This window comes from Pelodiscus sinensis, chromosome 3 (assembly GCF_052426305.1).
Source record: "Pelodiscus sinensis isolate ZL-2025 chromosome 3, ASM5242630v1, whole genome shotgun sequence".
NCBI lineage: Eukaryota > Metazoa > Chordata > Testudines > Trionychidae > Pelodiscus > Pelodiscus sinensis.
The window spans coordinates 9280615-9341562 of NC_143054.1; the positions used below are offsets into that span (position 1 = coordinate 9280615).

The 60948-nt window shown below is 42.7% G+C and overlaps 1 protein-coding gene and 3 long non-coding RNA genes across 6 annotated transcripts; all 4 read right to left on the minus strand.

Annotated features, from left to right (window-relative positions):
* Nucleotides 1-11591: 11591 nt before the first annotated feature.
* On the minus strand, nucleotides 11592-13972 carry LOC102452755 (lingual antimicrobial peptide-like). Of its 2 annotated transcripts, XM_006127498.5 has the most exons (4): nucleotides 13787-13972; nucleotides 12589-12719; nucleotides 12048-12108; nucleotides 11592-11806 (listed from the first exon to the last, which is right to left on the minus strand). In XM_006127498.5, the coding sequence occupies exons 1-4, from the start codon at nucleotides 13842-13844 to the stop codon at nucleotides 11772-11774; spliced, it is 285 nt and encodes a 94-aa protein (XP_006127560.1). In that variant the 5' UTR covers nucleotides 13845-13972; the 3' UTR covers nucleotides 11592-11771. The 2 variants fall into 2 exon arrangements, 1 of the variants encoding a protein (XP_006127560.1); XR_332360.5 differs by lacking the exon at nucleotides 12048-12108 and having other exon boundaries at nucleotides 13787-13957.
* Nucleotides 13973-22697: 8725 nt separating this feature from the next.
* On the minus strand, nucleotides 22698-41430 carry LOC102453267 (uncharacterized). Of its 2 annotated transcripts, none has more exons than XR_016349034.1 (3): nucleotides 41291-41430; nucleotides 26229-26359; nucleotides 22698-22911 (listed from the first exon to the last, which is right to left on the minus strand). It is a non-coding gene; the product is annotated as an uncharacterized LOC102453267 (long non-coding RNA). The 2 variants fall into 2 exon arrangements; XR_332361.4 differs by lacking the exon at nucleotides 41291-41430 and adding an exon at nucleotides 27453-27607.
* A 2530-nt stretch (nucleotides 41431-43960) lies between these two features.
* On the minus strand, nucleotides 43961-51629 carry LOC149524610 (uncharacterized). Its single transcript, XR_016349090.1, has 2 exons — nucleotides 48328-51629; nucleotides 43961-44174 (listed from the first exon to the last, which is right to left on the minus strand). It is a non-coding gene; the product is annotated as an uncharacterized LOC149524610 (long non-coding RNA).
* A 626-nt stretch (nucleotides 51630-52255) lies between these two features.
* Nucleotides 52256-55816, minus strand: LOC102452574 (uncharacterized). The gene is made up of 3 exons (XR_332359.5): nucleotides 55704-55816; nucleotides 53088-53218; nucleotides 52256-52547 (listed from the first exon to the last, which is right to left on the minus strand). It is a non-coding gene; the product is annotated as an uncharacterized LOC102452574 (long non-coding RNA).
* Nucleotides 55817-60948: the final 5132 nt, after the last annotated feature.

Genomic DNA, 60948 nt, shown 5'->3' on the forward strand with positions numbered 1-60948 from the left:
AGGGAACTTGGCCAGGTTTCAGTGAATAGGAAATGCCTGTCATCATGGAATAGCAACCCTTATTCACCCAACTCTACAGAATGATTGGTTTTTTACTTTGTGCTGCATTCACCCTTCATGCGGGGTTTAAGCAGGTGTGTAGGTGCCTCGAGGAAAGCTGTTAGGACATGAATTGTGTCCCTGATTGTTTAAGAATTGGCAGACGCTATGGACATGGTGATTGCTGTCAAAGGGAAATCCAACAGTCCATGGTTTAAATAGTTATATAAAGCAAAGCAGTTTCACCAGAGTTCTGCACAACATTTGGGAGCCTGCCAGCATTATAGGAAACCCCTGTAATGGGACTGATCTCCGGTGAAATAAAACTGACCGACTTTTTTGTTAACATCCGCCACAGAGCAAGTGAGTCTCTTAAAGCCCTTCACCTATCCAGGAGCTTGGCTTCACACCTTAATCTATGGGGACTCTTGCATATCACTCTGGAGGGCTCTGTTTCTGTTTGGTGGGCCTGGGCTTGCCATGGACAGAGGATGCTTCATGGCAGGAGTCCTTGTCCATGGTGGGTGTCCAAGCTCCCTGCAGATAGAGGCTGCTCTGCGGCAGCAGCTCCTGTCTGCGGGATGGAGAGCTCCCCTTGGACAGGGGCTGCTAACATGCAGCAGCCTCTGTCCATGGAGTGCTCGGCTCCCCTGATGATAGGAGCTGTGCCACGCTGCGTTGCTGCCTCTGTATCAGAGGCAGCAGTGGGGGATGGCAGGCAGGGGCTGGTCTGCATGGCGAGCTGGTTTTTAAAGTGGCTTCCATCGTGGAACAGCTCCCGGCTGCCACCATGCACTGCTCTCTCTGGGTATGTCTACCTCAGCAAAATAGATGTGTCTGCTGACATTCTGCCTTCTCCTGTAATCTTCTTCCATAGCCTTCCTAGGGATAACCGCCTTTCTTATTTTGATAGAATTCTATACATAGTAGCTGAGCAACATGAATAAATAGAATATGTTTGACTTTCTCTTGAGAATTTAGTCTGTTCAAAGGGTCATTGTCAATTGACTTCAATGGGTTTTGAGAAAAGCTGTCAGTATTGACCAGGTATATTCAGAGTAAAACTTCTGTAACAAGGGGATTTGTATTGTGAAATGTCATTGTTAATAAGAAAACATGGCATTGCTACTACTAATAATGCCATATGCATCCCTGAACAGGCATTCATGAATAGGCTGGAAGAGTTAGCATAATTTAGACCTAATCCTTTAAAAGATTAAAGAGAAGCTGCTTCTGATTTTCACAAAAGAGTTAGACTAAGAAGCAAAACTAGTGGCTAGCAAAGCTGCCCACACACTCTGGTTAAAATGAGAAATAACTTCATCTTTTATCTTTTTCTCATCCAGATTATATCCTTTAGTTCAAGAAGTCCATAATAGACATTCAGTAGATCCAGGTTTTATTTGATATGGCAGTGTAATGTATAAATGTTTTAATGGGAAAAGAGAGTTCTAATTTAAGGTTGTTGTAAATGTTTAAGAAACTATTCGAGAAATTTTAAAGTTACAATGAGAATTCTGTAACCGGGACATGCAGTTTGAAGAACTTTTATAACCAAGAAGATCCAACCTCAAAGAGTATTACAAACACTTCCTATAATGCTATTTATTTTACCTGCAGTTATGATCATTTAATGTATATTTATTTATAACTGATCATGTTGGAGAGGATCCAGCGGAGGGCGACCAAAATGATTAGGGGGCTGGAGCACATGACCTTTGAGGAGAGGCTGAGGAATTTGGGCTTATTTAGTCTGCAGAAGAGAAAAGTGAGGGGGGATTTGATAGCAGCCTTCAACTTCCAGAAGGGAAGTTCCAGAGAGGATAGAGAGAGGCTGTTCTCAGTAGTGATGGATGGCAGAACAAGGAGCAATAGTCTCAAGTTGCAGTGGGGGAGGTCTAGGTTGGATGTTAGGAAAAACTATTTCACTAGGAGGGTGGTGAAGCACTGGAATGGGTTCCCTAGGGAGGTGGTGGAATCTCCATCCCTAGAGGATTTTAAGTCTTGACTGGACAAAGACTTGGCTGGGTTAATTTAGTTGGGGTTGGTCCTGCTTTGGGCAGGGGTCTGGACTGGATGACCTCCTGAGGTCTCTTTCAGCCCTAGGATTCTATGTTATAAAGTCTAAAAGCTGAGCAGGTATGTTCAGCTGCCTGTTGACAATTGCACAGACACAGTTTACTTTCCGCAGCGAACCTAGGGTACGGAGGGCGTGAATGAGTTCTCCCTCTCAAGGGAAGACTAATTGCATTACCATTCTTCATTTGTATATTGATGATCCCACTACATGGGATTCTTTCTTGTGCAGGCACCCTGTTGCCCCCTCCCCTTCCCAATTTTTCACACTTGCTAGCTGCTCACCCTGTTCCGTAGCGAACATGGCCATGTCTGGAAGCTCTGGGATAAGAGCAGTGGCCCTGGAGGTGAGGAGGTTTCAGAGATGAGAGAGTTGACGTGCTATGGAACGCCGACGTGGGCGTCACCCACAGCACAGCTAAGCTGTGACTGAACCCAGCTCCGCTGGCAACAACACAAATCAAACAGCTTTCTAAAAGGAGCCAGGCACAGGCAAAGATTTGTCCTTATAGGCTAAGTGAAATATATGCATATACATATGTATGTTTCCTGGTCTAAGAACACCCCTGGTTGGTTTTAAAGTATGACAGTGACCTTTTATATATGTAAAAGAAAGGGATTTTTATGTGAAATAAGTAGCAAAGCCGCCTCCCATACTACAGTCAAAACACTCCAACACACATTTGTGACACATCACCGCAGCCAGCGGCATTTATCAGAAGGAGAACAAGCAATTAGGGATGACCTCGAGGCTTCCTGGTGGATTGTTTCCAGCTTGCAAGATTCTTTACAGCCCTGATGAAAAGGATCCAGCAATTTTAGAAGCTAGGCATCCTCTGTCATTTCCCCAGAAATCCTGCCTTGACAATCTCTGCTGCTATCACTCATTGGGTTAACTGCAAAAAGGGAGGACATGTTTGAATCCTCTGCTGACATTGATTAAAACAAGGACAATGTAACACTACATTTCAAATGCAAGGCCGAGCAGGAATTTTCAGATATTCCTGGCTAACTCCAGAGCAAAGGATTCATTTTGTCTGCTGCCAGATGTTGCTGCAGAGTTATTATGAAGGTAGGGAGTTATATTTATGCAAACTGGCTGTCCATCTGGCTTCTGAAGTAAATAAATATGACCTGACTTCTGAAGTAAATAAATATACCTGACTTCTGAACACGGCTCTCCCTTCACTCCATGGGAATTTGCATATCGTCTTCCAATCTCACTTTTGAAAGTGGAGCTTTCAAAAGTGAAAGTAGTCAGGACACGTTTTTTTCAGCACCACCCTCCCTTTTTTGAAAAGCCGTGTAAACCTCATTTTTTGAGGAAGAGTGGCTTTTTGAAAAAGGGGGGAGGGTTGCTGAGAAAACCACGTCCTGACTACTTTCACTTTTGAAAGCTCTGTTATAGAAAGTGATATCAGAAAACGATATGCAAATTCCCGCGGAATTTGCATCTCCTTTTTCAAAACATCAGCGTAGTCTAGATGAGCCCTTGTAAGAAGATGAAGTGTTGATTTCTGGAAGAGCCCTCAGCAAATTGAATGAAAATAGAAGGGAAGCCTGCAGAACAAACCTTGGCTTTGACTTACTTGGGGATAAAGTTTCATGCTTCAGGAGGCTGGTCCCTTTATCATAAAGACTGAAAGCAAAAGGCCCTTAGCTCTGCTCAAGGGGTGCTGTGTTTTACATACTCATGTGGTGGGGGCAGAATGTCTCAGTGCTAAGAATTGTTAATGCTAAAATAATATAGTAAATGCTCAATGGGTATATCCATCCACACAAACAAAATCAAAAGAAAAACCCCTGCAGCTGTCCCCTTGCAGCTGACTCAGGCTTTGTTTTTATGTCAACTTATGGCTCAGGTTGCGGTCAACTCTTTGGAATCATCCCACCTCACAGACTCCAGGCTGCAGCCCAAGGCCAGACATCTACACAACAGGGAAACAGCCCTGCCGCCTGAGGCCAGTCACGGGCATCTCGTTGCTGGACTTACCCTATGAGGCCCTATTTGCAATTAGGGGTCACTTTTCAGCCTTACAGATCAGCTATGTTGTTGCAGCTCTTGCAGTGGAAACATGCCCTAAATATGGAAGCGTCTAGCCCTGAAAACCTCACAGATCTCCTTCTCTGGGTGAAAATCTCTTATCTGGGGGATAGTTGTGCTACCTCATTGATCCTACTTGTAAACTTTTAGTTCCTCCAGCGTGCTGTGGTGAGGCTGACTGAGCTCAAAATAATCCTTTAACTCCTTCTTGTCCCGTGTGGGATTCATACACCCCTTCACAATGAACCTCATCAAATCTCTCTCTAATATGACTCTCTCTCTGTCTCTCTCTCTCAAGTTAATTTGTCAGAATCACTTATCCATAAACCTTTGTTGATTTGCATTAATTTTATTATCTACCTTTAATTCTATATTAATCCTCTCTATATCATGGCGCCATTGTCTGTGAAACGAGGTTTACCGGAGCAGTCGACAAAGGCTTCCCTTGTTGACCTTGCCACGTCTAGACAGCCGCGCTGTGCCGGATCAGCTGATTGTTGGCACAGCGCGGTGGCCATTTTTATTTTAATGAAGCAGGGGTTATTTAAATCCCCCCTTCTTTGACTATGCAGAGTAAACTACTTCACATGGCTCTGTCGATGAAGCCGTGTAGTCTAGATGCAGCCAGGGTGTATGTCTATATTACAGAGTTTTGTCAGAAAAACAGCCATTTTTCTGACAAAACTTGAGGAACTGCACTGCACTTGTGTTCTTCCGCAAGAAAATCAAAAGAACAGAGGGGTTTTTCCGGCATTGGTAATCCTCATTCTATGAGGAAGAAGCCGTTTTGCAAAAGAGCTCTTTTGGAAAAAGGCGTGTGTGGACGGGAAAAGGGAGTTCTTTCAGAAGAATAGGAAAGAGGAAAAAGCACAGGTGCCCTGGTGGCCATTCTGTCCATAGCAATCCCAGCTTACTTGCGAAAGAGCGTCCACTCAGTCTGGATGCAGATAGCTTTTTCGATGCACTTTTGCAGTGTGGGCACTCTCTTTGGGAAGAAATTTTTTTGAAAGATCTCTTCCGAAAAAAGCTTCTTCTGAAAGAAGCCTGTAGGGTAGACTTAGCCTGAGACACCTAGCTTCTCTTAAAAACAGCAAACAGAATTAGTAGCAGTTGTGAGAAATAGATACTGGTCTATCCATGTGACCTTGTAGAAACACAAAGAACTGCATTGACAATATTGGCCTAATCACTCAATGGATTTAACGTTCACTAGGGATTTGTGGTTTTATTCTTTAATGTAATTTCCTTAAGAAAAAATGTATTTCCAATGAGTACACTCCTACAAATCAGGAAAGAGATCTTGGAATTATCGTGGACAGTTCTCTGAAAACTTCCACACAGTGTACAGTGGCGGTCAAAAAGGCAAATAGGATACTAGAAATTATTAGGAAAGGGATAGAAAATAAGACCCAGAATATTTTACTGCCCCTGTATAAAACTATGGCACGCCCGCATCTTGAATACTGTGTACAGATGTGGTCTCCTCACCTCAATAAAGATATTTTGGCCTTGGAAAGGGTTCAGAAAAGGGCAACTAAAATTATTAGGGTTTTGGAACGGGTCCCATATTAGGAGAGGTTAAAGTGACTGGGACTTTTCAGTTTAGAAAAGAGGAGACTGATGGGGGATATGATAGAGGTATATAAAATCATGAGTGGTGTGGAGAGGGCTGATAAAGAAAAGTTATTTATTAGTTCCCTCAATAGAAGAACTAGAGGACACCAAATGAAATTAATGGGTAGCAGGTTTTAAACGAATAAAAGAAAGTTCTTCTTCACACATCGTTTAGTCAACCTGTGGAACTCCTTGCCAGAGGAGGCTGTGAAGGCTAGGACTATAATAGAGTTTAAAGAGAAGCTAGATCATTTCATGGAGGTTAGGTCCATAAAAGGCTATTAGCCAGGGGATAAAATGGTGTCCTTGGCCTCTGTTTTTCAGAGGCTGGAGAGAGATGGCAGGAGACAAATCGCTTGATCATTGTCTTCGGTCCACCCTCTCTGGGGCACCTGGTGCTGGCCACTGTCGGTAGACAGGATACTGGGCTAGAAGGACCTTTGGTCTGACCCAGTACGGCCGTTCTTATGTTCTTATGTTCTTATGTTTTCATTTTTATGCACCTAAAGGATATTTTATCCATTTTCAATGGTTTATCCATTTTTTCCCTACAAATCCTTTCTCATAATCACTGTTTCCTAGGATTGCGTTCTCTAGTCTATAAATGTGAACAATATTTTTCTTCCTAGAGACATTTTTGTAGATTTAGCTCTTTCTTCTTGCCCAGCTCACACAAGGACACAAATCCCTGTGTGACAATGACTTATTGCTTAATTTTTGTCACCTGCAATCATGTATAGGTGTTGATTTCTTATGTTCTCTCAGTTACTGGAGAATAAAATAACACAGGATCAAGAATCAGTCCCTGTGGAACTCCAGGCAGTAAAATGGTAGCAATATAATTGCGGGTCAAATCTGAATAGATATTTATAGGCACATTAATGACACCTTTCTGACCCCCGGGCTATTCTCTAGTCAAATGTCAAGTCCGCACTGAAAAGCATACTACAGTTTAGAAAAAAAAAGTTGAAAAATATAATACAAAGTTGTAGGAAATCTTAGAAAAGGTTCAGAAATGTCTCTCTATATTGTCCCTTCATTTCGTTACAGTCTTACCTGGAGAGTTTTGCAGCACCAGGAAGAAGACAGCAAAGAGAAGGTAGAGAATCTTCATGGCTGAAGTTTGGGTGGGGACTGAAAGTCGCTGGAGAGAAAAGACCCCAAGATAGAAACGAGATGGTACATCTCTGTTTATGGTCTGCTGGGGATTGTGAAATGTGGACTTGTTGAAATTTTGTTTTGAAAGCTTGAACGTGTGCCACAATCAGTTCATGATAACGGATGTTTTTTATACAACACCATGAAAATTCTGAAGATTTTCAAAAAAAGATAGTTAATAATTACTTTCCCTATGTAGTTGCAATATACATATTTACACCCAGCAAACATGTACTGTATGTTTAAAAGTCCTTTGAACACAATGGAATGTTTCCCATTACATTCACATGAGGGTCCAACTGCAGAGAAGAATTCCAGCTGCACACACAAAGCATTGGTGATAGTTACATGCATCTGTTTATTTGCTTTGAACAATATTCAATCAATATTTTTAGGGAAACTTTCAATTTCACATATCCAAGTCCATAAAAGGAGGCTAAACTTTCAAAAAGAGAGATAAAATAAATGTTTTTTCCGACTATGTTTCAGAAATGCATGGGCCTGTGATTTTCTTCTTGTATATCTGAACTGAGACATTGTACAGTTAGTGATTTGACCGAAACCTGGATTTTTTTCTTCCCCCTGCATAACAAGCACCAGTCTTAATGACAACTGTATAAATAAAGACATATAATATTGATGCATAAAAGGCGTGAACGTCAGTGGAACTTGCAGGTGCCCAGAAAATTCTGGGATTTCTTTAATTCTCACTGGAAGCAGAGAACATGAAGTAACTAGGCTTAAATTGCAGCTTCATAAATTTCTAAACATGTCTAAGGGTACTACGGAAGGTTGGACACCTGAAATTTCCTTGCAATATCCATTAAAATGACTGTAAAGCTTCAGTGACTCTTTATAATATCTCTCCCCTTCATCTTCTTCCTCTTTCCTCCCATTTGTGCCCATTTGTTAGCACCAAATACAGCATGTTGCTCGAAGAGGAGAAAGAAGGAGAATCCACAGAGAGGACGACACCAATAGGGTGGAGAGTACCTGTGACAGCATAGTGAGTCTTCTATATCAGCTGTCTGTCAATACAGGGAGGTTACTAATCTCTGTGCTTGGCACTTTTTCCATGGAGAAAGGCCAAGGGGCACTGAATGTGTATAGACTTCTAGGTATAAAGCAAATAACATAGAAGTAATTAATATAAGATGTTTGGAAGATCAGGTAAAACATTGGGGCCTTCATGGTGGGGAGGTGAAGGGAGCAGAGGGGAAAAATAAGCCCTTGAACACTGCCAAGGGCTGTCAATCATGTGCAGCTATGTTGTGACTGAACCCAATGCTTTTGACCACAACACAAACTAAAGGGCTGTGTAAAGAGACAAAAGAAAAGGCAAAAATCGATCTACGCGATCATTGGGAAATACATCAAAATGTACATTCCCTGGTCTCAGAACACCCCCAGGTGGATTTAACAAATGAAGGTGGCCTTTTACTTTAATCATATGCAATTATCTTTTAAAAAGTATTTTTATAGAAAAGAAATAGCCATACAACCCCAAAATGTCAATCAAAACACTTACAGACACATGGTTGTGACGCTGCACTACAAGCAGTAACGTTTATTATAAGGAGAGGAAGAAGCTAGTAGAGGTGACACGAGGGCTCCCTTGTAGATTTTAGGTTTGTGAGATTCTTTGCAGCCCAGAAGAAAAGCGTCCAATGACTTTAGAAGACAGGCATTCTCTGCCACATTCCCAGAGATCCTGCATTAACAATCTCTGCTGCTATCGCTCACTCTCTGATCTACAACATACAAAAAGAAGAAACGTTCACACTCTAGGTTTATATCCATCAAAACAAGAAAAATAGAACATTGCATCTCAAATGGAAGGTGCAGCAGAAGCTTCCCCATCACTGAGAAATGAGTGCAGATACCCTTGACTAACACCAGAACAGGAGCTTAATTTTCTAGGCTGGAACATGCTGCCACAGAGATTTAATTAACGTAGTCAGTGACACCAAAACACATACATTGGCTGCTCACCTGACTCTCGAAATAAATGTGTTTGACTTCTGAATATGGGTTTCCCATCCCTGTACCACAACTATCAAGTAAAAGAGCCAGAGTCTCATTTTCTTACAAAGGCCCTTCCTGTAACATTCTCCGCACTTACAGTGACAACCACAACTAATAAAGAAAGAAGGAGATAAATAAAAAAAAGCAGGAAGATAAATATTAAAACTGTTGGAAATAGAAAGTACAATATCATTGAAATAGTCATCAAACTTATAAGTTTCAAGTTGAAATTCCATGTTTGGACTCAATTTAAATTGCAAACTTTCATACATGTTGAATAGCCCTCTGATAGGCAGAAAAAGAAAATATATGAAAGCTGTAGAACAACATGGCTCATATCCATTGACAGTTTTTCTTTCAAACCACTTTTGTCCACTGCCTGAAACAAGAACCAATAGGTATTTAATGACATAACAAATACATTATCCTTGAAGATTGTTACAGACCATTCTCTCTTCCAGGTTGTGTCACCCTGTTTGGTCACAGTTCTCTAGCTGAGGATAACCTCTGTATATCCTCAGTGAAGCATCTGGGAAAGTAGCACATCAGTTGCTATCATGGAATTTCTCTCGTCACATTCCCTATCCCAAAACTGCTTGTATATTTTTATACCCATGGTCTACACTAAGAAATTTGGTAGGTGTAACTACATCGGTAAGGAATATAAAAAATACACCCCTGAATGACTCCTCTCTTGGGGAGGTGAAGTGCCTCTACAGATGGGAGAACTCTTCTAGTTAATACATATGGGCTACATCTAGACTACATCCCTTTTTTGGAAAAGGGATGTAAATTAGACGTATCGCAATTGCTAATGAAGCGGGGATTTAAATCTCCCGCGCTTCATTAGCATAAAAATGGCTGCCGCTTTTTTTCCGCATGGAGCTTTGCCAGAAAAAAGCGCCAGTCTAGACTAAAATAAAGCCTTTTCCGAAAGATCCCTTATCCCTTATTTCATAGGGAGATGTGTCGACTCTTTAAAAAAGGACGGACTGTGAGCCAGGAATATAGGCGTGTGGGCTGGGCACACGGTGTGCTGTATAGGAATTGGGGCCTGTCACATTACCGAAATGGAGGGAAGCATCCAGATCGCTGCTGCATCCCTAGGTGGGGGTGTTGGTCCCAGAAATTGATCTGTAATCTGTGTGGAAGCTGAATATTTCTCTGAATGTGGTTAAGCATTGCTATGGACAGGCTGAGTAGTGAAGCCCTGTGGAACAATGGCACTTGATGGCCCAAAGACACACCTAAAGCATGAGGGCGGACACCTAAGAGCGGCCAGCAGAGAGAGGCTGAGGACCAGGTGACCTGCTGCATACCAGAAGAGGCCAGGAAGGGGGTATAAAGAGGCCATGTGGTCGATGCCATTTTGTTCTCAGCTTAGCACTTCATCCCAGAGGCAGCACTGCAGGGATTGAAGAGCCCGGAAGACCTGTGAACCCATCCTGATCTTAGGATGTGCAATAAGAACTTTTAAACCAGCAGCTGTAACATCTCTGCTAGAGCCTGCATCGAGGACTGGGAGATTCGGTGCATGTAACGTACTGTACTTTAATAACCTTACTCTCATGCTTTTCTTTCTTGTGATAATAAACCTTTAGATATAGATTCTAAAGGATTGGCCCAGCGTGATTTGTGGGTAAGGTCCAGAGGGTAAATTGACCAGAGATCTGTGGCTGGTTTCTTGGAACCGGACAGAACTTGTTCGGGGTAGGTGGGATTGGGTGCTAGGACCCCCCACCTGTGTATGAGGCCCGGAGCCATCTGGGGCACGGATATTCCTGGGGTGTCGGAGGGGTTTTGCTCGGGAGGCTTCAGGCAGGTTGCTGAAGCGCTCTGTGGGACTGGTTTGTGGCCTGTGTGGAGAGGTCACCAGTCGGGGGCTGTAAGTAGCCCCGGATTCGAGCAGTTCGCCCTGAGCGGACGCCCTCAGCTGTGCCCAGACACGGCCCAGTCCGTCACAGGGCCCACCCAGACAGTGGGGCTGGGAAGAGAGAGAAGGGGCTGCTGGCATGGACAGGCCGTGGGGAAAGGGAAGGACCCTGTCAGCTAGGAGGCTCGGCGAAGACCTATGACAGCTGGAGGAGGCCAAGGAGAGGAAAAAGGCCCGTGCTGTTTGGGGATGGTGGGAAAGAGAAAGAAGGACTTTTCCAGCTGAGGGAGCTAAGTGGAAGGGCAGAAAAGTCCCACCAAATGGGAGCCCCCTGCACTGAGCCCTCTTCTGCATTGACGAGTGCTGCACACGGCCATGTTTGGAAGTTCAGGTATAAAACTGAGGCCTTCATGATGGGGAGGTTTGGGAGGTGAAGGGAGCAGAGGGGAAAAGCATGCCTTGGAGCAATGCTAAGGGCTGTCAATCATGTGCAGACATGTGACTGAACGCAACTCTTTTGACTACAACACAAACTACTGGGCTGTGTAAAGAGACAAAGGAACATGCAAAAATGGATCCACGTGATCATAGGGAAACCCATTAAAATGTACATCCCCTGGTCTCAGAACACTCCCCGGTGGATTTAACAAATGAAGGTGGCCTTTTAGTTTATTCACATGCAATTGTCTTTTAAAAAGTAATGTTATAGAAAAGAAATAGCCACACAACCCGAAAACGTCAATCAAAACACTCACACACATGTTTGTGATGCTGCACTACAAGCAGGTACTTTTATTATAAGGAGAGGAAGAAGCTAGTAGAGGTGACACAAGGGCTCCCTTGTAGATTTTAAGGTTTGCAAGATTCATTGCAGTCTAGAAGAAAAGAATCCAATGACGTTAGAAGCCAGGCGTCCTCTGCCAGATTCCCAGAGATCCTGCATTAATTATCTCCGCTGCCCTCGCTCACTCCCTGATCTACAAAATACAAAAAGAAGAAACGGTCACACTCAAGGTTTATATCCATCAAAAGAAGAACAACAGACCATTGCATTTTAAGCCGAAGGTACAGCAGACATTTCCCCAACACTGAACGTTGAGTGCAAATATCTCTGGTTAATGGCGGAGCAGGGGATTCATTTTCCAGACTGCAATATGCTGCTACAGAGTTTTAATCAACACAGTCAATTATATCAAAACACATGAACTGGCTGCCCACCTGACTCTGGAAGGAAATGGGTCTGGCTTCTGAACATGGGTCTTCCATCCCTGTACCCCAACTATCCAATAAAAGAGGCAGAGTCACATTTTTTTACAAAGGCCCTTCCTGAAACATTCCCTGCACTTACAGTGAGAACCACATCAGTGAAGTATATAGGCAATAAATTAAAAAAAAACTGAAGGAAGATACTGTGAAACCTTTGCTATCCAGAACTGTGTTAATCAGAAAACTTCGTTAACCGGCATTACCCCCAGTCACAATACTGTCACATGTTCAGGCATACATGGTTTAACCTTGGAGATTTGGTGCTGCTTCAAGCTGTGGGCAAGCCATAGGTAAAGCACCTATGTGGTTACTGTAACACATAAACTCTATATAGTCCAGAATTAGGGCAGCACAAAATATCTTCTTCTCCCATGTCCCAGAGTTGTGTACTGTGTTCCAAGCCTCCAAGGTCATGAAAGAGCAGCGACAGAAAAGAGGAACACCAATATTCCGTTTACACTGTCATGTCTCACACGTTAAATCCTGAACTTACCCTTCTCCTTTTACAGCAGCTCTGTGCAAAACCGCAAGTTCCAATAGTCAAAAATTGGGGATAGCATCGAGAGCGGCAAAAGCCCCTTGCACGTCTGCATGCGTAGGGGTCACTGACAAACTGGGTGTATCCTGCACAGAGAAAATGTCTTGATTTTTATTCATACAAAAAACTAATCAAAAGCTCTGTTTGCAACATGAGGGATGGCTTTCAATAATTGAGTCTCCAGTTTACTGAGGCAGGCCATGCCAGTCCAATTCTCTTCCCATCCCCCCTTTCTCTAGATCTTTGATAGTATGGAAATGTCTGTACTTTTTTGCCGAAGCTGTAATGAACTGGCTCAGTGCTGGATTGGGTGGCTGAAACATCTAGACAAGGAAGTGTTTGAACAAACCCCTTCCAGTGAGAACGCCTCATTGTCTTTGAGACTCTGCAGAGACAGGCTTGTGAAGACAGCTCTTGGGATTACTATTTCAATAGCCAATTGCCAGGCTTAGAAATTCCAGACAGGCTGAATGTTGCCAAAATGTGGCCCTTCAGATGATTCATATTAGACTGTTTTAAAACAGTCTTATTGATCTCCCCGCATACAGAAGCCCTTCCATACCGCTAATCTTTTCTGTCCCTTTCCCAATTCCAATATACTTTTTGGGATGACCATATCTATATGCAGTATTCAAGATGTGAGAGTCTATGGAAGCACCATGATATTTTTTCATATGATCTGTTCCTTTTTTTATGATTCCAAATAATCTCTTCACTTCTTTGGATTGATACTGCGCTTTGAGTGGGTGTTTTCAGAAAATTATGATTCCAAGATTTGTTTCTTCAGTGGTAACAAGTATTTTAGATCCCATCACCACATGTGTATTGTTGGGGTTATGTTTTCCAATGTGCATTGCTTGGCATTTCACTAGCGTAGCACCAGGAACCAATCCTGCGGGACTCCAGGAGGTAAAATGGTAGGGATATTATTTTAGTTGATAGTTCAACCAAATCTGAATAGACTTTAATAGGAACTTTAATGCCACCTTTCTCACCCCTGCACTATACTCCAGTCAAATGTCAAATCCCTGCTGAAAACTATAGGACACTTTAAAAAAAAAGTTGAAACTATATGATGCAAAATTCTAGAAAATCTTACAACAGACTCACAGACATTCCCCTATGTTGTCCCTTCATGCCATTATGCTCTTACCTGGAGAGCTTTGCAGCAGCAGGAAGAAGACAGCAAAGAGAAGGTGGAGAATCTTCATGGCTGAAGGTTGCTGGGAACTCAACGTCGTTGGAGAGAAAAGACTTCAAGTTAGACAGGAGACGGAGCATCTCTATTTATGAGCTGCTGGGGATTGTGAAATGTGGCCTTGTTGAAATGTTGTTTTGAAATTGGACGTTAATAATGTTTGTGCTACAATCAGTTAATAATTAGGTTGTTATTTGTACAGCACCATGAAGGTTCCTGGAGAATTTGAAGAAAAGACAGTTAATAATTCCTTTCCCTACGTAGTTGCAATGTGCATATTTACACCCAGCAAACATGTACTGCATGTTTAAAAGTCCTTTGAAGACAATGAGATGCCTCCTACTACTCTTAAAAGTGGATCCGACTGCAGAGGGGAATTCCAGAACACAGCTGATCCTTCAAAGCATTGGTTGTAGGTCCATGCTTTTTCTTATTTGCTTAAAACAATATTTCATCAATATTTTACATTTTGGGGAAATTTAAAATATCCCACTTCCAAGCCCGTAAAAAGAGGTTAAACTTCTTTTTGAAAAGAGAGATAAAATAAATAACATTTCCATCAGATGTGTCAGAAATGTATAGATCTGCGATTTCTTTCTTAAATATCTGAACGGAGACAATTAGTGATATGAATGAAACCAGGATTTTTTTTTCTCCTCCCTGCATAAGAAGCACCAGCCTTCATGATAACTATAGAAGTAAAGACCCATACTATTGATATACGAAAGGGGTGGAAGCCAGTGGCATTTGAATTTTTGTGCCCACTAAGAAACATGGGATCCTGTGTTGCCTGTGTAGTTCCACCATAGATTTAGCCTTTCATACTGAGTGTAGGCAAAACGTGTTCATATAAAATGGCTGTGAGAATCTTTGGCCAACTCAGTGTGACTCTGTGACCTGGGTGCATTGTGGTTCCTTTTAGCCCAATCTTTCTCAGATTCTAAAAGACATTACAGAATGAATCAATCCTGGCTTCAAAATGTGTCCTCTCTGTGACAGGAACAGCCACCTAGGGAAAGATACAAAGTCACATCAAGTTGGCCAAGGAATGCAACAGAGGGAGGGCAAGGGGAAGTGGCTTGCAGAAATATGTTGCTAACCAGAGTTAAAGCAGTAAATCTTCGTTATATGTCACAAGATATTTTGCACAAACCAAGGAGGCTTAATGTGTTTTATATAATTCGGGATGGCCAATAGGGAAGAAAGAAAGAAAAGAAAAAAGGAGGCTTAACGATGAAGACTGAAAAGAGAAGAGTTCAGGGTGTGAAAGGACAGGGGGAGATAGGAAAGCAGGCAGGAGGGAAAGAGAGAAGGGATGCAGAGAGGAGGTGAAGGAGAGAAGGAGGTAAGAGCCACGGAAGACAGCTGCCCGGTTGGAGCTGTTAGATTATCGCTAGCACTGACAACCCAGGACTGCATGAGCACCAGTACGGATAGTGAAGGGTAAGGCTGATTCCCTGCCTTGAGGCCCTCACTTGCTTGGAAGTACTCAGATAGCACCAGGGTAGCTCATGTCTTCTGCAGCTACTTTCCACTCTCACCCTCAATTTCTTCTTCTCTTCTTTCCTTCCTCATTTATCTCCATCACCATTCTCTAAGGCTTCCTTTATGCTCTGTCTGTACAAATGCAACCCACACATCTACTCTGCATCTATACTGGCATGATTTTGCGCAAAATCTTAACACCTGTCTACACTGGCCACTAGTATTTGCTCAAGAATACTGACTCTGTAATGTACAAAATCAGTGGTTCTTGCACAAATACTTTGACGCTCCCGCTCAGGGATAAGCTCTCTTGCACAAGTATTCTTGCGCAAGAGGGCAAGTGCAGAAAACCACCTTAATTTTTGGCACAAGAAAGCTAAAATGGCCATCGGAGCTTTCCTGTGCAAGAGAGCATCTATACTGGACATGGATGCTTTTGAGCAAAAATGAATCTTTTTCACAAAGGCACATGCTAGTATAGACGCTCAATTGCGCAAATGCTTTTAACGGAAAAAATTTTCCGTTAAAAGTATTTGCACAAAATTTTTCCAATCTAGACGCAGCCCTAGGGTACGTCTAGACTACAGGATTTTGTGGACAGATGCTTTGTCGACAGATACTGTGGACAAAGCTTCTGTCGAGAAAGAGCATCTAGACTACATGCCGCTTTGTCAACATGAGAGTGTAGACGCAAAGGACAGTGTAGATGCAATAATGGCTTCTGTGGACTCTGTCGATAAAAGGCAGTATTCCTTGTTGAATGAAGCTTACCGCTGTCGACTAAACTGCCGCGTTCTATCGACATTATGTTGGGAGAACTCAGTGGTAGCGTAGTGGCAGCTATAGTTTTGCAGACAAAAGTCCACTTGTGTCAACAAAACCCTGTAATCTAGACACACCCCTAGTGAGGTTCGCTATCCCATGTAGTGGCACTTAGACTATTTACAGTGAGAGTTAAGTACAAGGGCGCTCTTCAACTGGTTGGCTTTATAGTTTGAGCTATAGAAGCTCTTACACTGAGATCCCAGGTTCCAATCTGCCTGGTGGTGGTTCCACAAGGCATCACTGCATCATTCAGAGGAGAAATGCTGCTTGGTCCTACCCTCTTTTCATCCTGCCTCCAGCTCTGGCATTAAATTCTCTAACGCTCCCTTTTTCTGAATGCCCAGTTACCTGAAACTGGAAGATGTCCCCTAGGCCACTCGGATAAATGGGAGTGCACTGTATAAGGACGTGTGAGGTACTTGTATATTTCATTAACACATTGAATCGTCCCAGTCTAGAAATTAGGCCTTGCAGTACTGTTTTATCTGTCTTGGTCTTTTTTTGAATCAACTTCTGCTGTTGAGAGAGACCACCCTTATCTCCTGTGACCCACACAGCTCCCATAAACATGCAAAAATATCTTTTGGATTAAAATAATTTTTCTAGGGATTACCTGTGTGCTATGAATACAGGAAATCGCTGTCACCTCTCTGTCATGCTGTCAGTTCTCCCCAATGCTATTGAGTCAGGAGAGAACTCAATAGTTATAAGAGCAGGTTCAATAGACCTCTATCTGGAATAGTCTAGACAGTACTGGCTCCTGCCATGAGGGCAGGGGACTGAACTCGAAGACCCCTCGAGGTCCCTTCCAATTCTAGTGTTCTATGATTCTATGATCAGCTACATACCTCCAGATAAGCTACTACAAGTGGGCCTCGTCCTCCTTGATAGGATTCACCTTGTTATCTCTAACCTGTTTCTGTCCTGCATATTTATACTTGCCTTTGGAAATTTCCACTACATGCATCTGACGAAGTGGGTCTTTGCCCACGAAAGTTTATGCTCCTACACTTCAGTTAGTCTTTAAGGTGCCACAGGACTCCTTGCCGCTTTTATGATTCTATGATCCATCTTGAGCCATGAAGACCCTTTCCTACATCTTTGCTGTTGTCTTCCTGGTGTTTTAGGATCTTACAAGGAAGCTACACATGAAAACAATTAATGGTACAGAGGGATATCTTTTAGCCTGTACTAATGCCAAGCCTCACGTTCCAAGAGAAATGTAGTTCCCGTTCTTTTCCTCTCTAGCGCCTCTGTGGTTTGCAGGTGACACATGACATTTTGTCAGGGGAATTTTCCTGAAGTCACGGAGATGCCTTTACTGCCACCCTGTGGAGGTTTGCTCTGCAAATATTCTTAGTCTAACAGGTGTAAGCAGGGTCTGAATCACGGCTTCCAATGCAGCCAGTTGGAAGGGGAAAGGAATCCTGGATGTGGTTATGCTCACTCAGACTTGTTTTGCTCTGCCAGGTATTCAACTGTTGTTATGTAAATACAGTTCAAGCTGGAATGGGTAAGAAATCCTGGGTGTGGTTATGTAAATACAGTTTAGTCAGTGCTCTAGGCCAGTTGGACGGTTAATTGTTAGAATGGTATTTTACCTATTATAACTAATTTGGCTGTTGTGGGGTCGCAAACCATGTTAACCCTAAATGTAGGAATTGTAAAATATGACCACCAGTGCTTACGCTTTCATTGTAAAGAATCTCAGATGGACAAGCCTTTCCCTTCCAGACTCAAGTGAAGTGAATGGGTGGGTGGAGATGCAGGGGAGCAGAACTCTGAACCAGAAGCTACACGCCCTCCAGGCATGAGCTGTATGACTGGTTCAACCTGTTTCTCTTATTTTCCACCACACCTCCCTCCCCCGCAATCCCGTTCTAATGATAGAACAAAATCAGACTCCATAAGGGGTCTCTTTATTTTCTGTCGGCCTGCGCTGTGGGCCAAGAGCTGAAATTACTGAGTAGCTGGGATCACAAAGAGCTGGAATCACTAGGTTTGGCCCAGATTCAAACCCATCACAAGGCCAGTGGCAGCAGGCAGATGACTGGTAGGAGCAAGCAGTTGGTAGGTGTCTGCTGGGGTGTCTGAGAGGAGCAGGTGGCCAGCAGGTGGCCAGAGAGGTGGCTGGCAGGAGCAGCAGTATTTCCTTCTCCACACCAGGGATGATTTTGTAGACATCTATCGTCTCCTCCCTTGGTCTCTCTTTTCCAAGAAGAAAAGTCCCGGACTTATTGATCTCTACTCATATGGAACCCATCCATACCTCTTATAATCTTTGTTGCCCTTTTCTGTACCTTTCCCACTTCTAGTATGCATTTTTGGGTGACCACATTAACATCCGGTAGTCAGGATCTACACGCAGTATTCAAGATGTGGGCGTACTATACATTTCTATAGAGGCACCATGGTATTTTTCCTTATGATCTGTTCTTTTTTTAATGATTTCAAAAAGTCTCTTCACTTTTCTTGACTGTCACTGCACATTGAGGGGATGTTTTTAGAAAACTATGATTCCAAGATCTGCTCCTTCAGTGGTAACAAGTATTTTAGAGCTCGTCATTCTATGTGTATTGTTGGGATTATGTTTTCCTTGGCATTTATTCCCATTCAATTGTATCTGCCCTTTTGTTGCCCAGTAACACAGTATTGTACAATTTTTTCAAGTTCTTCACTGTCTGGCTGGGACTTAACTATCTTGAATCCTGTCATATCATCTGCAAATTTTGCCACCTCCCTATTTTACCAGATCACTTATGAATATGTTGAACAGGATTAGTCCCAGTACAGACTCCTGAGGGACACCACAATTTACATCTCAGTAGTCTGAAAATGACCATTTATTACTACCCTTTATTTTATATCTTTTATCCAGTTACAAATCCATTTGAGGACCTTCTCTCTTGTCCTGTAATTACTTGCTATGCTTAAGAGCCTTCATTAAGGACCTTGTCAAAGGCTTTCTGAAATCTAAATACACTATATCCACTGCATCAACCTTGCCAAAATTTTTGTTGATCCACTCCCACAATTCTAATGGATAGGTGTGGGGCATGATTTCCCTTTACAAACCTATGTTAACTCTTCCCCGGCAAATTATGTTCAGCCATATATCTAATAATTCTCTTCTTTACTATAGTTTCAACCAATTTGCCTGGTACTGAAACACCTTTGTCATCATCTAGTGTGAAGGGACCACTGTGATTATCTAATCTGACTTCTTGCCTAACAGAAGACAGAGAACTCAGTTCTTGGGAAATTATTTCAAATGTGAATTCCCTTTAAAATGTTGCTAAACGGAAAATATTAAGCATTCTGAGTCTTTCGCTATAAGTCGTGTTATCTAATCATTTAGTCATTCCTGTGGCTCTTGTCCAAAAATTCTCTAACTGATCAACTGTGCTTGTCACGTGAAGACACCAGAACTGGCTATAGTATTCCAGAAGTGTGAAATACAGAGGTAAAATAATTTCTGTTCTCCTAATCGAGGTTTTCATTTTTATGCTCCTAAAGGATATTTTATCCATTTTCAGATGCTTATGTATCTTCTACTGCCAATTCCTTTTTCATAATCATTGTTTCCTAGGATTGCGTTCCCCAGTCTATAAATGTGGCCAAGCAATTTGTTCCTAGAGACATTTATGTAGATTTAGCTCTTTGGATGTTTCATTGTGGCCAGCTCATGCAGGGATTCAAATCCCTGTGTACCAATGATTTGATGCTTAATTTTTATCACTTGCATACATTTATAGGTGTCGATTTCATATTTTCTCTCAGATTCTTGAGAGAATATGACATTCCTCCAGGCAGTAAAATGGTAGCAATATTATTGCAGGTCAGATCAGAATAGAGCTTTCTAGGTACATTAAGGCCACCTTTCTGACTTCTGGGCTATTCTCCAGTTAAATGTCAAGTCCCTGCTGAAAACCATACCACAGTTTAGAAAAGAAAGTTGAAAAAATATGATACAAAGTTCTAGGAAAACTTAGAAAAGGCTCAGAAATATCTCTCTCTGTATTGTCCCTTCATTGTGTTATGCTCCTACCTGGAGAGCTGTGCAGCACCAGGAAGAAGACATCAAAGAGCAGGTGGAGAATCTTCATGACTGAAGGTTGGCAGGGACCTCAAGATCTCTGGAGAGAAAAGCCCCCAATATAGAGAGGTGATAAAGCATCTCTATTTATGAGCTGTTGGGGATTTTGAAATGTGGATCTGTTTAAATTTCATTTTGTAACATTGCACGTGTATTAAGTTCACGGTGCAATTGATTAATAATAACGATTATAATTTGTAAAGCACCATAAACATTCCTGGAGAAATTCCTGAAAATACAGTTCATGATACCTTTCCTTAAGTTGTTGCAATATGCACATTTACACCTAGTAAACATTTTAGGGAAGCTTTCAATTTCACAAACCCAAACCCATAAAAGCAGGTTAAGCTACTTTTTAAAAAGAAAGATAAAATAAATAATATTTTCCAGAGTATTTTTCAGAAACTTATAGGTCTGTGATTTTTTCCCCTGTATATCTAAACTGAGATATTGTACAGTTAGTGATATGAAAGAAACCTGGACTTTTCCTCCCCCCTGCATAACAAGTACTAGCCATAATGATAAATATATAAAGTAAAGACCTATAATGTTAATGCATGAAAGGTGTCAAAGCCACCTGCAAGATAATTCTGGGATTTGTTTCATTCTCCTTAGAAGAAGAGATCAGGAAGTGACTGGGCTTAAACTGAAGACAGGAAAATTTCTGAAAATGTCTAAGGGTCCTATAGAGGCTTTGGACACCTGAAATTTCCTTGTAATATTCATGCAAACCCCTGTAAAGCTTCAGTGACTCTTTATAGTATTGCTTCCCAAAATCTTCGTCCTCTTTCCTCTGTTTGTGCCACTTTGGTAGCACCAAATACAAAATGTTCCTGGAAGCGGAGAAAGACGGAGAATCCACAGGGAGGAGGACACCAACAGAGCAAGGAGGAGGTAGGTGTGACAGGCAGTGAGCCGTCTCCGCCACAGGCATTGTCCTCTATGTCAGCTCTTTGTCAATAGATGGATGTTATAGATCTTTCCTGGCACTTTCTCCACAGAGAAAAGCTAAGGGGCTCTGGATGTGTATGGACTTCTAGGTATAAAGCAAATATTATAGAAGTAATTAATACGAGATGAAATGACTTCAGAACCGAGTGAGAGTTTGTGGTTAGCTCTGGCAATGGCTGTTGCTGTTACTCAATGTAACTCCTCCGTGAGCCATAGATGCAGCAATAACTGTTAGGCAGATTTTCGGGGCTTTCCTGTAGTATCTGCAAAGGCTTCCTGCCCATCCTTGAAAAGATATGAGACTATTAAAATGAACTGCATATTTTGTGTGATATTGTTACAGCCAACAAGCTGGGCCCTGCGGGTAATTACAATTGTGATTGAAATCCTTGCTCCTGGCATGTCAATGAGAGTGTTGTCATGGACTCTCATGAGGCCAGGGTTACACACTCAGCATCTCTACCAATTAATCCACCTCAGCCTGGTAAAAAACTGATGTAAGTGCCTGGAAAGCGGTTCACAGGCTGCACTGGGTTGTACAGGGGCCCAAGATTCATTCAGAAAGGAATTCAGAGAACAATTCACCCTCCGAAGAGACTTGGCAGCAAACTGTGGTTTGAGTAGATCCTGTACCTTTTTGTACCATGTTGATTATTATTCTGATGTGTGTGTTGTTTTTAAAATGTTTCCCGATTCTAGGTTCCCATCCCGTTACAGAGACTCATGTCAACTCTTTAAAGAGGACAGAATGGCTTCCTGTGATTGAGGTTAATATGAGCCTGGAACATAGGAGGGTGGGCTGAGCACACTGTGAGCTGTATATGAATTGGGGACCACATGGACAGGGGGGCTGGGCAGAGAGAGAAGGTGCTGCTGGTGTGGAGAGGCTGTCGGGAGAGAGAAGGCCAGCCAAGAGACCCGGGGAAGAGAGAAGGCCTGTGCCAGCCGGAGAAGGCCAGGGGGATTGAAAAGGCACGTGCTGTTTGAGGATGGCGGGAGGGAGAGAAAAGGCCTTTGCCAGGCAGGGGAGCTAAGTGGAAGGGCAGAAAAGTCCCCCCAAATGGGACCCCCGTCACACTGAGCCCACTCCTGCATTGAAGCCTTCTGCACACGGCCATGTTTGGAAGATCAGGTATAAAATTGGGGCCTTCATGGTGATGAGGTTTGGGAGGTGAAGGGAGCAGAGGGGCAAAACATGCTGTAGAGTACTGCCAGGGGCTGCCAATCTTGTGCAGCCTTATGTAACTGGACCCAATGCTTTTGATTACAACACAAACGAAAGGGCTCTGTAAGGAGACAAAGGAACAGGCAAAAATGGATCCACGTGTTCATAGGGAAACCCTTTAAAATGTACATACCTCTGGTCTCGGGACTCCCTCCTGTGGATTTAACAAATGAAGGTGGCCTTTCATTTATTCACATGCAAGTTTTTTTCAAAAAGTATTTTTTTTACAAAAGAACTAGCTACACAACCCCAAAATGTCAGTCAAAACACTTACAGACACATGGTTGTGATGCTGCACTACAAGCAGTTTCTTTTATTATAAGGAGAGGAAGAAGCTAGTAGAAGTAACACAAGGGCTTCCTTGTAGATTTTAAGGTTTGCGAGATTCTTTGCATCCAAGAAGAAAAGCGTCCAATGACTTTAGAAGCCAGGTGTCCTCTGGCAGTTTCCCAGAGATCCTGCATTAACAATCTCTGCTGCTGATGCTCGGAATCAAAACTACAAAATACAAAAAGAAGAAACGTTCCCACTCTAGGTTTATATCCATGAAAACAAGGAGAATAGAACATTGCGTTTCAAATGGAAGGTACAACAGACATTTCCCTATCACTGAATGGTGAGTGCAGATACCTCTGGCTAATACCAGAGCAGGGGATTCATTTTCCAGACTGCAACATGCTGCTACAGAGTTTTAATGAACATAGTCAGTTATATCAAAACACATGCTTTGGCTGCCCACCTGGCTCCCAAAGTAAATGTGCCTGACATCTGAACATGGGTCTCTCAATCCTGTACCACAACTATCTAATAAAGGAGGCAGAGTCTCATCTTCTTTCAAATTCCTTCCTCTAATATTCTCCACACTTACAGTGACAACCACAATAAATAAAGTACATAAGTGATTAATAAAAAAAACTGCAGGAAGATAAATATTAAAACTGTGTGGAAACACAATTTCTGATATCATTGAAATGTTCATCAAACTTAAAAGTTTTAAGTTGAAATTCCTTTTTTGGATTAAATTAAAATTGGAAACTTTAATGAATGTTGACTAGCTCTACGATTGTTAGAAAAAAATTGTAGAATATATGGAAGATGTGGAACAACGTGGCTCACATCCATAGACAGTTTTCTTTCAAACCCACTTTTGTCCACTGCCTGAAACAAAAACCAATAGGTATTTCATAACAAAACCAAAAAATGATCCTTGAAGAGTGTTACAGACCATTCTCTCTTCCAGCTTATGTCAACGTAAAGTCTCACCCTGTTTGGTCACAGTTCTCTAGTTGATGCTAATCTCTGTACATGCTCAGTGAAGCAGACAGGAAAGTAGCACTTCTCTTGCTATCATATTCCCTGCCCCAAAATTGCCTGTATGCTGTAGGCCCGGTCTTCACTAAGAAATTAAGTTGGTGTAGCTATGTCTCTCAGGAGTATGAAAAATACCCCACCTGAGTGACACAGTTAAACCAACCTCACCCCTGATGAAGACAGCACTAAGTTGATAGGTGAGTTGTCCCATTGACCTACATATCGTCACTTGGGGAGGTGGAGTGCCTGTACAGATGAGAGAAATCTTGCTGTTGATACACACAGTGCCTTTCCAGAAGCACATTGGCTCAGCTGCAGTGGGGTTGCTCTGTCCCTGTAGCAGTTTAGGGACAACAAACAAGCCCGCTGTGTCTGAGAAAGCTTCTTACCCCTTCCAGCTTCCTCGCTGCGTCCTGGCCCTGCTGCAACATTCATTTCAGCGTGTTGGCCAAGGCACCCTGCTCAGTTTGAGGGGAAGATCAAGCAGGTACCAAGGAGAACAGGGATAGAATGGTCTATAGAGAACAATGAGAACAGATAACATTCCTCTAGGAATCTTCCTGGGTAAACCAGTGAATAGAAATCCAGAGCTGGCATTGACCTCACCAGGGGTTGTCATTGCTCTGGACTCTGAGGGGAAATGCAAAGGTGCCCTGGTGTTTACTGAATTGCTCTGACGGCTGAGCACGTCCACTAATGGACATGTGTGACCCCGCTGGTCAGTGCGTGTTACAGAAGCCCCTCGCGGAAGGCTGTCAGTGTTTATATCCATGATGTTCTGGTGCAGCTTTCCTTCTCATGAGACCTGGCCAATGCCTCAGTTTCCCTCAGACCTGTCAACAGCAATCCCAGACCCAAGAGCAAAGCAGTGAATAGGCCCCCTGCTGTTTCCTAATAAGCTCCTTGCTGTGCTTGTGGCTGCACTCTTCTGGCCTGACTCTGGCTTCCACATGCTCGCCTGGCTGCCTTCATCCCCGTAGGTACCACCCCTCACATGCCTAGGAGTTCAGCTGTAGCAGTAGCAACAGCAGCAGCTGGGAAAATCTGGCTCTTTTAAATTGTCCAGTCCCCTCCCATGTAATAGTCCCCTTTGTCCCCCCCCCCCCCCCCCGTCAGGACTCATTTCCTCTGTTGAGTGGCTGGTTTAGCCCTGCTGAAGAAAAACCTCCCCCATTTGTGACAAAAGAGCATTAAAGTCTCTCTGGGCTACAGATGCTTCCTCAGAGGCTGAGCAAACATTTCTTCGCCTCAGCTGTTTTCATTTCATGATCCCAAATTCTCCTCTGCTCAGCTCTTCTCTGAACTCCTCCCAGTTTGCTTTTGCAGGCCTCAGTTTTCAGCCATTTCTTTTTGTCAGGATCAGCCCTCCAGCTCTTCCCTGATCTTTTTCTCTCCAGGAAGACTCACAACCAGTCCTAGTGGCTCCCCTCAGTCTCAGGCCAGCAGGAAATTCAAATCGAGAAATAAAATCCGGAAAGGAGATGTGTCCAGAAATGGACAAGCATGTGAGAAAGAGTTATCATAGAATCAGATGGGCAGGAGTTAGTATGTTGCATGGTAGCAAGAAAATGACTGGAAGAGAAAGAAAGGTACAATTTCAATTTTTTCTGTGTCCAATTTGATCATTTTATAGTGGGATATGAAAGATCTTAGAGAGAAAGACACACATTCACATATGCACACACACACACACACACACACATTTAGCTAGTTATGGAAAATACAGTTCTGAGTGGGAGAATGACATGTATTGATTGTAAAATATTTAAAAATATGAGCATCTGTCAGAAGCTGACATGTGGCTCGTTTTCCTAGTTTTTCTGTGGTAAATTAAATACTTTTTGTATTATGATATGACAGACTCCCATAGATGCTAAAACAGAGACACAGACACCTTCTCCCTTCCCTCCCCTCCGCAAATCATCATTCGAAATGTGTACCCATTTCCTTTCAGGAAATGAAGCATTAATGTTAGAAAGAGCAGCCATTTTGATCTTAGAGGTGCTGCCTAATGATACCAAGGAGACACATTCCCGATATACTCACCTGTTGTTTTCCACACACTAAAATGAAACAACAGTTTGGACACAGGTGTGAGTGTGGCCATAGACCCTGTTGGTATGACACCACGCTAGCAACACGCAGGGCTAGAGAGAAATACTGTAATACATGAGCAACACATAATGGCCCCTGTGCTGCCCTTACTGCATGAGTGGTATAAGATCTCATGGACAAGCTCTGTAGCATTCAGAACCATGGAGATTTGGTGCTGCTCCAGATTGCTGTGGGCAAGCAATAGGTAAAGCACCTGTGCGGTTACTGTAACACACAAACTCTATATAGTCCAGAATTAGGGCACCACAAAATATCCTATTTTCCCATGTCCCAGAGTTGTGTGCTGTGTTCTGAGCCTCCAAGGTCATGAAACAGCAGCAACAGAAAAGAGGAACACCAATACTCTGTTTACACTGTCGTGTCTCTCATATGTTATATCCTGAACTTACCTTTTTCCTTTTACAGCAGCTCCCTACAAAACCGCAAGTTCCAATAGATGAAAAATGAGGAAAGCATTGAGGGCGGCAAAAGCCCCTCGCACGTCTGCATGCTTCGGGGTTACTGACGTACTGGGTGTATCCTGCACAGAGAAAAAAGTCTTCCTTTTTATTCATACAAAAGACTAAGTAAAAGCTCTGATTGCAACATGAGGGATGGCTTTCCATAATTGAGTCTCCAGTTCACTGAGGCCTGCCAAGCCAGTTCATTTCACTTCCCATCCCCCCTTTCTCTAGATCTTTGATAGTATGGAAATGTCTGTACTTTTTCGCCGAAGCTGCAATGAACTGGCTCAGTGCTGGAATGGGTGGCTGGAACATCTAGACAAAGAAGTGTTTGAACAAAACCCTTCCAGTGAGAACGCCTGATTGTCTTTGAGACTGCAGAGACAGGCTTGTGAAGACAGCTCTTGGGATTACTATTTCAATAGCCAATTGCCAGGCTTAGAAATTCCAGACAGGCTGAATGTTGCCAAATGTGGCCTTTCAGAGGATTAATATTAGACTGTTTTAAAACAGTCTTATTGATCTCCCCTCATACGGAAGCCCTTCCATACCGCTAATAATCTTTTCTGCCCCTTTCCCAATTCCAATATACTTTTAGAGGTGACCATATATACATGCAGCATTCAAGATGTGAGAGTCCTATCCATTTCTATGGAAACAGCATGATATTTTTTCTTACAATCTTTTCCTTTTTTAATGATTCCAAAGAGTCTCTTCACTTCTTTAGAGTGCCACTGCGCATTGAGTGGGTGTTTTCAGAAAACTATGATTCCCATCAGTGGTAACAAGTATTTTAGATCAGTGGTAACAAGTATTTTAGATCCCATCACCACATGTGTATTGTTGGGGTTATGTTTTCCAATGTGCATTGCTTGGCATTTCACTAGCGTAGCACCAGGAACCAATCCTGCGGGACTCCAGGAGGTAAAATGGTAGGGATATTATTTTAGTTGATAGTTCAACCAAATCTGAATAGACTTTAATAGGAACTTTAATGCCACTTTTCTCACCCCTGCACTATACTCCAGTCAAATGTCAAATCCCTGCTGAAAACTATAGGACACTTTAAAAAAAAAAGTTGAAAATATATGATGCAAAATTTCTAGAAAATCTTAGAACAGATTCACAGACATTTCCCTACATGGTCCCTTCATGCCATTATGCTCTTACCTTGAGGGCTTTGCAGCAGCAGGAAGAAGACAGCAAAGAGAAGGTGGAGAATCTTCATGGCTGAAGGTTGCTGGGAACTCAACGTCGTTGGAGAGAAAAGACTTCAAGATAGACAGGAGACGGAGCATCTCTATTTATGAGCTGCTGGGGATTGTGAAATGTGGCCTTGTTGAAATGTTGTTTTGAAATTGGATGTTAATAATGTTTGTGCTGCAATCAGTTAATAATAAGGTTGTTATTTGTACAGCATCATGAAGATTCCTGGAGAATTTGAAAAAAAGCCAGTTAGTAATTCCTTTCCCTACGTAGTTGCAATGTACATATTTACACTCAGCAAACATGTACTGCATGTTTAAAAGTCCTTTGAAGACAATGGAATGTCTCCTACTACTCTTAAAAGAGGGTCCAACTGCAGAGAGGAATTCCAGAACACAGCTTATCCTGCAAAGCATTGGTCCATGCTTCTGCTTATTTGCTTAGTACAATATTTCATCAATATTTTACATTTTGGGGAAATTTAAAATATCCCACTTCCAAGCCCGTAAAAGCAGGTTAAACTTCTTTTTGAAAAGAGAGATAAAATAAATAACATTTTCCATCGGATGTGTCAGAAGTGTATAGATCTGCGATTTATTTCTTAAATATCTGAATGGAGACAATTAGTGATATGAATGAAACCAGGATTTTTTTTCTCCTCCCTGCATAAGAAGCACCAGCCTTCATGATAACTATAGAAGTAAAGACCTATAATATTGATATACGAAAGGGGTGGAAGCCAGTGGAATTTGAATTTTTGTGCCTACTAATAAATACGGGATCCTGTGACACCTATATTGTTTCACCATAGATTTAGTCTTTCATACTGAGCGTGTGTACAACGTGTCCATATAAAATGGCTGTGAGAGTCTTTGGCTTGCAGAAATATGTTGCTAACTGGAGTTAAATCAGTAAATCTTCGTTATATGTCCCAAGATATTTTACAGAAATCACGGTGGCTTAATGGGTTTTACATAATTTGGAATGGCCAATAGGGAGGGAAGAAAGAAAGAAAGAAAGAAAGAAAGAAAGAAAGAAAGAAAGAAAGAAAGAAAGAAAGAAAGAAAGAAAGAAAGAAAGAAAGAAAGAGGGGTAACGATGAAGAGTGAAAAGAGAAGAGTTCAGGGAGTGAAAGGACAGGGGGAGATAGGAGAGCAGGCAGGAGGGAAAGAGAGAAGGGATGCAGAGAGGAGGGTGAAGGAGAGAAAAGGTGAGGGAAAGAAGGAGGTAAGAGCCACGGAAGACAGCTGCCCGATTGGAGCTGTTAGATTATCGCTAGCACTGACAACCCAGGACTGCACGAGCACCAGTACGGATAGTGAAGTGCAAGTCTGATTTCCTGCCTTGAGGCCCTCACTTGCTTGGAAGTACTCAGGTAGTACCAGGGTGGCTCATGTCTTCTTAAGCTACTTCCCACTCTCACCCTCAATTTCTTCCTCTCTTCTTTCCTTCCTCATTTATCTCCATCACCATCCTCTAAGCCTTCCTTTGTGCTCTGTCTGTACAAATGCAACCCACACAACTACGCTGTGTCTAGACTGGCATGATTTTGCACAAAATCTTGCCTCCTGTCTACACTGGCCACTAGTATTTGCGCAAGAATACTGACTTTGTAATGTACAAAATCAGTGGTTCTTGCGCAAATACTTTGACGCTCCCGCTCAGGGATAAGCTCTCTTGCTCAAATATTCTTGCGCAAGAGGGCAAGTGTAGACAGTCACATTAATTTCTTGCACAAGAAAGCTTGATGGCTAAAATGGCCATTGGAACTTTCTTGTGCAAGAGAGTATCTATACTGGACATGGATGCTTTTGAGCAAAAACAAATCTTTTGCACAAAGGCACATGCTAGTATAGACGCTCTCTTGCGCAAATGCTTTTAATAGAATAACTTTTCCGTTAAAAGTATTTGCACAAAATTTTTCCAATCTAGATGCAGCCCTAGGGTACGTCTAGACTACAGGCTTTTGTGGACAGAAACTTTGTCGCCAGATACTGTGGACAAAGCTTCTGTCGAGAAAGAGCATCTAGGCTACATGCCGCTTTGTCGACATGAGAGTGTAGACGCAAAGGACAGTGTAGATGCAGTAATGGCTTCTGTGGACTGAACTCTGTCGATAAAAGGCATTATTCCTTGTTGAATGAAGCTTACCGCTGTCGACTAAACTGCCGCGTTCTATCGACGTTATGTTGAGAGAACTCAGCGGTAGCGTAGAGGCAGCAATAGTTTTGTAGAAAAAAGTCCACTTTTGTCAACAAAACCCTGTAATCTAGACACACCCCTAGTGAGGTTCGCTATCCCATGTAGTGGCACTTAGACCATTTACAGTGAGAGTTAAGGACAAGGGCGCTCTTCAACTGGTTGGCTTTATAGCTCGAGCTATAGAGGCTCTTACAATGAGATCCCAGGTTCCAATCTGCCTGGTGGTGGTTACACAAGGAATCACTGCAGCATTCAGAGGAGAAATGCTGCTTGGTCCTACCCTCTTTTCATACTGCCTCCAGCTTTGGCAGTAAATTCTCTAGCACTCCCTTCATCTGAATTCCCAGTTACCTGAAACTGGCAGGTGTCCCGTAGGCCACTCGGATAAATGGGAGTGCACTGTATAAGGACATGTGATGTACTTGTGTATTTCATTAACACATTGAATCATCCCTGTCTAGAAATTAAGCCTTGCGGTACTGTTGTATCTGTCTTGGTCTTTTTTTGAATCAACTTCTGCTGTTGAGAGAGACCACCCTTATCTCCTGTGACCCACACAACTCCCAAAAACATGCAGAAATATCTTTTGGATTAAAATAATTTTTCTAGGGATTTCCCGTGTGCTATGAATACAGGAAATCACTGTCACCTCTCTGTCGTGCTGTCAGTTCTCCCCAATGCTATTGAGTCAGGAGACAACTCAATAGTTATAAGAGCAGGTTCGATAGACGTCTATCTGGAATAGTCTAGACAGTACTGGCTCCTGCCATGAGGGCAGGGGACTGGACTCGAAGACCCCTCGAGGTCCCTTCCAATTCTAGTGTTCTATGATTCTATGATCAGCTACATACCTCCAGATAAGCTACTACAAGTGGGCCTCATCCTCCTTGATTGGATTCACCTTGTTATCTCTAACCTGTTTCTGTCCTCCATATTTATACTTGCCCGTGGAAATTTCCACTACATGCAATTGACGAAGTGGGTCTTTGCCCACGAAAGCATATGCTCCAACACTTCAGTTAGTATTTAAGGTGCCACAGGACTCCTTGCCGCTTTTATGATTCTATGATCCATCTTGAGTCATGAAGACTCTTTCCTTCAACTTTGCTGTTGTCTTCCTGGTGTTTTAGGATCTTACAAGTAAGCTACACATGAAAACAATTAATGGTACAGAGGGATATCTTTTAGCCTGTACTAATGCCAAGCCTCACGTTCCAAGAGAAATGTAGTTCCCGTTCTTTTCCTCTCTAGCGCCTCTGTGGTTTGCAGGTGACACATGACATTTTGTCAGGGGAATTTTCCTGAAGTCACGGAGATGCCTTTACTGCCACCCTGTGGAGGTTTGCTCTGCAAATATTCTTAGTCTAACAGGTGTAAGCAGGGTCTGAATCACGGCTTCCAATGCAGCCAGTTGGAAGGGGAAAGGAATCCTGGATGTGGTTATGCTCACTCAGACTTGTTTTGCTCTGCCAGGTATTCAACTGTTGTTATGTAAATACAGTTCAAGCTGGAATGGGTAAGAAATCCTGGGTGTGGTTATGTAAATACAGTTTAGTCAGTGCTCTAGGCCAGTTGGACGGTTAATTGTTAGAATGGTATTTTACCTATTATAACCAATTTGGCTGTTGTGGGGTCGCAAACCATGTTAACCCTAAATGTAGGAATTGTAAAATATGACCACCAGTGCTTATGCTTTCATTGTAAAGAATCTCAGATGGACAAGCCTTTCCCTTCCAGACTCAAGTGAAGTGAATGGGTGGGTGGAGATGCAGGGGAACAGAGCTCTGAACCAGAGGCTACACGCCCTCCAGGAATGAGCTGTATGACTGGTTCAACCTGTTTCTCTTATTTTCCACCACACCTCCCTCCCCCGCAATCCCGTTCTAATGATAGAACAAAATCAGACTCCATAAGGGGTCTCTTTATTTTCTGTCGGCCTGCGCTGTGGGCCAAGAGCTGAAATTACTGAGAAGCTGGGATCACAAAGAGCTGGAATCACTAGGTTTGGCCCAGATCCAAACCCATCACAAGGCTAGTGGCAGCAGGCAGACGGCTGGTAGGAGCAAGCAGTTGGTAGGTGTCTGCTGGGGTGTCTGAGAGGAGCAGGTGGCCAGCAGGTGGCCAGAGAGGTGGCTGGCAGGAGCAGCAGTATTTCTTTCTCCACACCAGGGATGATTTTGTAGACATCTATCGTCTCCTCCCTTGGTCTCTCTTTTGCAAGAAGAAAAGTCCCAGACTTATTGATCTCTACTCATATGGAACCCATCCATACCTCCTATAATCTTTGTTGCCCTTTTCTGTACCTTTCCCACTTCTAGTATGCATTTTTGGGTGACCACATTAACATCCGGTAGTCAGGATGTACACGCAGTATTCAAGATGTGGGTGTACTATACATTTCTATAGAGGCACCATGGTATTTTTCCTTATGATCTGTTCTTTTTTTAATGATTTCAAAAAGTCTCTTTACTTTTCTTGACTGTCACTGCACATTGGGTGGATGTTTTTAGAAAACTATGATTCCAAGATCTGCTCCTTCAGTGGTAACAAGTATTTTAGAGCTCGTCATTATATGTGTATTGTTGGGATTATGTTTTCCTTGGCATTTATTCCCATTCAATTGTATCTGCCCTTTTGTTGCCCAGTAACACAGTATTGTACAATTTTTTCAAGTTCTTCACTGTCTGGCTGGGACTTAACTATCTTGAATCCTGTCACATCATCTGCAAATTTTGCCACCTCCCTATTTGACCAGATCACTTATGAATATGTTGAACAGGATTAGTCCCAGTACAGACTCCTGGGGGGCCCCACAATTTACATCTCAGTTGTCTGAAACTGACCATTTATTACTACCCTTTATTTTATATCTTTTATCCAGTTACAAATCCATTTGAGGACCTTCTCTCTTGTCCTGTAATTACTTGCTATGCTTAAGAGCCTTCATTAAGGACCTTGTCAAAGGCTTTCTGAAATTAAATACACTATATCCACTGCATCAACCTTGCCAAAATTTTTGTTGATCCACTCCCACAATTCTAATGGATAGGTGTGGGTCATGATTTCCCTTTACAAACCTATGTTAACTCTTCCCCGGCAAATTATGTTCAGCCATATGTCTGATAATTCTCTTCTTTACTATAGTTTCAACCAATTTGCCTGGTACTGAAACACCTTTGTCATCATTTAGTGTGAAGGGACCACTGTGATTATCTAATCTGACTTCTTGCCTAACAGAAGACAGAGAACTCAGTTCTTGGGAAATTATTTCAAATGTGAATTCCCTTTAAAATGTTGCTAAACAGAAGATATTAAGCATTCTGAGTCTTTCGCTATAAGTCGTGTTTTCTAATCATTTAGTCATTCCTGTGGCTCTTGTCCAAAAATTCTCTAACTGATCAATTTTACTTGTCACGTGAAGACACCAGAACTGGCTATAGTATTCCAGAAGTGTGAAATACAGAGGTAAAATAATTTCTGTTCTCCTAATCGAGGTTTTCATTTTTATGCTCCTAAAGGATATTTTATCCATTTTCAGATGCTTATGTATCTTCTACTGCCAATTCCTTTTTCATAATCATTGTTTCCTAGGATTGCGTTCCCCAGTCTATAAATGTGGCCAACCAATTTGTTCCTAGAAACATTTATGTAGATTTAGCTCTTTGGATGTTTCATTGTGGCCAGCTCATGCAGGGATTCAAATCCCTGTGTACCAATGATTTGATGCTTAATTTTTATCACTTGCATACATTTATAGGTGTCGATTTCATATTTTCTCTCAGGTTCTTGAGAGAATATGACATTCCTCCAGGCAGTAAAATGGTAGCAATATTATTGCAGGTCAGATCTGAATAGAACTTTCTAGGTACATTAAGGCCACCTTTCTGACTTCTGGGCTATTCTCCAGTTAAATGTCAAGTCCCTGCTGAAAACCATACCACAGTTTAGAAAAGAAAGTTGAAAAATATGATACAAAGTTCTAGGAAATCTTAGAAAAGGCTCAGAAATGTCTCTCTCTGTATTGTCCCTTCATTGTGTTATGCTCCTACCTGGAGAGCTGTGCAGCACCAGGAAGAAGACATCAAAGAGCAGGTGGAGAATCTTCATGACTGAAGGTTGGCAGGGACCTCAAGATCTCTGGAGAGAAAAGCCCCCAATATAGAGAGGAGATAAAGCATCTCTATTTATGAGCTGTTGGGGATTTTGAAATGTGGATCTGTTTAAATTTCATTTTGAAACATTGCACATGTATTAAGTTCACGCTGCAATCGATTAATAATAACGATTATAATTTGTAAAGCACCATGAACATTCCTGGAGAAATTCCTGAAAATACAGTTCATGATTCCTTTCCTTAAGTTGTTGCAATATACATATTTACACCTAGCAAACATTTTAGGGAAGCTTTCAATTTCACAAACCCAAACCCATAAAAGCAGGTTAAGCTACTTTGTTAAAAGAAAGATAAAATAAATAATATTTTCCAGAGTATGTTTCATGCACTTATGGGTCTGTGATTTTTTCCCTGTATATCTAAACTGAGATATTGTACAGTTAGTGATATGAAAGAAACCTGGACTTTTTCCTCCCCCCTGCATAACAAGTACTAGCCATAATGATAAATATATAAAGTAAAGACCTATAATGTTAATGCATGAAAGATGTCAAAGCCAGTGGCACTTGCAGGTGCCAAGATAATTCTGGGATTTGTTTCATTCTCCTTGGAAGAAGAGAACAGGAAGTGACTGGGTTTAAATTGAAGACAGGTAAATTTCGGATAATATCTAAGGATCCTATAGAGGCTTTGGACACCTTAAATTTCCTTGTGATATTCATGCAAACCCCTGTAAAGCTTCAGTGACTCTTTATAGTATTACTTCCCAAAATCTTCGTCCTTTTTCCTTTGTTTGTGCCAGTTTGGTAGCACCAAATGCAACATGTTTCTGGAAGTGGAGAAAGACGGAGAATCCACAGGGAGGAGAACACCAACAGAGCAAGGAGAAACTATGACAGGCAGTGAGCCATCTCCGCCCCAGGCATTGTCCTCTAGGTCAGATTTTTGTCAATAGATGGATGCTACGGATCTTCCCTGGCACTTTCTCCACAGAGAAAGTCCAAGGGGCACTGGATGTGTATGGACTTCTAGGTATAAAGCAAATAACATAGGAGTAATTAATACGAGATGAAATGACTTCAGAACCGAGTGAGAGTTTGTGGTTAGCTCTGGCAATGGCTGTTGCTGTTACTCAATGTAACTCCTCCGTGAGCCAGAGATGCAGCACTGTCTATTTGGCAGATTTTCGGGGCTTTGCTGTAATATCTGCAAAGGCTTCCTGCCCATCCTTGAAAATAAATGAGACTATTAAAATAAACTGCATATTTTCTGTGATATTGTTACAGCCGACAAACTGTGCCCCGTGGGCAATTACAATTTTGATTGAAATCCTCACTCCTGACATGTCAATGAGAGTGTTGTCATAGACTCTTACGGGGCCAGGATTACACGCTCAGCATCTCTACCAACGAATTCTCCTCAGCCTGGTAAAAAACTGATGGAAGTGACTAGAAAGTGGTTCACAGGCTGCATTGGGCTATACAGGGCCCCATGATTCATTCAGGAAGGAATTCAGAGAACAATTCACCCTCCAAAGAGACTTGGCAGCAAACTGTGAGTTTAAACAAGTCCTGTACCTTTTTGTACCATGTTGATTATTATTCTGACATGTGTGTGGTTTTTAAAATGTTTCCCGATTCTAGGTTCCCATCCCATTACAGAGACGTGTCGACTCTTTAAAAAAGGACAGAATGACTTTCTGTAACTGAGGATACTATGAGCCAGGAATATAGGAGTGTGGGCTGGGCACACAGTGTGCTGTATAGGAATTGGGGCCACCCAGCCAGTGGGGCTGGGAAGAGAGAGAAAGCCCTGCTTGCATGGACAGGCCGTTGGGAGAGGGAAGGCCCCTGCCAGCCAGGAGGCTCAGCGAAGAGAGAAAACCTATGACAGGTGGAGGAGGCCAAGGGGAGGGAAAAGGCCCATGCTGTTTGGGGACGGTGGAAAAGAGAAAGAAGGACTTTTCCAGCTGAGGGAGCTAAGTGGAAGGGCAGAAAAGTCCCAACAAGTGGGACTCTCCTGCACTGAGCCCTCTTCTGCATTGACGAGTGCTGCACACGGCCATGTTTGGAATATCAAGTATATAATTGAGGTCTTTAAGATGGGGAGGTATGAGAGGTGAAGGGAGCAGAGGGGAAAAACGTGCCCTGGAGTAATGCGAAGGGCTGTCAATCATGTGCAGACATGTGGTGACTGAACACAACTCTTTTGACTACAACACAAACTAATGGGCTATGTAAAGAGACAAAGGAACATGCAAAAATGGATCCACGTGATCATAGGGAAACCCATTAAAACATACATCCCCTGGTCTCGGAGCACCCTCTGGTGGATTTAACAAATGAAGGTGGCTTTTTAGTTTATTCACATGCAATTTTCTTTTAAAAAGTAATTTTATAGAAAAGAAATACCTACACAACCCGAAGATGTCAATCAAAACACTCACACACATGTTTGTGATGCTGCACTACAAGCAGGTACTTTTATTATAAGGAGAGGAAGAAGCTAGTAGAGGTGACACAAGGGCTCCCTTGTAGATTTTAAGGTTTGAGAGATTCATTGCAGTCAAGAAGGAAAGCATCCAATGACGTTAGAAGCCAGGCGTCCTCTGCCAGATTCCCAGAGATCCTGCATTAATTATCTCCGCTGCCATCGCTTACTCCGTGAGCTACAAAATACAAAAAGAAGAAACGTTTGCACTCTAGGTTTATATCCATCAAAAGAAGAACAACAGACCATTGCATTTCAAGTGGAAGGTACAGCAGACATTTCCCCAACACTGAACGGTGAGTTCAAATACCCCCGGCTAATGCCAGAACAGAGGGTTCATTTTCCACCCTGCAACATGCTGCTACAAAGTCTTACTAAACATAGTCAATTATATCAAAACACATGAACTGGCTGCCCACCTGACTCTAGAAGTAAATGGGCCTGACTGCTGAACATGGGTGTCTTGTCTCTGTACCCCAACTATCCAATAAAAGAGGCAGAGTCGCAGTTTCTTACAAAGGCCCTTCCTGTAACATTCTCCAAGATTACAGTGAGAATCGTGTCCAATAAAGTACATAGCAATAAATTTAAAAAACTGTAGGAAGATACTGTGAAACCTTTGCTATCCAGCACTGTCTTAATCAGAAAACTTTGTTAATAGGCATTTCCCCCAGCTACAATACTATCACATGTTCAGGCACACAGGCCTGGCATGGCTTACCATGATTGGTTTACCCATGTTTTATTTAAGAAGTACTAAGCATATTTAACTCAAAATAGAAACATGAGACCAACTGCCTCACACTAAAGAACTACCACTATTGAAAACTTGAGTTTTCCTTTGGTTTTTTCGAGGTTGATGGACCTGTCAGATAACGTGAATGTTTCGACAACTCGAAGGCCCTAATGCCCAAGCATGTGGGATAACACAGATTTTACTGTAAATATTAATACTGTTTGGAAATACAATGCAGAATATCACTGAAATATTCATCTAACTTAAATCTTTCAAATTGAATTCCATTTCTGAATTTAATTAAAATTGGAAACTTGAATAAATGTTGACTATCTCTATGATAGGTAGGAAAATAAAAGTAAAATATATGTAAGATGTAGAACAACGTGGCTCACATCCGAAGACAGTTTTCTTTTCAAACCCACTTTTGTCCACTGCCTGAAACAAAAACCAATAGATATTTAATAACAGAACTAATAAATGAGAGTGGTATGAGATCTCATTGGGAAGCTCTGTAGCATTAAGAACCATGGAAATTTGGCGCTGTTCCAGGCTGTGGTCAAGCCATCGGTAAAGCACCTGTGCAGGTATTGTAACACATAATCACCAGATAGTCCAAAATTAGGGCAGCACAAAAATATCTTTTTTTCTCAGATCCCAGATTTGTGCCCTGTGTTCTGAGCATTCAAGGTCATGACCAGCAGCGACAGAAAAGAGGAACACCAATATTCTCTTTACACTGTCGCAAGAGCGGATGAGGGTTTTGCGGGGCACAGAGCAGCACAATTTGCGGCCCCCACCCCTTTTGACATGGCGTATGCGTGGGGCCTCTTGAAGCGCGGGGCCCATAGCTCACCGTGCCCTATATCCACCACTGCACTTCCGTATCTCACATGTGGAATCCTGAACTTACCCTCCTCCTTCTACAGCAGCGCCCTTCAAAACCGCAAGTTCCCATCGTTATAAAACGGGGATAACATTCAGGGAAGCAAAAGCCGCCCGCAAGACTGCATGCGTATTTGCTATTGATATGCCGGGTGAATCCTGCACAGAGAAAAGAGTTTTGATTTTTATTCATACAGAAGGCTAATCAAAAGCTCTGATTGGAACACGAGGAAGGGCTTTCAATAACTGAGTGTCCAGTTCACTGATGCAGGCCAAGTCAGTGCATTTCTTTTCCCATCCCCCCTTTCTCTAGATCTTTGATAGTATGGAAATGTCTGTACTTCTGTGCCCAAGCTGGGGTGAACTGGCTCAGCTCTGGGTTGGGTGGTTGAAACATCTAGACAAAGAAGTGTTTGAACAAGCCCCTTCCAGTGAGAACGCCTGATTCTGAGAATCTACACAGACTTGTGTGTGGAGACTCAGCTCTTGGAATTACTATTTCAATAGCCAGTAGCCAGGCTTAGAAATTCCAGACAGGCTGAATGTTACCCAAATGTGGCCCTCCAGAGGATTAATATTAGACCATTTAAAAACAGATTGTGCCTTCCTTCAAGTATGCACTGTTGCCTTTGCCAGGATAAAAATCTGGACTGATGAACAGTTGTGTGCAATCAACTCTTGAATGTGGGACATCTACACTGCTGCACTGTGAAAGCACCCACTTCTGGCCTTTCTCATGCACAGCCTTTACCCTATAAAGTCACCCCCAGCTTAGTACTGGGAATACTTCCAGCAGCTCTCTCCTGAATTATCCTGCAGAGCAACACCAGCCAACTCACAGTTTAAGCCTTATCCTGCAGAAATGTGCTTCTTGTACTGTTCAGTACATAGCTGGTCAGGAAAAGCCCACAGTATGTCTATAATTTCATTAATTAAAATGATATAGAACCAATTATCTACATTTAAATTTAAATATAAGTCTCACAGATAGTTCAGTCTCCTGGCAAGGAGTTCCACAGTTTGATTGGGCAGTGTGTGAAAAATCCTTTCTTTTGTTTGCTTTAGGCCTATTGCCTTTTATTTTCATTTGCTGATCCCCTATTCTTTTGTTATGAGAAGGAATAAATGAGACTTCCTTATTTCCTTCTCCACACCAGGTATGATTTTATAGACATCTATCATATCCTCCCTTGGTTGATTCTTCTTTTCCAAGCAAAGAAATCCCAGTCGTATTGATTTCTCCTCATGTAGAAGCCCTTCCATACCTCTAATAATCTTTTTTCCCCTTTTCTGTCCTTTTCCGAATTCCAGGATACTTTTTGGGGGTGACAGATCTACACGCAGTATTCAAGATGTGGGCGTACTATACACTTCTATGGAGGAAACATGATATTTTTTCTTATGATCGGTTCCTTTTTTAATGTTTCCGAACAGTCTCTTCCCTTTTTTTGACCGACACTGCCCATTGAGTGGATGTTTTCAGAAAAGTATGATTCCAAGATCCGTTTCTTCAGCGGTAACAAGTATGTTAGAGCCAATCATTGTATCGGTATTGGTGGGATTATGTTTTCCACTGTGCATTACTTGGCATTGTCCCATTCAATTTCATCTGCCATTTTGTTGCCCGGCACCTCTTTTCAATGTTTGTTTGGGACTTAACTATCTTGCGTTGTTTTATATTGTCTGCAAATTTTGCTAACTCACTATTTATCCAGATCACTTATGCATATGTTGAACAGGACTGGTCCCAGTGCAGACTCCTGGGTGACACCACAATTTACATCTCACTAGTCTGAAACTGACCATTATTGCAAACCCTTATTTTATATCTTTTAACCTATTACTGACCCATTTGAGGACCTTCCCTCTTGTCCTGTAACTACTTGCTGTGCTTCAGAGCCTAGGTTAATGACTTTGTCAAAGGCTTTCTGAAATCTAAATACACTATATCCACTGCATAAACCTTGCCAAAATATTTGTCGATCCACTCACACAATTCTAATAGACTGGTGAGGGATGATTTCCCTTTACAATAAAATGTTAACTCTTCTGCCAAAAAATTATGTTCAACTATAAGTCTGAGAAGTCTCTTCTTTATTATGGTTTCAGCCAATTTGCCTGACACTGAAATATTTTTGTCATCGTTTAGTGTGAAGGGACCACTGTGATTATGTAATTTACCTCTCGTATAACAGAGGTTGTTTTAGTCAGATGGTAGTTTTAGGGAGGAGGGCGGGGGGAAATGGAGAATTATCCACAATCCTTGGTAAATTGTTCCAAATGTTAATTGCTTTTGTTAAACAACAGATATTAACATTCTGAGTCTATCACTATAAGTCATATTTTCTAATCATTTAGTCATTCCTGTGGCTTTTGTCTTAAACCTCTCCAAGGCTATGTCTAAACTGCAAGGAAAAGTCAAAAAAAGATACAGAAATTGCGAACTGCAATTTGAGTATCCTTTTCCACTTTTCTTTTGGAAGAGACTTTTCCAAAATTTGGCCCATTTGCACATTTGGCACATCCCTTATGCCTCAAAAAATGAGGTTTACAGGGATGTTGAAAGAACGTATCTGCCTTTCTGAATTTTTTTTTCTGAAAAGCGGACGTGTTCCTTGGATATGGCATAGCTTTTCTGGGATCTCTCCAGTATCCTGGAAGAGCTCTGCAGTCTAGACATAGTGTAACTGATCATCTGGACTCCCAGTGTGTGGACACAAGAACTGGCTGCAGTTTTCCAGAACTGTGAAATACAGAAGTAAACTAATCTCTCTTCTAATGGAGGTTTCTATTTTTATGCATCCAGAGGATCTATTAACTCTTTTAACCATTTCTGCTGACTATCCATCTTCAACCCTATAATCTGTTTTCATTGTCACTGCTTTCTAGGATTGCATTTCTCAGTCTATATGTGTGGACACCTTTTTGTTCCTAGAGCAACAGGCTTTGATTTGGCTCTGTGATTGCTTGCTCCTGCCCAGTTCTCCCAGGGATCCAAATGTGTCTTTACCAATGATGTCCCTAAGTCACCTGAAAATGTTATAGGTGATAATTTCATGTTTACTATCAGGTCCTTGAAAAAAACGTGACTACCATTGCACCAGGAACCAGCCCTGGGGGACTCCAGGAGGTAAAATTGTAGCAATATTATTGTAGTTCATAATTCAACCAAATCTGACTAGACCTTAATAGGCATGTTAATGCTCCCTTTCTGACCCCTGAACTGTTCTCCAGTCAAATGTCAAGTCCCTGCTGAAAACCATAGTACTCGTAAGAAAGAAAAGTTGAGACAATACCATGCACATTTCTAGGAAATCTTAGAACAGACACACAAATGTCCCTCTATATTGTCCCTTCACATCATTATGCTCTTACCTGGAGAGCTTTGCAGCACCAGGAAGAAGACAGCAAAGAGAAGGTGGAGAATCTTCATGGCTGAAGGTTGCTGGGAACTCAACGTCTCTGGAGAGAAAACACCCCAAGTTAGAGAGGAGATGGAGCGTTTCTATTTATGGGCTGCTAGGGATTGTGAAATGTGCACTTGCAGAAATTTTCTTATGGAAGTTTGAACATGTATTATGTTTATGCTGCAATCAGTTAATAATAACGGTTGTTATTTGTACAGCAACATGAAGATTCCTGGAGAATTTCAAGAAAAGACAGTTAATAATTTCTTTCCCTAAGTAGTTCCAATATACATATTTAATCCCAGCCAACATGAACTGCATGTTTAAAAGTTCTTTGAAGACAAAGGAAACTTTACCATTACATTGAAATGAGGGTCCAACTGCAGAGAATAATTCCAGAATTCGTCTGGACCTGTAAAGCTTTGGTCATAGGTGAATGCATCTGTTCATTTGTTTTGTACAATATTTAATCAATATTTGACATTTTAGGGAAACTTTCAATTCCACACAACAAAGCCCATAAGAGGAGGTTAAACTTCTTTTAAAAAACGGAGATAAAAAAAATAATATTTTCCAGAGTACATTTCAGAAACGTATGGGTCTTCTTCCATATCAGAACTGAGACATTGTACAGTCCATGATATGAACGAAACCTGGATTTTTTTCCTCCCCCCTGCATAAAAACATCAGTTTTAATGACAACTGTGTAAGAAAAGACATATAATGTTGATCCATGAAATGTACGAAAGCCAGTGGCACTTGCAAGTGCCCAGATAATTCTGGGATTTGTTTCATTCTCCCTGGAAGAAGAGAGCAAGAAGTGAACGGGATTAAATTTAAGCCATCTTCATTTCAGAAAAGGTCTAGGGGTGCTGTAGGGGCTTGGACACCTGAGATTTCCTTGTGATATTCATTCAAACGCCCCATAAAGCTTCAGTGACCCTTTACAATCTCTCTCCCCTTCATCTTCATCCTCTTTCCTCCGTTTGTGCCCATTTGCTAGCACCAAATACAACATGTTGCTGAAAGCGGAGAAAGAAGGAGAATCCACAGGGAGGAGGAAACCAACAGAGCAAGGAGAAGGTGTGTCAGGGCAGTGAGGCTTCTCCGCCTCAGGCATTGCCCTCTAGGTCAGCTGTTTGTCAATATATGGAGGTTACTGATCTTCCCTGGAACTTTTTCCACAGAGAAAGGCCAAGGGGCACTGGATGTGTATGGACTTCTAGGTATAAAACAAATAACGTAGAAGTAATTAATACGAGATGAAATGACTTCAGAACTGAGTGAGAGTTTGTGGTTAGCTCTGGCAATGGCTGTTGCTGTTACTCAATCTAACACCTCCGTGAGCCAGAGATGCAGCCCTGACTATTCAGCAGATTTTAGGGGCTTTGCTGTAATATCTGCAAAGGGTTCCTGCCCGTCCTTGAAAAGATATGAGACTACTAAAATAGACTGCACATTTTCTGTGATATTGTTACATCTGACAAATTGTGCCCTCTGGGGAATTACAAATTTGATTAAAATACTCGCTCCTGGCATGTCAATGTGAGTGTTGTCATAGACTCTCATGGGGCCAGGATTACACGCTCAGCATCCTTACCAACGAAACCTCCCCAGTCTGGTAAAAAACTGATGGAAGTGACTAGAAAAGGGTCCACAGGCTGCATTGGGCTGTACAGGGGCTCATGATTCATTCAGGAAGAAATTCAGAGAACAATTCACCCTCCGAAGAGACTTGGCAGCAAACTGTGGGTATGAGCAGCTCCTGTACCTTTTTGTACCATTTGATTATTATTCTGTGTGTATGTTGTTTTTAAAATGTTTCTCAATTCTAGGTTCCCATCCCGTTACAGAAACGTGTTGATTCTTTAAAAAAGGACAGAATGGCTTCCTGTGATTGAGTATACTGTGAGCCAGTAATGTAGGAGTGTGGGCTGGGCACACAGTGTGCTGTATAGGAATTGGGGCCCACCCCGACAGAGGGGCTGGGAAAAGAGAGAAGGCGGTGCTGGCATGGATAGGCCGTCGGGAGAGAGAAGGCCCCTGCTAGTCAGGAGGTTTGGCGAAGAGAGAAGACCCATGACAGGTGGAGGAGGCCAGGGGGAGGGAAAAGGCCCGTGCTGTTTGGGGACGGTGGGAGGGAGAGAAAAGGACTTTACCAGGTGCTGGAGCTAAGTGGAAGGGCAGAAAAGTTCCACCAATTGGGACCCCTGCTGCACTGAGTCCTTTTCTGCATTGACGAGTGCTGCACATGGCCATGTTTGAAAGATCAGATATAAAATTGAGGCCTTTAAGGTGGGGAGGGGAAGAGAGCAGAGGGGAAAATCATGCCTGGAAGCAATGCCAACGGCTGTCAATCATGTGCAGACATGTTGTGACTGACACAACTCTTTTGACTGCAACACAAACTACTGGGCTGTGTAAAGAGACAAAGAAACACACAAAAATGGATCCATGTGATCATAGGGAAACCCATTAAAACGTACATCCCCTGGTCTTGGAGCACCCTCTGGTGGATTTAACAAATGAAGGTGGCCTTTTAGTTTATTGACATGTAATTTTCTTTTAAAAAGTAATTTTATAGAAAAGAAATACCTACACAACCCGAAAACATCAATCAAAACACTCACACACATGGTTGTGATGCTGCACCACAAGCAGGTACTTTTATTATAAGGAGAGGAAGAAGCTAGTAGAGGTGACACAAGGGCTCCCTTGTAGATTTTAATGTTTGCAAGATTCTTTTCATCCAAGAAGAAAAGCATCCAATGACTTTAGAAGCCAGGCGTCCTCTGCCAGATTCCCAGAGATCCTGCATTAGTAATCTCCACTGCCATCGTTCACTCCGTGATCTACAAAATACAAAAAGAAGAAACGTTTGCACTGTAGGTTTATATCCATCAAAAGAAGAACAACAGACCATTGCATTTCAAGTGGAAGGTACAGCAGACATTTCCCCAACACTGAACGGTGAGTGCAGATACCCCTGGCTAATGATGGAGCAGGGGATTTATTTTCCACCCTTCAACATGCTGCTACAGAGTTTTAATCAACAAATTAAATTATATCAAAACACACTGGCTGCCCACCTAACTCTAGAAGTAAACTGGCCTGACTTCTGAACATGGGTCCCTTGTCTCTGCACCCCAACTATCCAATAAAAGAGGCATTGTCACAGTCTCTTACAAAGGCCCTTCCTGTAACATTCTCCGCAATTAAAGGCTACGTCTAGACTACATGCCTCAAGCGACAGAGGTATGTAGATGAGGCTACCAGGCATAGGAAAATGAAGCGGCGATTTAAATAATCGCCGCTTCATTTAAATTTACATGGCTGCCGCGCTGAGCCGACAAACAGCTGATCAGCTGTTTGTCGGCTCAGCGCTGTAATCTGGACGCGCGGGTGTCGACATCAAAGGCATTTGTCGACCACCCAAGTAAACCTCATCCCAGGAGGCATACCTGGGTGGTCGACAAATGCCTTTGATGTCGACACCCACGCGTCCAGACTACCGCGCTGAGCCGACAAACAGCTGATCAGCTGTTTGTCGGCTCAGCACGGCAGCCATGTAAATTTAAATGAAGAGGCGATTATTTAAATCACCGCTTCATTTTCCTATGCCTGGTAGCCTCATCTACATGCCTCTGTCACCAGAGGCATGTAGTCTAGACATAGTTAGTGATAACCACATCCAATAAAGTGTATATGTAACTCATACACCCTAGTGTGGTTACTGAGTAATGCAAGTGGCAACTAGACCACAGCAACAGTTAAGATCAAGAGACCTCTACAGCATGGGCAATAAATTATAAAAAACTGCAGGAAGATACAGTGAAACCTTTGCTATTCCGCACAGTGTTAATCAGAAAACTTTGTTAGGCAGCATTGCCCCCCACCACAATACTGTCACATGTTCAGGCAGTGGTGGATGATAATTTTGCTGTGCCCTGAGCAGCGCCGTGGTGACCGGGGTGGCACAATTTTGTGCATGCACCTCGGCAGCAGCCTATTGAAGCCCGGAGCCTGGGGCAGCCGTCCTGCTTACCCTGCCCTATATCCACAGCTGCAGGTACACAGGCCTGGCTTGGTTTACCATGATTGGTTTAACGTTTTTTATTTAAGAAGTGCTAATCATCTTTAACTCAAAATAGAAATGTGAGACCAACTGCCTCATACTACAGAACTACCAATATTAAAAACTTGAGTTTTACTATTATTTTCATTTGTTTTTTTCAAGCTTGATGGGACCCTCAGATAACCGGAATTTTTAGATAACCGGAACACCCTAATGCCCGAGCGTGCCGGACTGTTTGGAAATACAATGTACAATATCACTGAAATATTCATCTAACTTAAAAGTTTTAAATTGAAATTCCATTTTTGGATTTAATTAAATTGCAAACTTGAATAAATGTGGACTAGCTCTGTGATAGTTAGAAAAATAAAAGTAAAATATATGTAAGATGTAGAACAACGTGGCTCACATCCATAGACAGTTTTCTTTTCAAACCCACTTTTGTCCACCGCCTGAAACAAAACACAATAACTATTTAATAACAGAACCAATAAATGATCCTTGAAGAGTGTTACAGACCAGTCTCTTTCCTCCTTATGTCAACGAAAGCTTCACTGTGTTAGGTCACAGTCCTCTAGCTGATGATAATCTCTGTTCATGCTCAGTGAAGCAGCTGGGGAAGTAGCACTTCAGTTGCGATTATGGAGCTTCTCTTGTCACGTTCCCTACCCCAAACTGCCTGTACGTTGGTGTAGGCCTGGACTACACTAGGAAATTAGGATGGTGTAGCTACGTCGCTCAGGAGTATGAAATATGCCCCCCCTGAGAGACACAGTTAAACTGACCTCACCCCTGGTGAAGACAGAACTAGGTGGATGGGAGAGTTCTCCCATTGACATACATGTCGTCTCTTGGGGAGGTAAAGTGCCTCTACAGATGGGAGAAATCTTCCTATTAATACGCAAGTGCCTTTCCAGAAGCACATTGGCTCTGCTACGGTGGGGTTGTTCTGTCCCTGTAGCAGTTTGGGGGCAACAAACAAGCCCACTCTGTCTGGGAAAGCCTCTTTCCCCTCCCAGCTTACAGCATCTTTCACAAAAGGCTTTATCGTCAACAGATCCGTGTGTAGACTGCTGATTTTTTGGAAAAAGCGCTATTTCTAAAAAATGCGGTGGCCATGTTTATGCGCGGGATATTTAACTCCCCGTTTCATTATCAATTTCGATGTGCCTAATCTACATCCCTCTGTCAACAGAGAGGTATAGTCTAGACACAGCCTCAGTTTCCCTCAGACCTGTCGACAGCAATCCCATCCCAGAGAGCAAAGCAGTGAACATGCCCCCTGCTGTTTCCTAATAAGCTCCTTGCTGTGTTTGTGGCTGCACACTTCTGGCCTGGCTCTGGCTTCCACATGCTCGCCTGGCTGCCTTCATCACTGCCGGTACCACTCCAGAAGTAGCTGGGGAAGATCTGGCTCTTTTGAATTGCCAACCTCTCCCCCCTCCTCCCCTCAGATAATAGTCTCCTTTGTCCCCCTCAGCAGGCCTCATTTCCTCTGTTGAGTGGGTGGTTTAGCCCTGCTGAAGAAAAACCTCCCCCATGTGTGGCAAAAGATTATTAAAAGTCTCTCTGGGCTACAGATGCTTCCTCAGAGGCTGAGCGAACGTTTCTTCCCCTCAGCTGCGCTCATATCGTGATCCCAAATTCTCCTCTAGTCAGCTCTTTTCTGAGCTCCTCCCAGTTTGCTTTTGCAGGCCTCATTTTTCAGCCATTACTTTTTGTCAGGATCAGCCCTCTTGCTCTTCCCGGCTCTCTTTCTCTCCAGAGAGTCACATCCGGTTCTATCAGGTCCCCTCAGTCTGAGGCCAGCAGGACATTCAAGTTGAGAAATAATATCCAGAATGTAGTCCTGTCCAGAAATGGACAAGCATGTGAGAAAAGTTATCATGGAATCAGATTGGCATCTGTCATTGTGTTGCATGATACCAAAACAATGACTGAAAGAGAGAGAAAGATACAATTCCCATTTTTTCTGTGTCTGATTTGATCATTGTATAATGGGATATGACAGATCATAGCGTGAAACACACACATACACGCGCACACACATGCACACATTTAGCTAGTTATGGAAAATACAGTCCTGAGTGGGAGAATGACATGTAATCATTCTAAAATATTTAAAAGTATGAGCATCAATCAGAAGCTGACATGTGGCTCGTTATCCTAGTTTTTCTGTGCTAAATTAAATACTTTTTGTATTATGATATGACAGACTCCTACAGACTCTAAAACACGTGCACAGACCCTCACAAATCAGCATTCGAAATGTGTACCCATTTCCTTTTGGTAAATGAAGTGTTAATGTTGTAAAGAGCAGCCATTTTGATCTTAGAGGTGCTGCATAGTGGTACCAAGGAGAGACATTCCCCATATTCTCTCCTGTTGTTCCTGTTGTCTTTAACCTCTGTAGCTGATAAACTGGACTCTCACTGTGTGGACACAAGAACTGGCTGCAGTTTTCCAGAAGTGTGAAATACATAGGTAAACTAATCTCTCTTCTCCTACTTGAGGTTTCTATTTTTATGCAGCCAACATTTCAGCAAGGCCACATTTCACAATCCCCAGCAGTTCATAAATAGAGACACTCCATCTCCTGTCTAACTTGAAGTCTTTTCTCTCCAGCGACATTGAGTTCCCAGCCAACCTTCAGCCATGAAGATTCTCTATCTTCTCTTTGCTGTCTTCTTCCTCCTGCTGCAAAGCTCTCCAGGTAATAGCATAATGATGTGAAGGGACCATATAGGGGAACGTTTGTGAGTCTGTCTAAGATTTCCTAGAATTTATTTTTTTTAAAAGTGTCCTGTAGTTTTCAGCAAGGATTTGACATTTGACTGGAGTATAGTCCAGGAGTCAGAAAGGAGGCATTAATATGCCTATTAAGGTCTATTCAGATTTGGTTGAACTATCAATTAAAATAATATCCCTACCATTTTACCTCCTGGAGTCCCACATGATTGGTTCCTGGTGCTACGCTAGTCAATTTTTTTTCAAGGACCTGAAAGTAAACATGAAATTATCATTTGTAACATTTCCTGGTGTCTTAAGACATATCACTGATACAGACAGATTTGAATCCCTGGGCAAGCCAGGCACAAGCAAACAATCACGGAGCCAAATCAAAACATATGGCTCTAGGAACAAAAAGTTTGGCCACGCTTATTGACTGAGGAATGAAATCCTAGAGTGTATCTACACAGCACCCAAAACTCAGAATAAGATACGCAATTTGTGCTAAGCAAATTGTATAGCTTATTTCGAGTCTAATTCAAAATAGCTAATTTCCTCATTTGGTACTGTCTACACAGCCCCAAATTTTGAAACAAAAGCACTGTTTCGAGCCAACCCTTATTCCTCATAGAATGAGGTTTACAGGGATGGTGAAATAGCGCCTCCACTATATTTCAAAATAGCGGACGCGTTCAACATACATGGGGTAGCTATTTCGGGATACCCTCTAGAAAGTACTGACTGTGAAAAAGGATTTAAGAATTGAAGATGAATAATCAGCTGAAATAGTTAAAAGGCCCTTTTCTTCCCTACATGGCTCGGATTCTAACAGACTTTACACAAAGAATCTCTCCTGACTTTGAAGTTGACTTTGATGCAGCTGATCCAAGTGCTGACCAAAACTTGCCACATGACAAGGGGGCAAAGAGTCACATCCAGTTGGCCAAAGCGAGCAAGCCAGGAGGGAAGGGGGCAATTAAAAGTGGACAGCAGAAGTAAGTTGCTCCTCTGAGCTAAAGCAATACCTGTTCCTCATACTTCCCAAGAACTTTTGCAGAAACCACTGTGGCCTAATGTGTCTTATGCAAACTAGAATGGCAAAAGATGTTTGCAACGAGGAAGATGGAATTTCACCGAGACAAGATTGTAACAATTCCACAATTTCAACTGTGGTTGGACCTTTTGAATCTCCACTAGATCCAGGGTACATTGTGGTTCCTTTTAGCCCAACGTTTCTCAGATTCTAAAAGACATTACAGAAAGAATCTATCCTGACTTCAAAATGTGTCCTCTCTGTGACAGGAACAGCCACCTAGGGAAAGATACAGTCACATCAAGTTGGCCAAGGAATGCAACAGAGGGAGGGCAAGGGGAAGTGGCCTGCAGAAATATGTTGCTGACCAGAGTTAAACCAGTAAATCTTCGTTATATGTCCCAAGATATTTTGCACAAACCACGGTGGCCTAATGTGTTTTACATAATCTGGAATGGCTAATAGGGAAGAAAGAAAAAAAAAGGAGGCATAATGATGAAGACTGAAAAGAGAAGCATTCAGAGAGTGAAATGACAGGGGGAGTCAAGAGAGTAGGCAGGAGGGAAGAGGAAAGAGAGAGGCAGAGAGGAGGTGAAGGAGAGAAAAGGTGAGGGAAAGAAGAAGGTAAGAGCCATGGAAGACAGCTGCCCGGTTGGAGCTGTTGGATTACTCCTAGCACTGACAACCCAGGGCTGCACAAGCACCAGTATGGATAGTAACAGGCAGGGCTGATTCCCTGCCTTGCGCCCCTTAGTTGCTTGGAATTGCTCAGGTAACACCAGGGCGTCTCTTGTCCTCTTCAGCTACTCCCCACTCTCACCCTCAATTCCTTCCTCTCTTCTTTCCTCTCCCATTTATCTCTATCACCATCCTCTCGGCCTTCCTTTGGGCTCTGTCTGTGCAAGTGCAACCCACACCTCTAGTGTGGTTTGCTGTCCCATGTAGCGGCACTTAGACCATTTATGGTGAGAGGTAAGAACAAGGGCACTCTTCAGCTGGCTGGTTTTATAGCTCAAGCTATAGAGGATCTTATACTGAGGGTATGTCTAGCCTGGCGACAGAGGCATATAAATTAGACATATCGACATAGTCAATGAAGCGGGGATGTTCCAGGCGAGGTGGTGTGCCCTGCACTCACAGGTGCTGCAGATGTGGTGAAACAAGATGTCAAAGTCAGACTCAGGACTCACAATTTTGTCAGACCGCTCTGTTTATTAGCAACGCCGCTGTGCTAATACACCCAGAAAATGTGAGTACCATACAAGGCTCAAACCCCTTGATTTATATAGACAAAAGAAAGTAAAATTAACATGATCCAAAAAGGAGGCAAAACTCACATGATTAGCATGAGACTAGTCAAGTATCTTCATTTCCATATCAAGCCTCAACAATCTCCTGTCCATATCTCCCTGGTTATTTTAATTACTTTCTGCCTAACACCTAATGTTCCTTTCCTGTTATCCCAGACACACCTGGTTCCATACGGATCCATCCTGCATCCCTACAAACAACATTAACATAATTGTCTCTTTCCTGTTCACGGACAAACAGTATTCCTTTAACTTCTTCTATTATTACAGTATAATTCATCTTTCTCTTACAATATAATTCTTTCTATTTTCACAAAGAGAAGTGGTTCTCCCTGGGGACACAGTGGGTGAAACCCAGCCCCCCTCTGCAAGGTGAAGACGGCAGGTCTCCACACCATCACATCCTGCTATCTCCGGGAGTGTGAGCTGGCCCAGGACTGCACCCCAGCGCCTGTGCTGCCTATAGTGTGGTGTGGGAGTGGAGGGGGGCAGGGGAAGGGAGATGTGCCCTGCCTCTGTGTAGAGGGGGCGTCTGGAGGGAGGGCAGTGCGCAGTGTCTCTCCCCGGGGTCAGGAGCCTGTCATGCACCTTCAAATGTATACGTGTGTGGGGAACAGGCCTGGGCCCCTGCATGGCACCTAGCTAGGGCCATATGTCCTGGCTGGCATGGCAGATGCACTGTTAATAAATGTTAGAATTCTGGGGCAATTCCAGAAGTTGGGAAGAGAGTTGGTGTTATGTCATTAGTCAAAAAGGCCAAGTGGGAGAATCGGTGTGAACACAGGTCAATTAATCTGGCATCAGTCACCATCAAAATAATGGAAAAATTGATTCAATTAATTTAGAATTAAAGGTTAGGAATATAATCGATGCCAGCGCCGGTGATTTGACAAATAACGGGTGTCATAAACTAAACCTAATTTAATTTCTGGATGTCATTATAAGTTTACTTTAGCTGCACAGATACACGTAAAGACTTAGATTTAGCAGTCCCGAGAGTCAGATTAAAAGCATAGCACCAGACATTAAAGCATATAATTCAATATAATATAACTAGGAGACTTACCTGGCATTGCCTGGGTCCTTCAGCGCAGGAGACTGCTGGTGTGCGGGTTGCAGGAGGCAGGGCAGGGCCTTGGGGATTTGAAGGGGGAGGGAAGGAGGCTGAGGTTGTGGAAAGTGATAGAAATGTAGCCGTGTTAGTCTGGGGTAGTTGAAGCAAAATGCAGGACAATGTAGCACTTTAAAGACTAACAAGATTGTGGAAAGTGTGAGCTTAAAGGTTGAGAAGGAGCTCAGGGCAGGGGGTCCTATCCAACAAGACTTCCTCTCCCTCCTCCAGTAGACAGGGTCTTTGCTTCCCCCATAACCTCCTAGCTGACAGGGACCTTCTGCCTCCCCCAAGCCTTCCTGGCCTGAGAAGCGAGTTCAGGAGAGGCCCCATGGTGGTGGGGTGGGACAACGCAGCATGGCTGTGTGGCAATGGATGTGGGAAGCAAGGTCAGCATGTTCCGTTCTCTGGCAAACTTCACCCAAATTTGGTGCAAAAGTAGAGGGGAGGGCTAAATGGTGTCCCAGGGTGTTGACATTTTGCTGCCTACATAGAAAGAGCAAAGCGGCCACGAGTTCTGTTGTCTTTCCCTCATGGTAGTAGAGGGAAAAACACAAGTTAAATGACTCTGTAAAAAGACCAAGGAACAGGCAAAGATTAATCCACATGATCTTAGGGAAACATGAATATGGATGTCTGCTGATCTAGGAACACTCCCAGGTGGACTTAACATATGACAGTGACCTTTTATTTTATTTGTATTTAATTTTCAAAAAATAAATTGTTTTTATGGAAAACATAGGTATACATCACCCACATGTCACTCAAAACCAAATCAAAGTACACTCAAGTGTGATGCAGCACCCCAACCAGTTACATTAATGAAAAAGAAGAACACGCTCCCCTGTGAATTTGTTAAGGGTTGCAAGGTTCTTTGCAGCCCAGAAGAAAAGCATCCAATGTCACCCATCATATTCTCAGAGATCCTGCATCGACAATCTCTGCTGCCATCGCTCACTCTGCAATCTACAAAAGGGAGAAACTTTCACATTTTATGTTTCTATCCATTAAAACAAGAACAATAGAACATTGCATTTCAAATGGAAGGTACAGCAGGACTTTCCCCATTACTGAATGGTGAGTGCAGATACCCCTGGTTAATGCCAGAACACGGGATTCATTTTCCAGGCTACAACATGTTGCTACGGTGTTTGAATGAACATAGTCAGTTGTATCAAAACATATGAACTGGCTGCCCACCAGGCTCTAGACTTCTGAACATGGGTCTCCCATCCCTGTATATCTGGGGTATGTCTACACTAGCCCCCTAGTTCGATCTAGGGTGACCGAAATTGCAAAAGAAGCCCGGGATTTAAATATCCCACGCTTCATTTGCATTTTCCTGACCGGTTGCCATTTTAGAAATTGACTAGCCAGAAGTAACTGTCCGCGTCTACACACGGCAGTGAAACGGGATTCTGATTTAAAGCCCCTAGATCGAATTAGCTGTAAACCTCATTCCACGAGGAATACAGTGAGGTCTCACATGTGGAATCCTGAACTCACCCTTCTCATTTTACAGCAGCTCCACTGATGACCGCAAGATCCCATCATTGGAAAAAAGGGGTAACATTGTGAGCGGCAGTCGCCCCCAGCGCGTCGACAAGAATTGATGTCATAGATGATCCACGTGAATCCTGCACAGAGAAGAGTGCTGACTTTCATTCACACAGCAGGGTAAATGAAAGCAGGGCAGTTTCAATTCACTGAAGCAGGCCAAGGCGTTCCACTTATCTTCTCATGCCTCTAGATCTATGGTAGTATGTAAATTTTTGTAGTTCTGTGCCTGAGCAGGGCTGACCTGGCTCAGTGCTGGGTTGGGTGGCTGGAACATCTAGAAAGAGATGGGTTTGAACAAGCCCCTTCCAGTGAGAAGTCTGCTTGTCTGTGAGACTCTGCACAGTCTTGCTTGTGAAGACTTGGCTCTTGGCATTACTATCTCAATGGCCAATTGCCAAGCTTAGATATTCCAGACAGGATGAATGTTGCCCAAATATGGCCTATTAGGAAATTAGTATTAGATTGTTTTAAAATACGCTGTGCCTTTCTTAAATACAATCTGGACCAATAAACAGACATGCGCTGGCAACTCTTGAATGTGGGAGGCCTCCTGCATGGCTCTGTGGTGAAAACAGCCACTTTTGGCTCGGCTTATGCACAGTTGTAGTCACTCCCAGTCATTGGAATACTACCAGCAACACTTTATTGAATCATTCTGAAGAGCAACACCTGTCAAGTCTCAGTCTCCGCCTTATCCCACAGAAATATGCCTCTTGTATTGTTCAGTAAATTCCTGGACTGTACAAGTTCATTGTTTGTTTGTCATTTCATTAATTAAATGCACAAAAGCCTGTCATCTAAAGTGAAGGCTGCCTTTTAAGAGCATTGGTGAGGGATCTTGTCAAAGGCTCTGACAATCTAAATACACTATAGCCACTGGATCAATCTTGCCCATATATTTGTTGACCCATTCAGACAATTCTAATAAAATGAGGAGGCATGATTTCCCTTTACAAAACTATGTTAACTCTTTCCCAACAGATTATGTTCATCAATGTGTCTGATAATTCCCTTCTTTGTTAGAGTTTCGACCAATTTGTCTGGTACTGAAATACCTTTGTGATTGAGTGAGTAGGGACCACTGTGATTATCTAATCTGATGTAATAGGATTGAGAGTTTAATCCTTGGTAAATTGTCCAATCATTATTTGCTTTAGCTGTTTTGTTAAGCAAAAGAATTAAACTTCCTGAGTCTAACACTATGCATCGGGTTTTCAAATCCTTTAATTCTTCCTGTGGCTTTTGTCTAAAAGCTATCTAGGGGTACGTCTAGACTACAGGCTTTTGTCGACAGAGGCTTTGTTGACAGATACTGTCGACAAAGCTTCTGTCGACAAAGAGCGTCTAGGCTACATCCTGTTCTGTTGACAAAACAAGCTGCTTTGTCAACATGAGAGTATAAATGCAAAGGACAGTGTAGATGCACTAACGTCTTCTGTCAACACAACTCTGTCGAGAAAAGGTGTTATTCCTCGTAAAATGAGGTTTACTGCCATCGACAAAACTGCCGAGTTCTGTCAACGTTATGTCGACAGAATTCGGTGATAGTGTAGACACAGATATAGTTTTGTCAACAAAAGTCCACTTTTGTCGACAAAACCCTGTAGTCTAGACACACCGTAGGTGATGAACTGGATTCCCAATATAGACACCAGAACCGACCACAGTATCCCAGAAGTGTGAAATACAAAAGTAAAATAATCTCTTATCCTACTCGAGGTTTCTATTAGTATACATCAAAAGGATCTATTAACTCTTTTAACCATTTCAGCTGATTCTCTAACTTCAGCCCCCAAATCTTTTTTTTTTCATAGTTACTGATTCCTAGTGTTGAATCCCTCAGCTTATTAGTGTGGCCAGACTTTTTGTTCCTTGATATTTATATTTAGCTCTGTGATTGTTGGCTTGTGCCCTGTTCACCCAGGGATCCAAATCCAAATCCCACTATGTCAGTCATCTGCAAACTTTACAGGCAATGATTTCATTTTTTTTTCTCTCAGGTACTTGAAATAAATTGACCAGTGTAGCGCCAAGAACCAGTCCCTGGGAGATCCCAGAGCAATTGTTAGTGATATTGTTGCAGATTCTAGTTCAGTCAGATCTATTCAGATCTTAATAGACACATTAATGCCACCTTTCTGATACCCGGGGGTATGGCTACACTAGCCACCCTAGTTTGAACTAGGGTGACTAATGTAGTCATTCGAACTTGCAAAGGAAGCCCGGGGTTTAAAAATCCCAGGCTTCATTTGCATGTTCCCGGGCGCTGCCATTTTTAAATGCCCGGTAGCTAGAACTACACGCGGCATGGGGTAGGTAGTTCGAATTAACACCCTTAATTCAAACTACCGTTACTCCTCCTGCAATGTAGTTTGAATTAAGAGTGGCATAGTGTAGCCATACCCCGGGACTATTCTCCAGTCAAAGGTCAAGTCCCTGCTGTAAACCACAGTACTGTTTACAAAAAAAAGTTGGAAGAATATGATACAACATTCTAGGAAATCTTAGAATAGACTCACAAATGTTTCTTTATATTGTCCCTTCATTTCATAATGCTCTTACCTGGAAAGCTTTGCAGCACCAGGAAGAAGACAGCAAAAAGAAGGTAGAGAATCTTCATGGCTGAACGTTGCTGGAGAGAAAAGACGCCAAGATAGAGAGTCTCTACTTTTTGGCTGCTGGGGATTGTGAAATGTGGAACTGTTGAAATTTTATTTTGAAACACTGCACATGTATTAAGTGTACGCTGCAATCAGTTAATAATAACCAGTATTATTTGCAAAGCATCATACAGATTCCTGGGGAATTTCAGGAAGAGGCCGTTAATAATCCCCTTTGTGAAGTAGTTGTAATCCCATTCCTGGGTCCCAGACCCCTGCTCAGCCCTTAAACTGGAAACCTCAGTACTGTGCCACTCGTCCCACTTGCCCTTAGCAGCATTTAAGCTTTTGTCCCTCACCTGCAAAGGGGGCATTAGAGCAGGTTTCCCCAGGACAGTCTGGGCTGGGTAAACAGTCCTTTTCAGCTATCAGCTGGATTCTCAGATGGTCGGGGAAAAGGGAGCTCCAAACCCCTTGTCGGAGTTTCTCACCTCCCCACCCCGTGCTGTTTCTGCCAATGCTGCCATTACCTTGCTCAGTTTTTCTGGTTTTCTCCCTATCTGCTCTGGTCTCCTCTCTCTCCACTTCCTCTCCCATTCTCCTCCTGTAGGGAAGGTTTCTTTTTAAAGGGCTCCCTGGCAGCCAACGATCAGTTGGCCTGTCTCCCCTGCTTCTGATTAGCCAGGGCCCTTCATAGAATCATAGAACCGTAGAACTGGAAGAGACCTCAGAAGGTCATCAAGTCCAGCCCCCTGCTCTAGGCAGGACCAATTCCAACTAAATCAACCCGGCCAGGGCTTTGTCAAGCCGAGACTTAAACACCTCTAGGGATGGAGACTTTGCTGCCTTTTAGAGCTGCCTTTCTCTCTCTCTAATTTAGCCCTCCAGCCGGACCCTGTCAAGGTATATTTCCACCTTACAAACATCTACTGCATGATTACAAGTCCTTTGAAGACAACCAAATGCCTCCCATTCTATTTAAATGAGGGTCCCAGTGCAGCCAGGAATTCCAGGACTCAGTTGAGTCTGGGAAGCACTGGCTGCATGTGTGAATCGCTTACTTGTTTTGTACAATATTTAATCAATATTTATATGTGGTTAGGGAAATTTTAAATGTCATGCACCCACACCCATAAAAAAGGTTAAAATTATTTTTTAAATGAGAGATAAAATAAAGAAAATTTTTCTCAATGTGTGTCAGGAATATGTGGGATTGGGTTTTTTTTTCTTGTATATGTGAACTAGGAAATTTTATCTTTAGTGACATGAGAGAATCCTGAATTCCCCCCTCCCCTCTTTGCCCCCCTCCACATACATAACAAGCCCCAGCCTTAATTATAAGCATCTAAAGTAAAGACATTCAATATTGATGTATATCAAAATTGGAAGCAAGTTTCACTTGCAGGTGCTCTGGTAATTCTGGGCATTGTTTCATTCTCCCTGGAAGAAGAGATCAGAAGGTGACCGGACTTACATTGAACATAAGAACAGCCATACTAGGTCAGATCAAAGGTCCATCTAGCCTAGTATCCTGTCTTCCAACAGTGGCCAGATGCCCCAAAGGGCGTGAACACAACAGGAAATCATCACGTGATCCCCCGCTTGGCATCCATTTCCAGCCCCTAACAAACAGGCTAGGGGCACCATTCCTATCTGTTTTGGCTACTAAGTACTCATGGACCTAACCTCCATGAATTTATGCAGTTCTTTCTTGAATCCTATTAAAGTCCTGATCTTCACAACCTCCTCTGGCAAGGAGTTCCACAAGCTGTGTGAAGAAAAACTTCCTTTTGTTCGTTTTTAACCTTCTACCTATTAATTTCATTTAGTGACCCCCTAATTCTTCTGCTGTGGGAACAAGTAAGTAACTTTTCCTTATTCACTTTCTCCACATCTGTCATGATTTTATAGACCTCAATCATATCCCCCCTTAGTCACCTCTTTTCTAAGCTGAAATGTCCCAGTCTTTTTAATCTCTCTTCAGATGGGACCCATTTCAAACTCCTAATCACTTCTGTTGCCCCCTTTCCAATGCCAATATATTTTTTAGATGAAGTAACCACATCTGTACGAGTATTCAAGATGTGGTTGCACCACTGTTTTATATATAGGCAATAAGGTATTCTCTGTCTTATTCTCTATCCCTTTTTAAATGATTCCAAGCATTCTGTTTAAGTAAATTGCAGACATTTCTGAAAATGTCTAAGGTTGCTGTGGAGGCTTTCAACACCTGACGTTTCCTTGTGATATTCATGCAAACCCCCTAAAGTTTCACCAATTTCTTATAATGTCTCGTTCCATCCTCTCCTTCCTTTTTCCTCCCATTTGGTAGCAACAAATATGAAATGTTGCTGGAAGTGGAGAAAGAAGGAGAACGCACAGGAAGGAGGACACCAATAGGGCAAGGAGAAACTGTGACAGAGCAGTGAGCCTTCTTTGCCCCAGGTATTGCCCTCTGTCAGCTGCCTGTCAATCCCTGGAGGTTCCTGATCTCCTGGCATGGCACTTTTTCCGCAGAGAAAGGCCAAGGGGCACTGGATGCTTAGGGACTGCTAGTTATAAAGAAAATGGAGTGAGGCTGAGGTTGGCTCTGCTAGGGGCTCTTGCTTTTACTCAGTCTAACTCCTTCATCAGCAACACCCAGTATTTGACAGGTTTTCAGAGCTTCACCCTAATTCCTTCCAATTTTAGTAAATATACGACCCTATTAAAATTAACTGCGAGGTTTCTGTGTTATTGTTACATCTGACAAATTGTTGTCTGTAGGAAAGACCCCCCTCACTTACACACTCTGCTGAGACCCTGCACCTCACTTACACGCTCTGCTGAGATCCTGCACCTCCAGCCTGCTCGCTCACACACTCCCCCAAGCTAAGACCTTGCATCCCCATCCCCTCCCTCTTCACCCTGCCAAGACCTGGTAACCCCTGCTCCCTCATTCACCCCTTTCACAGAGACCCAGCACCCTCAGCCCACTCTTGCACCCTCCCCCCAGGTCAGACACCTACCCCAGCCTGCTCTGCAACCATACACCCTGCCCCCAGCCAGCTCCTGCACCCTCCCTCCTGGCCAGATACCTACCCCCAGGGAGAGCAGCGTAGGTGAGCCGAGGAGGGTTGACCATGAAAGCCACCAGAGACGGGGTGGAGAGCAGAGCTTGGAGGAGGCATGGCCCACTAATACAAAAAACCCAAAACAAAACAAAACCCCAGACGCATACATTTCTAACACACATTTCTTTACCTCTCATTTTAAACATAATTTTAACTTCTTTTTAGGGCCTTAATTCATGAAATTTAAAATTACCCTAAAATCATGTAAATATTGATTAAATATTGTATAACACAAACAAACAAAACAATGCACACACCAAAAGCTAACGCTTTCTGGGTAGAGCGGTTTTCTGGAATGCCTCTCCCTATTTTGACCCTCGTTTAAATGAAATTGGAGGCATTCCATTGTCTTCAACATATAGTCAATCATGCGGTAGATATTTGCTAGGTGGAAATATGCATGTTGCAAGTACTTAAGGAAAGGAATCATTAACTGTATTTACCTGAAATTCCCCAAGAATCTTTCTAGTGCTTTACACATAATAATCGTTATGATTAACTGCCTGTGACATAAATGTAGTAAATGCACAATGTTTCAAAACAACATTTCAACAGATACACATTTCACAATCCCTAGCAGCCTGTAAGTAGAGAGTTCCCAGCTGTCTTCCTCCTGGTACTGCAAAGCTCTCCAGGTAAAAGCTTAATGAATAAAGGGACAATATAGAGAGAGTCCCACAAGGACTGGTTCTTTGTGCTACGATAGTCATTTTTTTCAAGACCCTAAAGGAAAAAAATGAAATAATCACCTATAAAATGTGAAGATGACAAAAATTAGGTTCACTGATATGGAGAAATTTGGATCCCTAGGTTAACTGGGTACAAGCAAGCAATCACAGAGCTAAATATAAAGATCTCAGAACAAAAAGGTTGGCCACACTTATAAGCCTAGGGACTCAATCCTGATAATCAGTAACTATGAAAAAAGGTTTTGGGGGTGGAAGAGGGATAATCAGCTGACAATGGTTAAAAGAGTTAATAGACCCTTTGGATGCATAACAATAGTTACCTCAAGTAGGAGAAGAGAGATTATTTTACATCTGTATTTCACACTTCTGGGATACGGTTGCCAGTTGTGGTGTCCACACACTGGGAGTCCAGTTGATCATTCGGTGAGGTTTTAGACAAGAGATACAGGAATGACTAAAGAATGAGAAAGCATGACTGTGACAGGGCGCCTGCCCTGAACTGGCCCTTTAAGATCAGGACTCATGCCCTGAGCCTGGGCTGGAAACAGAGGCCAGCTGAAGCTGTTAGGGCAAGGGAGAGCCCAGCTGGCAGCTATCTAGGACAGCACAGTTGGCTTGGAGAGGCCAGCTGAAGCCATTAGGGCGAGTGAGAGCCCAGCTGTCAGCTATATAAAGAAGCAGTTTGCTTAGAGAGGGGCAGTGAAGGGCTGACTACAGAGGAAGCAGGAGCTCCCAGGAGTGAGGATAGCTGGGGATAGCTAGCTAGGGCTGGGAGAGGGCTAGCCGAGACTCCCCTGGGCTAGGACTTGGAGGCAAGGTTCGGAGGCGGATTGCAAGGCAGCCTAGGTATGCGGGGCAGTAGAGAGAACCCCATGCCAATGATGAGCAACCCACACAGACTATAACTTGCCCTGAGAGGGGCTAGATGAGGACAGTCAGGGGGCACTGAGGCACGGTGGGGGAGTGCACCCCTGACAATGACTTTTGATAGACTCAGGAAGTTTAATCTCTTTTCCTTATCAAAGTTGTTAAAGCAATTCAAGATTGGAACAATTTACCATGGACTAAGTTCTAAATCCTCTGCTGCATCAGACTAGTTCCTGATAGTGGCCTAGGGCTACACTTGGGGTACCTCTACATTGCAGTGCTCTTTTGGGGTACTTCTGGTATTCTGAAATAGCTATTCTGCATCTTTGAAAGAAGACTGTTATTTCAAAATATAATGGGCTCGCTCTTCTGACATCCTTGTAAACCTCATTCCCCGAGGCCGTTTGGAAATCTCAGTGTATTTTGAACAGTGCCAAATTATGAAATAAGCTAACTCCGAATAGGCTCCACAATTTGCATAGCTCAAATTGCATAGCTTATTTCAAGCCCAGGGTGTAGTGTAGATGCACCATAGATG

Bases quoted from the DNA above. Each gene is read 5' to 3' on its own strand.
- LOC102452755 (XM_006127498.5), bottom strand. From the start codon at position 13,844: ATGAAGATTCTCCACCTTCTCTTTGCTGTCTTCTTCCTGCTGCTGCAA. The intron at 12,720-13,786 runs GTAAGAGCATAA...TTCTCTGTGCAG, and splicing joins GCTGCTGCAAAGCTCTCCAG to GATACACCCAGTTTGTCAGT. The intron at 12,109-12,588 runs GTAAGTTCAGGA...TTTATTGGATAG, and splicing joins GCTGCTGTAAAAGGAGAAGG to TTGGGGTACAGGGATGGAAG.